The 72089-nt window shown below is 31.7% G+C and overlaps 2 pseudogenes; one reads left to right on the forward strand and one right to left on the reverse strand.

Moving 5' to 3' along the window:
* Positions 1 to 35279: 35279 nt before the first annotated feature.
* Positions 35280 to 37122, reverse strand: LOC129319548 (rust resistance kinase Lr10-like; annotated as a pseudogene).
* Positions 37123 to 38640: 1518 nt separating this feature from the next.
* LOC129319549 (MDIS1-interacting receptor like kinase 2-like) lies at positions 38641 to 48078 on the forward strand (annotated as a pseudogene).
* Positions 48079 to 72089: the final 24011 nt, after the last annotated feature.

Genomic DNA, 72089 nt, shown 5'->3' on the forward strand with positions numbered 1-72089 from the left:
CTTTTGAATATGGTTCACTAATTCCTTTCATATTTTGATCATCTTTTTTTTTACCAATATTTTTTCAATTTATTCCTTTCTAGTAATTAAATGGGACTTAATTATTTAACATGTAAGCATTTTGATCTGCTTCATAGCACTTCGCTTGATTTCTTGATGGTCAGAACTTTCTATGGGTATTTCTTTTTGTCATATCAGTCTAAATAGAAATACAAAAGTCATGAACACAAGTTTAAAACAAGAACCCATTCCACCGGGGGGAAAAAACAGCATCAAATTGGGAGGGATAATTCTTTAGATTTACAAGACTTTATTTGTGAGCTCCCCAAGCCAATATATAAACTCATAACAAGAAATGTAAAAATTGTTTGCTTTTAAAAACCAGACTGTGGGCTCTAACAGAAAGTTGAACTACGCAAATCCTATGATGTAGAATCTTCTTCGTATCCTTATTTATTTTATACTTATTAAATTTCATCATATGTTGAAGATATTCTGATACAAATATAGTAAATGACCCAAAATATAATCTAACTATTTTGTGTCAACTTGATATATTCATTTTGTTGTCTATGAGTATTAATTTCTGACTTGATTTATAATCCTATTGGGCTTATTTTTTTATTAATGAGACAAGTTTTCAACTAAATATCAATGTCATGTGGAAAAATTAGGAGGCATTTATTTTCCATATGGTTGTCTATTGTTATGGTCTTTTCAAAGTTTTAAAACCTTTGAAGATTTTATAATCATTTTCTGGACTTAATTTGCAAGTCTACAAGTCTCCTTCTACGGGCACGATGTGGAAAATTTGACATATATGTCAATTCATTGCCATTGTCTAACACTCCAATATCTTGACTTTCTCGTGCACCCAAATTTTACAGGACAATACCGTCCAAATTTGTAACTTATTTCAATATGTAGGCCACAAGTTTTACTACCAGACATTTCAATAATGTGGAAAACTTGATGTTTGTTTTGATTGGTTTGTGCATGTTATGACTGTCTTATGACTTTTTTTTGTTGTTACCTGTTTTTCTAATGTTATTTTTTATATAACTTTGAAAGATAAAATTTTGTTTCTCTTAAATTGGTTTAATCCAATTTAGGTGATATATATATATATATATATATTAATTTAATTGGAATTATCGTTGCCAAAATCCAGCAAAGTACATACTTTCATTGGCTCAAACAAAATTTAAGCATTATGATATCATATATACATCATGTAAAACTAAGATCAATTGATCACATTCTTAGGTCAAAACAGAATTCACATATCTAAAGGAATAAATATAAATTTCTCATGAAAAATTTACAACCGACTTATTATTATTATTTGAATAAATCATATATACCTAATATTACCAGAAGCTAAGCCTTCTTCATGAATAACATACGCAACTAATCCCTTTCAAATTCACGCCCAAACATGTGCATACAACCAACAATAACTTTTTTCCTAAAAATAATGGCCATCTATTAACTACCTTTAAAGTTGAAATCACTATTAAACTTGGGCAATAACCAAACTAGAGTGCTTATTAAAGTTCATGGTTGTAGGGTCCATTAAGAAACTTAAACCGAACTTGATACGTGTAGTAATTAGTTTCAGTTTTATTAAAAAAAATAAAATAATCGATCAAAAATTTAGAAATAGCATAGTTGTGTCAATTCATACTTTATCATCTAGTTTAAAAGGTGATATTTACTGTATGCATTAAATATATTACAAAAGAATTGAAGAACAGATAGAAAATCCACAAATAAAAAATATAATAAGTGAAATAAAAGAAAATTTTGAAAAAGATATTTGTGTAGAACATCCAAGTGCTTTTGGAATAGAAAAAGACATATAGTAGAATTACAATATGAATCAAAAACACATACCCACAAAAGCTAGACCTATAAAGATGAATAAAAAATTGTTAGAATATTGTAAACTACAAAAAAAAAAAGACTTTCAACGGTGATTTTTAGCGGTGACTCTAAAAATTCGCCACTGAAAATAAACAATATGCTGCAATAATAAAAGTCACCACTAAAAGTTTGACTTCCTGCGGTGACATTTAAAACTTGACAATCAGTGGTGACTTTTTAGAGTCGCCATAGAAAGTGAGATTTATTTTAAAATATGTTATAATTTTTTAAAAACTTATGTTATAATAAATATGTTATAAGTTTCAGTAACGACATATAAGTTGCCACTGAAAGTTGACAATTAACAATGACTTTTTAGAGTTGCCGTAAAAAGTGAGACTTTCAGCGACAACTTTGAATGTGCTATTGAAAGTTAGATTTTGTATTATCATCATAATTTTTTATTTTTATTTAATCTAATACTTAACATTTTAAGACATTAATTTTGTTGTATTAGTGTAATTGTATCATGAATATATAAAATAACATAATAAGTTTTCATTTAACATATTTTATAGTTAAATTATAACTTTAAAATAATGAAATTATTTTAAGATAAGGTTAATGTATTATTTAATGCTAATGAGCCATAATAAAGTATTAAGCCAAATCATGTTATTTTATGTCAATTTTTGTTATCAGGTAATGTTTGATTGGATTCAATCCAACTATTTAGACTAGTTTGATTAATTGATTTTGGTCAATTAACACTAAATCTAATTAAATTGACTAATGCATACCCCTATGTGAAGTGATAAATTCATTCAAAAATGTTTGATATTTTGGAATGCATATCATGTGGTAATGAGTCTCTATTTTCAAATGTTTGATTATTAAATTGATATTTTAAATAATAACACTACTTGTTTCTAATAATTAGACATGTGACACTTAAATTTATTCATTCATAGAATGATATTTCATCTAATTTAATTTTTTAATTTAAATTTTATATTTAATACTAGTAACTTTAAAGCTTGATGCCGATTTAAATGTTTTCAATTTGATGGCTAATGATAGGAAAGAGAAAGAAAAAAAATAAGATATTCTAAAATTCTACTTTTAACTTTTACAGTATATAAAATATATCTATGTATGTGATGCTATATGATTTTTTTTGTTGGATGCTATCTTGTGAAGTAAATATAAAAAAAAAGATAGTATAGTGTATAATTTTCTTATAAAATTATAATTTCAAGATCAAAAATAATTAAAAAAAGTAAAAAGTAATGTAAAAATAAGCCAATTACATTACTTAAGAGTTATTCTTAATTAAAAGTAAAAATAAAATTTTAAATACATTACTTAAGAGTTATTCTTAATTAAAAGTAAAAATAAAATTTTAAATAAAATTAGCTAAAAAATAAATAATTATGAACTAATGTATAATCATCAATATTTTTACTATTTATTTTTAGATGTTTTTTATATTATAATTATAAATATGAATATTAAAATAAATAATATAACAACCTCATGAAGTAAAAAATAAAATAAAATAAATAATACAAATGATATTTTATCAATTATATTTATAATTTACTTTAAAAAAATAAATAATATAATATGTAAATTTAATAAATTAAAAGAATTAAATTGAAGTATTTAATGATAGTAATGATATTTTATAATATTTAATATTTAATATATACGTGTGTTTGTGTAGTTTAATAATATATTTATTTATTTATTTATTTATTTATGCAATAATAGACTATATGTTCATTCCATCTTAGTGGCAAAATGGTGTGATACAAAAGGAGGAGGTCATGAGTTTAAATTTTAAAGGAGACAACTTGCAAAATGAAAATATAAATTGGTGACATGATGACACGTGATGTGACGTGGGGGCGCCATATGGAGGGTGATGTGGTGCCATGTGGGTAAGCAAACTGCATTACCTTTCAATGGTGACTTGGAAGTTTCTACATCGCCATTGATACTTAACATTTAACAGTGATCAAATAGTCAACACAGTGTGTTTTTACGGCGACATTTGTCATTGCTAGTTCTCAACTTTCAACAACGACTATCTTTTTGTGATGACATACTTTTTTTTTACAACAACATTTGTTGTTGCCAATTCTCAACTTTCAATGACGACTTTTATTGTTGTCGTAGATAGAATTAGCAACAAGAGCTCTCGCAATAATATTGTGGTGATTTTTTTTATAGTGAAAATAGAAATTCAACAATTACTTAAAAAGAAATTAATAATGTCGAGCAAATCTCCGTCGAGTCGTTTAGCTTTTTATGTTCAAAATAGTGCAGAAATAGAAGAGGTACTCTAAAATTAGTTATAAATTATAAACCATTAAATAAAGTTTTAAGGATGGATTAAATATCCCATTCCTAACAAAAAAGATTTAATAGGAAGATGTAATGCCTCAATATTTTCAAAATTTGATACAAAATCTGGATATTACCCTATATAGATAGCAAAAAGAGATAGATTTAAAACAGCTTTTATAGTTTCTTTTGGTAATTACAAATGAAACATAATGCCTTTTCAATTTAAAAATGCACCCACCGAGTTCCAACAATCATGAATGACATATTTAATCAAAAATTTAGATATGTTGCTAACCTCAGTTGAAAAAACCAAAGAATAATAGTTGGGAATAGATTGTTTCCTTATATGAAACTAAAATTTATTTTTGAAACTTTTCTAAAACACTTGTAAATATATAATAATCACTTGAAAATTTATTAAAATCAATTTTGAATATAAATCCAACCACTTTTGAATTTTTATGCTTGTTAATGTATATGTAGACCATTTGAAAAATAAAGAAATGACACTACAAAATTTACTATTATGGACTGAAAATATTGTTAATCACAATTGGAAAATCAAGAAACAATAGTTGGGAATGGATCATTTCTTAATATAAAATTAAAATTCACTTTTGAAAGTTTCCAATGGTATTTATGAATATATAATAGTCACTTGTAAGTTTACTAAAGTCATCTCTGAGGACATTTTAGACTAATCATATTTTTCCAATTCCAAGAGAAGACCATGGTTCATTGTTGGGATCTCAATAATATATGTAAGGTTCTTAATTGTAATTAATGGCTTTAGAAGTACCTAACTGTCATTTCCCTTTCATTTGTTTGTATGCTAGCAGAGGAAACTTAATTCCGACGGGAGCACTCCTTTTGCTTCATACTCCTTCGACTCTTTATCGAGTTCGAATGAATAGAGGCTGAGAAGCAATTTTCCAAATCAATTTATTGGTGCCCAGTTCCTGCATGAAGACCTGAGCAGAGTTATCATGTTCATTTAGAATCTTCTTCATGAAGACCTGAGCAGAGTTATCATGACTACGTAAATCCTATGTTGTACAATCTTCTTCGTATCCTTATTTAGTTTGTCTTTGAAAATTTCATCATACATTATTAAATTTCTTCATATGTTGAAGACATTCTGATACAAATATAATAAATGACCCAAACACAATCTAATTTTTTTGTGACAGCTTGATATATTCATTTTATTGTCTCTGAGTATTAATTTCTGACGTGAAGTATAATTCTATCCGGCTTATTTTTTTTTATATTATTAATGAGACAAGTTTTCAACCAAATATCAATGTCATGTGAAAATCAGGAGGCATTTGTTTCCATATGGTTGTCTATTGTTATGGTCTTTTCAAAGCTTTAAAACCTTTGATTTGAAGATTTTATCATCATTTTCTGAACTTAATTTGCAAGGCCACAAGTCTCCTTCTACAGGCACGATGTGGAAAATTTGACATATATATCAATTCATTGCCATTGTCTGATAGTCCAATACCATGACTTTCTTGTGCACCCAAATTTACAGGACACTGCCATCCAAATTTGTAACTTATTCCAATATGTGGGCCACAAATTTTACTACCAGACATTTCAATAATGTGGAAAGCTTGATATGTTTGTTTTGATTGGTTTGTGCATGTTATGACTGTTTTATATTACTTATTTTTTTTTTGGTTATCTATTTTTCTAATGTTAGGAATTAGGACTTTTTTATATAATTATGAAGGATGTAAATTTTTCAGTTATTTATCTTAAACTGATTTAATCCAATTTAGGTGATTTGTGTGTGTGTGTGTGTGTTATTTTTAATTGAAATTATCGTTGCATAATTTTTTATGTACAAATTCTTATCATTCTATTAATTACTAACTAAAACTGGATAATCTGTTTACATTATCATTCCATATATAATTTCATGAATTTTTTTTTTAATGTGCATTAAGATATTTAGCCTTGATTTCTGACTTTTTTTTGGCAACTATGGTGGTCTACTTTTTTTAGTGCACGTACACTTTAAGTAATGTGGAAATATGATCATTTCGTTTAACTTATTTTTTATGTAATAGGAATATAGAGTTGCTATATTTGTTTTCATTGTAATTGTCCAACTATTGACCACCTTAATTAATTTTTTGACATATTATCATCTACAATTTTTCTAACTTATTGTATACTTTCGTGGACTTGCCACTTGTGGTATATGGAGGTCTATTTCATAGAAGACTCATCTTGGACTTGGCAACACATGCACACTAACGTGTACAATTAGGGACATTTGTTTTGGTTGTCGTAATTTTAGATTTGGATTAATGAGTTATACAAATCCACTCACTCAATAAGTATTTCAATAATAATAATTAGATTTCATTAATGCATAAAAAGTATTAAAATATACTCTCTTTGCAAAAATGTAGTGTAACTCTAACAATTAAAACACCTCTAAAGCACGTTTGTCCGAAAATTTATAACAACACATATATGATCTGATATGAGAGATGAGATTTGGTGTTTTTTCATATCATTTGAGAAAATCTCCAATAGCAGTTTGATTAAAACGACAACTGCTATTGTACCACATTAGACCTTTATTGAGTTATTAATAGATTTATGCCACTTACTGGATCTAAATTCTGTTATTTTCTATAATTAATGCTAACACTTTTCAATGTATTTTAATTTTTATAGATCATCAAAAAAAATTATATATATATATATATATATTAACATGTTTTATATATTATTCTAAAAAATCATCTTCGGTTTGGAAACCAAGATGAATATTTTATACGGAATGTGAAAATTTTAACAAAATTATTTTAATAATAGTATATATTTTGACTTTTTCCAACTTGGAATATAATATTATGCCAATCTGGATTTCATTATCTTGGAGGGTAAATATCTGTCAATTAATATATAAGAGTAGGCTTTAATTTGGAATTGTTGGCTTTCAGAAATCAAATATGGATTCACCAAAGTTGGATTTTATTTTATTATTTTTCTCTTTCTATTTTTCTTCCCTTTTTTTAATTGTGAACCTTAAATCTAATTTAAACCCCTTAATTAACATTTTAATGTTATTTTATTTTATTATGGTCATAAAATTATAGGTAATATTTGTACAAGACATATGTATAAGATTTTATGGACGAATATTCCATTGTACAATTGAGAATTAATGAATTTTTCATTTAAATATTTTCATATATTCAAATATGAATATTTTTGTTTATTTTAATTATATTATATTATTTTAATAGTTGACCTTATTTGGACCACTAACTCTTAAACTATTACCTCGATTGCTTTAATAATTGATCTAGTTTTTAGTATCTTGTTTCCATCCCTCCACTGTGACCGCTGGCAACTTTTCCAGCGGTATAGGGGCAGAAATTATTTACAAGGCTTAAAGAAAATATAAAAAGTGAGGGATTGAAAATCGATACAACTTGAATGAATTTTTCTTTTGTTAGATTGAAACTTTGGTAGTACCTACCCCTCTAAGTCAAAAAAATCAGTAGTGCCACAAGTCAATTTTAAAATGAGGGGTTGAAAATTCATACAACTTCAATGACTTTTTCTTTTATTATTAGATTGATACTTTGATAATGCCTACTCCTCGAAGTCAAAAAAAAAAAAAAATGAGGGCATGAAAATTCATTCAATTACAAACGAGAGTGCTAAAATTGAAAACATTTTATTTTACATTTGAATTGGCATTCATGCCAGACTCTATGAAACATTAGAGACGCGACGAAATAAAGGAGATTCATGGGTTATTTTATTATTGGGCTAGTTTATCAGCTCATTGCTAGATTCGGTTGACAAATCCAATTATACATAGGAATATAAATTTAAATGAATTTCTCAGCCTATGATCGGCCCAACAAAAGGGCTGATAATGTAGGTAATTAATTACCAAAAAAAAAATAGTCAAGTTGGTAAGTATTTAGCTCATAACTTACAAAGTTAAATCATGGATCAAATTTCACTGTCAATGTTAAAACCTTGCTGATAGTTAATCTATAAGTATTCATGCATGTACTCATTGAACTTGAAGGCATACCCTGATGGGCTTTTAGGAGTTGGGACCTCATTCACTTAAAAAGAATTTTATGTTTGCAAAAAAAAAAAGTAAATGATTTTTTTATTCATGCATCAATGCGATAATTTGAGTTTCATATATGGTTTAACCTTTTTCACGAAGACTACATGAAAGGCTTAGTTCAGTTGATTAAACTGCCAAAAGGACTTTCCATAGGCCATATACATCCCTAAAGCCATCTTTTACAGAAGATTTCATATGCAACATAATGCAACTATCAATATATATATATATATATATATTTGCATGACAGGCACCGGAAGCTTAGATCTATGGTTCCTTTTTTATCAACCACTTAATGTTCCAAAGACTAATCAACATTGTCTGTATTTGGTAGAAGGACTTAGTCTTTCACAATGTGTTGAACTAATATTCCCATTTTTACTAGAAAAAAGGCTAATATTTATTATCTGATCGTGCTTCAAACAACATTACTTTTAATAAAATGATACTTTGTGCGCAATAAAAAAAAGTTCCAATGACTATGAACTGTTATGCTTGATGTACTCTATTTTTTAAATGCAGTTCATTAGTTTTGATTTAATTCTTGTGGAGAGCATTTTAATATTAAACTAAGAAAGAAATTTAGTGTTATAAACCAAACTTGAGAACCAAATATGTTGGTTCGTTTCTTGCTAGGATCAACATGTAATTCCATATCCATTAGAAAAATCATACACAATAACATTAGACCTCAAAATGAACGATATGTATATTTTGATAATTTCAAATATAAGAATCAATTTATAATAATTATGACTGAGAAATGCATATATGCTTATATTAAAGATGTGGACTAGTGATTATTTTTCCAACTATATATCATAGAAGACTATGAGCTTGAAAGAGATATTTGTAAGTCTTATATCACCATTAAGCTTGCAAATAGCAAGCTAAATTATTAAAGTGAAACCTAAAACAGGTTAATAATATATAGCAATGTTGAATAAAGTACAAATTTGATAAGTGAAACTTTAATAGTAATGTATCATTTTTTTGGTTCCAGCTACAAAGTATTACTTCCAATCACTTATATCTTCATCTGGTAGACTTCTATGACAATGATATATCACAAAATAGACTATGAGCTTGAAAGAGATTAAAAGTCATTGTACACATCATTGCAACATATCATTACAGGTGCGCTTATTGTTGGGCTACGGGAGCGCTTTCAAAGCACTCCTGTATCTAGTATCACTACTATAAAATAAGCTTAGAGGAGCACTTTTTTTAGCCTTAGGGAGCGCTTTTTAAGCGCTCCTATATCGAGTGCTCTAAAATTTATGGGAGTGCTTTGTAAAGCGCTCTTGTATGTATTAAATACAGGAGCACTTTGTACTCACAAAGCGCTCTTGTATATATAAATAAAAGATGGCCTATAATGAGCGCTCCTCCAGAAATGATACATGGGAGTGCTCTCAAAAGAGCGCTCTGGTATGAACCCTATAGGAGCGCTCCATTGGTGAGCACTCCTATATATTAATACATATGGGAGGGCTCTTTAGAAGAGCGCTCTCGTATGTAGCTATACAGGAGCACTCTTGTAGTGAGCATTCCTGTATGGCCACACTTACTAGAGCGCTTATTATATGAGCACTCTCGTGGGAAATATTTATTTTTTTAATCTACACTTTCTAAAATTTCATCCTTTGTATATCTTTAAAAATGACTAATCCCAATATAAAAAAGCTAATTCAGAAACAATATCAACATAAAAATTTATATACAATGAAAGAACTTGAAATTAAAACAATTTTGATTTTCTAACTAGCTAATCTAATTTCTAACAGTTTGACAAATGAAACTATTGATATTTTCTAACATTAAAAAAAAGTTAATAATATATTCTGACTGCTCTTCAATTAAATCTTCTATTTGTTTCATAGTAAAATGTGAGGATCTTGCTCCAACAAAATACTACACAAGATATGAAAGCAATATATGAGTAATTATATTTATCTATCAAAGAACACTCCAAATGAATTTATATTTTTTTATTTTATTCTTTTAGAGCACTCCAAAAGAATTAGCCCTTAAAAGAGTGCTCCTAAAGGATTTAAATTTTTTATTTTACTCTTTTGGAGTGCTCTTGTAAAGAGCACTCCAAAAGCATTAGACCTAAAGGATTTAATTTTTTTTCATTTTACACTTTCAGAGCCCTCTTTAAAAGAGCGCTCCGGAAGCATTAGACCTTTAGGAGTTGTAACATTCCAAAATTTTTAAGACTCAGATTTAATTTAAAATAAAATATAAATAATTAAATTAAAATTAAGAATTATTTGATAGAGATTCAGAGTTTGAATTTTGCTAAGCAAAAGTTTGGTTGTATTTTTTTAACTATGAAAAAATTATTAAAGTTGACCCGAGCTTTTGTGCCATAATAAAAAATATTGGGCCCTTCTTTGTAATGTTCTCCAAACCATTATGATCAGTTTTTTAAGAGGAAAACAACATGCAGAAATGAAAATGAAACAAGAAACCAAAGGAAAAGAGACGCAAGAGCAAGGAAATGAGAGAGAAGAGGAGGAGAAGAGAGAAGGAAGAGAGGGGATTGGGAGGCTTTACAGTTGTTGCGAGTCCACTACACGATAGATAAACTCTCTTCTTTAATCCTCTTCTTTCCCTCTTAGTTTTCTTGAGTTTTTGGAAGAGATAAATTTTGGATTTTGTTCCCAAAGGATTTTTTCTTGTAAGGTTTGATTTCCTTAGGTCCTAAAGAGGTTGTTTTAAGTTTTTATATGGTGCTATAATGTTTTGGGGTAGACAATGGATGAAAAAGAGAGTTTTAGGGAAAAAATTAACCCAAAGGGATCGGGTTTTTCTCTTTAATGGTTTAGGCCTATTGATTTAGTTATAATTGTGCTATTTGGAATCCAATAAAATTTAAATTAAGCTTTATTTTTTATTATAAGGTTTAACTATGAAAGTTGGTAACACTAAGTGAAAGTTTTTGGTTGATTAAAAATTTTATGGCTTGGAAATTGGCCTAGTGGTGGCTAATAAATGATTTGGTGGTAAGTGATACTATATGAATGGTTGATTTAATATATTGACCAATGGATGGATTATAACTCATTGACCCAAGTTGTGTATGGTATGAGTTATAGTCTTCTTTTATACTATTGCCATAAGAAGTGATGTGAATCACTTATATGTTATAGGAATTGTTGGTGAAATTTGTTTAGAAGTTAAGAGACAAGCCAAGTCTTATTTTTCCACAAAGGGAAACCCTTTTGATGCAAAAGGGTTGAGATAACAGGAGATTTATATTTCTTATTGCTTTGTTTAGCTATTTTTTAGTAGATAATATTATCTAGCATGCATTATATGTTTAAAACAATTGAATGCAAATAAAATGTGTTTTAGAAGGCTTTATGGGGTACTACATTAAAATGAGATTACTTGAAAGATGAGACCAAAGTATTGCCAACAGATAGCACTGCTTGGTGTGATGAATTATGAGGAGATGTGCTACAAGCTGAGGGTAACAGCTAGGCATGGCAAAGAGGCAGATGCTAAGAGGAGATGAGATAGTATGGGAAGATTCTCATCTCCTTTGGGTTTGACTGGCGAAATTTGTAAGAGGCCTGGGTTTAATGCAGGTAGTTCCAATTCTTTTGGGAGAAGAGGTTTCAATAGAGGATCTCAATCTCAACCTATTTATAGAGGGTCAATGCAGAGAGGTAGGGTGTTAGATAGGGAGGTGCAGTGAAGGATTAAAATTTTAAAGTCTCTATCTTGATATGGACCGAAGGAACTTGTTTAAGTCAAGGTGGATAGAAGAATTATCTTTTAATTCTCAAACTTGATGCGTGTTCTCTTCAAGAGTTTGGATCTTAGGAGTTGACAACGTAGATCTACTCCCTTTACTAGTATCCACACGAATAGCTCTCTAACTTGACACACTATCGCTCCAGCGTCCGTTTTTCTTTAAACGTTAGTTTTTCTTTCTATAAGGCTTTTCGTGGCTCTCAAAGTGTTTTTTACCATCAGAACTTTTCTAACTCTCTTTTTTTTTTCATAAAGCATGTCCTTATCTATATATAGTATATAGATTAAGGTTTTTGTCTTCTACTTAAAGAGCCCATGAAAATTTAATTAAATTTATCTTATACATTTAATATATTATATCATATCTAATTTGAATTTATCATATAAATTCAAATTATAAAACTGACATGATATTCTCTTATATCGTGTTAGTTATTAAATTTAATCTACTATATAAAATTAAATTTAAAACTAACACATTATAATATAATATAATATAATATGATATATATCACATGTACATATTATATTATATATACATATGAATATATATATATATACATATATATTTTAAAATATATATATAAAATTATATTTTAAAATTTATATTTCATATATATATATATATATTTATCAAATAAATATTCAAATATATATAATTTATTCACCCTATATTACATTCATTGAATCCAGACATATTTCAGATTCAATGAACTTAGACATTATAACTCGAGTTGGGTTGTTCTTGTGTGTGACCCTGTTGGCCCATATGAAATTGGCAGTAGGCTAATTATGCTATTAGCACACAAGTCACAAGTGGTCTCTAGCAAGACATTGCAACTATCCAATTCATATAGGGATCGATGATCCGATGTAACTTATCATGCAATCATATTACATCCCTTTTGTCACGCGATATTTTGGTCAAATGTGAGACATGAAATTGTCATTCTCCTTTACCTAACCATTACTTTCTCGATCTTTGAGTGGACTGATTATAGCAATGGAAAAACCCTCTCCGTTGTAGTATATCTATATATTTTCTCAGTCTTACTCATTAAGGAATGCAGTAATATCTCTTACTTAATGTAAGGGACAAATTTCATCTTGACTACTCATATTCCTCTGCATGAATATCACCAAACTCAATCATAGCCTTTATGATTACCCAGTCAAAGGTGACTTTTGACTAGGTCAAAGTTCACTGGTCATCATGTAGGAACCCATGATGATCTCAGGTCAAAGGGCTTAGTGATATAGTTACATATGAGATAAGCTTATGACTTGTACTATGTAACTTTCTCATAGCAGGTCGATCCACCTTGTACTTTTTCAGGTACCTATGACTTTGATTTATATTTCTATGATCCCTCATAAATGATTGACTAGGGACATTTGGAACAATCACTATAGTTTGTCTAAGGATACAGTTATCATCGTGAACATGTAATTGATATGATAACAAAAGAGAAATTCATTAAATAATAATATGCATAGTACATTGATTGGCCCTCGGGCATAATTTCCAACATGAGGGTATGAGAATTGGGCCTTCATAGTCCTCGAGGTAAGTGTTGAATGTTCTAGCTTTGACTCTTAGTACTGAAAGGACACCCAAGTATAGCATATGTAACAGATCTCGTCTAGGAAGATATTGGGCTTGCTACAAGTGTGGTAAGTCAAGTCATATAGTGAGATAGTACCTAGAGGGTAGAGTTGAGAGGACTAAGCAGAGATCTATAGTTCCTGGCTAAGTATTTATGGTTACACAGAAAGAGGCCAGAGCATCTCTGAACCTAATTAGCGGTATGATTTCTATTTATAGTCACAAACTAGAAGCATTGTTTAATTTGAGTGCCATGCATTTTTTTGTTTTGAGGAGTGTGTGGATAAATTAAATCTATCATTGCAAAAGTTTCTTGTTCTTATTAAAGTGACGACGCCTTTTGAATCGTCTAGTATTACAACTAAAGCTTGTCAAGGTATGGAGATTTAATTTAAGGATAGAATTTCCAAGATCGATTTGATTTGTATCTCTATAAGAGGAATAGATGTGATTATTGGCATAGATTAGCTATCAACAAATAATGATACACTTGAATATGCTGGAAAGGTGGTTTTACTATCGGTGTTAGGTACAGTACTGGATTCTTCAGAGCGGCCTAATTTCCTATCAATAGTGAGTACTGAGAACCTGATTCGGTAAAGTTGTGATGCCTATATAGTGTTCTTTTTAGCTAGTGTGGTGTATGATGGTGGAATCGAGAAGATTGGGATAGTAAGTGAGTTCCTAGAGGTATTTTTCGATGAAGTAATTAGATTACCTCCTAAAAAGGATGTTGATTTCTTAATTGATTTAGTTCCTGGAACTAAACTGATATCAAAGGCCCCATATAGAATGTCCCCATCAAAATTGACTGAGCTAAAGAAGCAAATTGAAGATTTGCTAGAGAAAGGATTCATCAGATCAAATGTATCACCCTAAGGATCAGTAGTATTGTTTGTGAGGAAGAAGGACGGTAGTCTACGTCTTTGTATAGACTATCGATAGTTGAACAAAGTAACTATGAAGATAAAGTATCATTTACTAAGGATAGATGATCTTTTAGATCAATTGGTTAGTGTCTTAGTCTTTTCTAAGATTGACTTGAGCTCAGGATATCATCAGTTGAGGTTTAGTGTAGTAGATGTACCCAAGATAGCTTTCAAAACTCAATATGGTCATTATGAGTTTTTGGTTATACCATTTGGTTTATGGATTGTATGAACCACATATTCAGGCCATACTTGAATTAGCTTGTAATGGTCTTTATAGATGACATCCTGATCTATTTTGAGAATGAGGAGCAACATGCGAAGCATTTGAGGATGGTGCTTCAGATTTTAAAATATAAGAAGTTGTACACTAATCTCAATAAGTGTGAGTTTTAGTTAAGAGAAGTTAGATTATTAGGACATGTGGTGTCAGCGGATAAAATTTATATGGATCCACATAAGGTTGATGCAGTGTTGAAGTAGGAACGTCCTAGTTTAGTCATAAAAATACATAGTTTTTTAGGATTAGCTAGGTATTATTGACGATTTATTCAGGGATTTTTCTAGATAGCTTCTTCTTTGACTAAGCTAACATGAAAAGATCAGCCTTACATATGGGATGACAGGTGTGAAGTGTCATTTCATAAACTAAAAGAGAAGTTAACCACAGCACTAATGTTGATTATCCCTAATCTAAGGTTACCTTACGAGGTGTACACAGATGTATCATTAAGAGGTCATGATTGTGTCTTGATGCAAGACAATTGGGTGGTAGCATATGCTTCACGACAATTGAGACCGCATGAAGAGAACTATCTTGTACATGACTTAGAGCTCACAGTAGTGGTATTTGCTCTAAAGATCTGGCAGCATTACTTATATGGTGCAGTGTTCACTGTGTTTAGCAACCATAAGAGTTTAAAATACCTAATGGATCAGAAGGAGTTGAATATGAGGCAAAAGAGATAGATAGAGTTTCTTAAGGATTACAACTTTAAATTGAAATACCATCAGGGTAAAGCTAATGTGGTTGCTGATGCATTAAGCCAGAAGATTTTGCATGTGGCAAGTCTTATGGTGAAGGAATGCAAATTGATGGAATCGTTTGTTAAGTCGCAGCAGGATGTGCCACTGAAGGCATTAGTTGGTACCTATTCTATGAAAATTAGCAATGATTTCTAGAGAGAATTGAGAATGGCACAACTAAAAGATAGGAGTCTTCTAAGGATTAGAGAAGAGATTGAAGTGCATCAAGCTGTAAATTTCAATTTCAATGATGATAGGTTTGTGGTTTACTGGGACAGGATCTGTGTTCCTGATGATGTTGATTTGAGAAAGGTGATTTTGAATTAGGCTCACAAGAGTAAGTACACAATCCATCCAGGAGCTATAAAGATGTATTAGGATATGAAGCGGTATTAATAGTGGCTTGGTATAAAGAAAGATGTTATGGAGTTTGTGACTCGGTGTTTGACCTATCAAAAGGTTAAAATAGAGCCCTAAAGACCAGCAGGAATGTTGCAACCATTGGATATTCCTAAGTGAAAATGAGATAGTATTTCTATAGATTTCATAACTGGGTTGCCAAGAACTCAGTCAGGACATGATGCCATTTGGGTTGTAGTTGATAGACTCATGAAATCAGCTTATTTCCTAGTAATTCATATAAGTGATTCTTTAAAAAAATTGGCAAAGATCTATATCCGAGAAGTGGTGAGGCTATATAGTGTGCCATAAAGTATAGTATCTATTAAAGATCTAAGGTTTATCTTTAAGTTATGGGGAGCTTTATAGCGTGCCATGGGTACTGAGTTGAGATTCAGTATGACATATCACCCACAGACAAATGGGAAAACAGAGCAAACATACAGACTCTAGAGGATATGTTGAGAGCTTGTGTATTGGAGTTGAAAGGTTGCTGGGATAGCCATCTTCCTTTGGCTGAATTTGCTTACAATAACAGTTACTACTCCAGTATTCAAATGGCACTATATGAGGCATTATATGGGAGAAAATATAGGTCATATTTTTGTTGGACATAATTGAGTGAAAGAAGTATGTTGGGACCCGATAATGTGGACCAAACGACTGAGAAGATTGAGTTAACGAGTAAAAGTTGTTGATGGCTCAAAGTAGGTAAAAAAGTTATGCGGATAGGCATAGAAGGCTGTTAGAATTCCTGGTAGGAGACTATGTGTTTCTGAAGGTTACACCAGTGATGGGAATTAGGAGATCAATAAGAGCAAAGAAATTGACTTCTCATTCATTAGTCCTTTTGAGATTCTGGAAAGAATTAGACCAGTTGCCTATAAGATTGCTTTGCCACCACAGTTGTCTAGTATGCATGATGTATTTCATGTGTTGCAGCTCAAGAAATATCAACCTGATCCTTCACATGTGATAAAACTAGAGGAGATTGAACTTCAAGAGAATTTGACGTATAAGGCTAAGCCAAAGCGAATCGTAGATGTGAAAAAGCAATTAAGAAACAAGACCATACGATTGGTTAAAATTTTCTAGCGAGGCATGTCTCCTAGTGATACTACCTAAGAGACAAAGGATAAAATGAGACAACAGTATCCTTACCTATTTCTATAGGTATGTGTTTAAGTGTTTTATGAATTTTAGGGGTAAAATTCTTAAAAGGAAGGGAGAACTGTAACATCCTAAATTTTTTAATCCCGTGATTAATTGTTAATTGAGGGTAAAGTGATAATTAGTGTGGCATTTGAGATTTGGATGATTATTTGATGATTTGACTCATTAGAATACCGGGTCAAGCAAGTATGTGTGGTAAGAATGAATCTCACTATGCCACGTGTCGTGGCTTGTGCTGCATGTACTACGGTACATAGACTAGAAAATCACTTCTTAAGTCATGAAATTTCAAAAATTTTAGAAGGAAAAAATTAAGAAATACATGAGAGAAGGAGAGAAGAAGGGCCGAGGAGCTAGGGCAAGCTATTTCAAGCATTGGAAGGTACTTCTGGTTGATTACTTAGCGAGTAAGATACGTATAACTTTTACCTTCCATTCTACACAAATTTCTTTGAAAATGAGTTATAGGAAAATTGAATTGATCACATTTAAGGGGTTTGATTCTTTTTTAATAGTGATAAAAAGGTTTTCAAGAGTTAAATTAGAGCTTTGTGACTAGTTTAAAGCTGAACATTAGAGCTTTAAACCTATAGGCTCAATTTTAGCCCTAAAGAGAGAGAGAATTTAGGATAGAAATTTTATTTGGGCAAAATAAGACTAGTTAAGGTAATGTAAAGTAATAATTGAGTAGTAATAGACCTAGAATGGATAAATAGAAAAGAGTTTATAGTTGAATATAGCCCTAAGTAGTAAATATGAGTTTTTGGCTAAAATAGACTAAATGACTAAAATGTGTTCAGATTGGCATATTGGATGTGTGAGTAGAGAAAGAAAGCTTGAGATAAGCTATAGTGGTTGTTGAAATCTACGGGTAAGCTTTCTAGTGACAGAAGGATTGAGGTAATTAAATAACTTTCTTTGTTTGACTGTTTATTGTAATTGTGTGTGAGTATGCTACGTAGTGCATGAACTTATTTTGGATTAAGCATATTTTATAGTATTGTGTGAATGTTGCATTAAATAGCCTTTGGTTGAATAAAAGCATTAGAAAAATGTGATTTCAATTGATATGTTATATATATATATACACACACACATGCCATGTATGAGAAAACATGTAAAATGGTAATAAGGAACCTTGAATGGTTCGAAAAGTATGATCATAGGGGTAGGTGTTCACCCGAATGGAGAGGTGGTGATAAGACCATATGGAAGATTCTTCTTAGTACCCGACGGGGTGCAGTGTTGGAAATATAACTCCTTAGTGCCTTATAAGGTATAGTGTTAGAGAAAATCTACTTAGTGCTTATTGCAGTGTAGTGTTAGAGATTTGAGACTCCTTGGTATTCGTGTGATACAGTGTTAGAGTCAACGACACCCCATTGTGTGTGTTGGGGGAAGTCATAGTCCATAAGTGAGATATAACATCTTTGGTTGAGTAATTCTACCACTACAAGTGAGTTCAAGGCCAATAAGAGTGTACATTAATTTAAGGCAAGCCTATGGTTTTGTGTCGGGGTGATTTGGAGGTTCAGTTGGTAATGATCATACTATGGAATGTTATATGTGAGAAAGTGGTGAAAAGTAGAGTAAAGAGGTGAAATTTAAAACATGAATGTGATTTAAGTGGAACTTGTGATATATGCTATTTTAATGAGATTTAAATGGTATATTATGCTTACTTTCATATTGTTGCATGTGGTAGTCAATAAAAGTGAGTTATTTTGTTATTGAGATTTTTATCTCACTCTCGTGGTTACTTGTTTACAGGATCAGACAGTAATCTAGGTAAGGGAAGAGAGTCTGGATTGGCTTGAGCTGTTGAAGCCGTGTAAACTATGAGTTGGTGTAATGAACTAGAAACCTTGTGTATATAGGCGCAAATGAGTTTCCATAGGGTTGCATGCATGACTTAAGTAATGATTTTTGCAGAATCTTAGCCTAATTGTATGTACATGTGTTGAAATGAATCAAGGGCTATGATTTGAGTATATTTGTGTTGAATTAGTTGTTGATATTGGTGAATTTTAAGGCCAAGTGAGAAATTATGATGAAATGAGTAATTTGGGGCTAAGATTGATATTGTGACACATGCCACGGTGCACGGACAAATTCCCAACCTAATTTTGTGATTTAATTGCATGCAATTGAGATAAGAATGCTCATAGGTTGTATCGACTACACATTATACAAATGTGTGATTTACTTTTGCTGTGTATTCTCTAATATGTTGTGATTTATAATGATTTTGTGAAACAAGCTTTTAGCTAAAGCTTTTTAAATAAATTCTTGGATTACTGAGTGATTTATGATGTGGTACTTTTGTAATCTTCTCTTGTATCAAGTGGATATAGAAGGAGGTTATAAGCTTTGGGAGGGAGTTAGCTTTGACTACTCAGGATTCACATCGAAGGGGTACAGGCAGTTCAGTGGATCAAATCATGCCTTAGTTTATATTTTGTGCTTGTAGAGGTATAGTAGATATAAGGTTTACCCACAAGCTAAAGAGTGTCGAGGGAATTCTTTTGGTCAGGAAAGGTCATATCGATCTATCTCATGCATTCAAGCATTTTAATTGGTTAATTATATGTTATTTTGAATCTATTATTTATTTACTTGATTATGGCTTTTCTTGTAATAAGAAATATTAATTTCTCTGTTACTGAGACTGTGATTGTCTCACCCTTTTCTTTACAATATTTATAGATCCAAGTGAAGGATCTAGTGGTAGAGAGGAAAAGAGCTAAGCTAGGGGTTTACTTGTAATTTGTAAAGAATTGTAATCCCTTTCTTTTGAGAAAGTACATTGTAATGTATTTAGATTATGGTACTAGTAGGATGTAACTATTCATATATGTGAATATGTGTGGATTGTGTGTCTGCGTATGAATTTTTATTTGCTTGTAGACTTATGGTTAGGAAACTTGGTTATAATGTGTGGTTTTGATGGATTTATTTGATATACTAAGTTTCCACTACAAGCAAATATATATATTTTGGTATATATGTAAATATATGTGATTCTATAAGCAAATGCAAAGTGGTTGCATTGCGAATTGTGTGCTATAGGCAAACATCCACCTTAGATAGAGAGATTGGGTGTGTGGGCCATTTTCACATATGATGTCTAATCGAAGTGATTCAAGTACCCACACAAGCTCATAAACTAACTAATGAGATAGGTTGGACACGATCTAATGATTCGATTAAAATTTGAGCACTTGAGTGTAAAAAGTCAATTTTTCTGAAAATTTTGCACACTTAAGCACTCAAATCGATTTCTTAATCTCATTAGACTATTTTAGACCTTGAACCAAGTCTAAAAATCCCTAACACACCTGATTAACCATAATATATATCATATACACATGTATATCACAATTTGGCCATTCAACGGAATTTTTTCATAAAACATGGCTTTTCACAATTTAACATAATTTAGCCTACTCAGCCTTTGTCACCACAAAATCACTTTTTGCATATTCACAAAAAATTCACCATTCAATCTTAGCCCATCCAGTTCATTTCATCACATATCTCCACACATGGGCTAAATTTCACCAAAACTTACCATAATTACCATTTACAGCTTATAACCATTCAAAACATGCATGCAACCTTATGACAACTTCTTCACACAATATTCATAAGATTTAGGTTCATTACACAAACTCTATAATCACACGGGTTTGACAACTCTAAACCAGTCCTGACTCTTTTTCCTTGCCTGGTCACTACTCTGTCCTATAAAAATGTAATCACAGAGATAAGATAAAAATCTCAGTAACAAAATAACTCTTTATTATTGACTACCCCATGCAACTGTATGAAAGTATAGCATAATATATAACTAAACATAGCATATATCACATGTTTCACTTTAAATCACATCAATATATATTATTTCACCTCTTTTACCACTATATTCACCACTTTTTACTACTTTTCCACATATAGCATGATTACTAATGACCGAACTGCTAAATCACCCCGACTTGAAACCATAGGCTTGCCTTAGGCTAATATACACTCTCATTGGCCCTAAGCTCACCTTCAGTAGTAGAATCACCTGACCAAAGGTGTCCTATCTCACTTTTAGACATGTTTTCCCCCAATACACATAATAGGGTGTCATTGACTCAAACGTCACATTACATCGATACTAAGGAGTCTAAATCTCCAACACTGCACCTCAATAGATACTAAGGAGATAATCTCCAACACTGCATCTCAAAAGACACTAAGGAGATACAATTTTCCAACACCGTACCCCATCAGGTATTAAGAAGAATGGTGCCATGTGGTCTTTCTCCATCTCTTCACAAGGGTGAACTCTCACCTCTATGATCATGCTTTCCAAACTAATCATAGGTTTCACATTCATACATGTATCCATAACACATAGCGTGCGTGCGTGTGTGTGCGTGTAAAGTATGAAATTACATGTTTTCATTCATCTATTTGATCAAAAGCCATTTTCATGCAACATTCACGCAATGCCATAAAACATACTTAGCTTAAAATAATTTCATGCACTAGATGGCATACTCACACACAATTACAATAAATAATTAAACAGAGAAAGTTATTCAGTTATTTCAACCCTTTTGTTACTAGAAAGGTTGCTCGTGGATTTGAACAACCACTAACGCTCCATTACAGGCCTCTTTCCACACTTTACCCGTGGATTATGCCAATCTACACACAGTTGGCATAATTAGTCAATTGGTTTAAATTGACAAAAAGCATATAACTACCAACTATGAAAATAACTAGCCATCTATTCTTTTCCATTTATCCATTTTAAGCTAGCTACCACTCGATTACCATTTCACATCACTTCAAACTATCTCATTCTACTCAAACATGATTTTTACCCCTAAATTTCCATTGCATTAGAGCCAAATGGAGCCTATGGGTTCAAAACTCTATCGTTTAGCTCTAAACCAATCGCAAAGCTCTAATTTAACTCCTAAGAACCTTTTTATTACTATTGGGTAAGAAAAAACCCCCAAAATTTCACCAATTCAATTTCTCTATAACTCATGCCAAGAGAAATTTAAGTAGAATGAAAGGTAAGGGTTATATAAAGCTTAACCAATAAGTTACTAATCAAAAGTGCCTTTAGTTCTCCGAAATTGCTTGCCTTGATAGCCAAGCCTTTCACCTCTTCTCCCTTTCACATTTTTTTGACTTTCGCCTTCTAAAAATCACGAAATTTCATGACCTATTTAGTCACTTTCTAGTTCATGCGCCATGGCATAGACAACATTAGCTGCAACATGTGGCACAGCGAGGAGAAATCATAATGCGCACACGCTTTTCTTCGAAACGTGGTTCTTTCTCCCATATCTGTTTATTTAACATCCAATAGATATCCATTATCAATTAACTATCCAAATCTCTAATCATTCGCTAATTACCACTTTATTCCTGATTAATAGCTGATTACATGATTAAGAAATCAAGATGTTACACCATGTACCCTATTATTCCTTTTGTTGTAGTCAAAATGACAAAACTATCATTAATGACATATAATCTTGCCAATCCAAAATCTTTGGAGTGAAGCTAAATTTGTAATGATATACCATGGTTACATTATTGCTGCAATATAATATTGTCGGGCTATTGAGACAAATTATAAATTCACCGTGTACAAGCCTATAAAAAAAATTTCTACAAATTTAATATAAACAATGGAAGACTTTTATATTAAACAAACAATTATTTAATACTCAAACTTGTGGTCACATTTGCACGTATAATTTGTCTTAATTTATTTAAATTTTCTATGCCAAATATGGCTATAATTTTTTCTTATCAAGAATTAGTTTCCAAAACCATTGCTAAATGTCTCAGAATATCACGCGAGGTATGGAACATATATAATAGGTAAACTGCTTCACTGTAAACAAGAACGTGCACTTGTGTATGCATATGTATATATAATTAGAAATAAAAACCAAACTTGAGAACAAACTATCCATTGTTCCATTTAATTAAAAACTACAACAGTTACAATAGTAACTGCTTGTGCATATCATTTTATAAAACTGAACTGGATCCATTCCAAATGTCCGCTGGCTATTAATAACTTGAACAAAGAATTTGAACATAAAATGCTTGAAAATGACCTCCTACTGTGGATAAATAAAAAGGACCAATAATAGAATCAAGCAAGACAATAATTTTGATGTATCAATTTGGCCGTCTAGTCATTTCAGCCACTTCTTGATGTGCCGCTTCAGTTTTTTTTCCTCACGTCATGCCACGGGCCCAACATTGGCCCACACTAGTATTGGGCCATCCCTCATGGCTGGATCATATTATTTGGATTTCCAAATTCTAAGACTATAAGAAAGCCCAACTTAGTAGCCAAAGCCGAAGCATCCTAATGATATTAAAAAGATTAATTTGATTCCCATGCAAACTCTATTTGCTACCGAACTGCCAGAGCACGTAAAATTCTTGTTGTTTGTTATCATTATTCAGTGAAAGCACATAAAACACTGTTTGTTTCTTGATGGCAGCTGATGATAATTTCCAACTTCATTTCTCCAAAGCTTGACCCAGACATGTTCTTTAAACAAAACAAAGTGATAATCATGATGATAATGATACTTTTCAGCATATTTTATGCAAAAAGCTTACTATTACTAGTAATGTAAAATCAATGGTCAACCCCCTCGGTGATGATTACGTTTTGGGACTCCTCTCCCCTCCTCTAGCAGTTGCAACTTCCCACCAGCAATTATTCACTGTGATGCAGTAATTCTGTGATTGTTCGTGGCAAAAACACTATCATTCAACTCTGACAATGGACCGTGGGCCCCCCATTCTGAGTGGTCATCGACACAGCTGGAACCAGATCCTTGTGGACCCTACCCCAGTTCCCATGATCACGTCTCTTTTAGTCACCTGGCCTTCCACGTCCACATTCATCCATCAAAATAAAATATAACTTGAATAGATCTTTTTCTGGACCAAATACTGAATAGTAGATCACAAATTAATTTTTTAAAAAAAATTGGACTTTTATGTTTTAAAAAATAGTAATATTAGTATGACTTTTCATGGAATTTGTATTAATGATATTAGACAGAAAAATAAAAGCAAGAAGCTAGCTAAAGTTGAAAATGTGGTGGTTCTTCAGATTGAACTTGTGGGGATGTTTTTTATGAAAAAGGGAGAAAGCTAAGGTAGGGATGGGACGATGAGAAATTTCCAAAATTCAGTCAGAATATTGAACTGATGAGTGGCCTAGATCCATGGCGATGGATGGTACGAAGAGCAGAAAGGGTTTATGAGAATCCATTTGTGATATTTAGTAGGCCAGACAGGATGTCAAACTGAAAAGGCAAGTGAATTTCGATCTTTATGGTTTTTTGGTTAGATTAGTGATCGAATTAGTGATATAATAATTTAATAAAAATGTTATCAAATGTTTACATGTAATATATTTGAAAAATAAATCTGCAGTGTGTCTAGTTTAATAAAATAACATAATATGACAATAAGTCAACAAAATTATTGCCAAACATAGATAAATCTTAGTTAAGTCGGGCCTAAGCAGGTTCAAAACTGTATTTATACTTTCAGCTGTGAATATCTTCCTTGAAAAATAACGCTGAAATCATATATTCATTTGAGAGATTGAAAAATGAACTTGGCTTTTAGAAGGATAACATTTTTGAAATTTTCTGGGTTTTAAAAATTTGTTAGCCTTTTTATATCAAGTTCAAACCCACTCAATTTTCTAAAATATTTCAGTTTCATGATTAATGGTGGTTCAACTCTAGTCTAACCTAACTCAATTTAGTTAATCTGTTTTCATTAATGGATTTTGACTAATTTCCCCTAGTTACAGTACTTCAATTTTTTCATTTGCCCTAAGTTGTCAATAATATTTTGCTTCAATCCTGCGCTGCAATGAACTACCAAAAAAGGAAAAAGAAAAAAAAAAGGGAAAAGCACAACCAAATAATTGATAACGTAACTGAGCATGCCTCGCAAGAATTCAAATCGATAATATTACCTCTTAACAATGCAACTACCACTCATCATTTTCCCCTCCAATTCAGCACACTTATTTATTACTTAAATTTCGCATCCCTTAGCCTCAGGATTTGAGGTGTCTGTTGCCTTCTATATTGTCCCATCTAATGCCAAAATCTCAGTTTTTCATTTCAATTAATGGTCATATACTTTTGTTTTCATATTCTCCAGCTTACTTCTTAATTTGGGTGTTAAAATATGAAATGGAATTTCGGAAAACAGAGGAATTATCTAGAAAGCAGTCGAGATAATCAAGTTCACCATATGGCAAAATTTTCAAATGACTATAAAAGAAAATTGGCTTTACTTGGCAAACAAGCTAAGCTATGTGATTTTGTAGCCCATCTCTTCAATCTGTTTGCAAAGATTAAAAAAACTGACAAGAGAAGATTGATGCAGAGGCAAGGGAATGACCTACCATGCATGTGTGAAAACGTGTGAAAACACATGTTTTCTGTTTTGATCTTATACTAGACAATAAAATCACCAAAACATATCAAAAGTACTTTGTTTTTTAAACTGTTGTGAACAAAATGATGTTTTCAACAGTTTATGGTTGTTCCTAATGTTCCATTAATTCTTGTAGGAATATTATTATTATTAATTTCATTAATTATATTTAAAGATTTTTATCACAGGATGTGTTGAGATGACCAGCAGAAACACGAACGGGAAGATAGGGGTTGCTCAAGTTGTGCCCGGAAGGATACTGTCTTTAAGAACTATTCCGGCACACCGTCAGACGACCGGCAGTTCCCCAAGATTAAACAAGCACTTCCTCGGTGGAACGAGGGAACAGAACAATCGAGACCAAATGCACAAACGAAAACAGATGGAGGAGAGAACACTGAGCAGTCAAGAGACTCCACACCGCTATGTCTGCACGCATGGCTATATATAGCCCGAAGGTGGACATGAACATTGGAGGGTTACCACCGGATTAAAGGCTCGGTTACACTGTCATAAAATCGTTTAAAAGCTTGTCTGAAAACGGAGAGGTTACACAAACGTAAACTGCATTTAACCTCCTGTCTGGAAACGTTGTGAAGGCAAAACGTTCAGAAAATTAATTTGGTTAATGATCAAAAAAACGTCTTTGGTCGGCAAGGTAAAAAATAATTACTTATTTTGTAAAAATAATCCGGTAAAAGGAACCCATTATTCTTGAACTCGCGCGCAGGGGGGCGAATCGGCTGATTTCAATTACGATTGCCCTGAGTTGGCCTGTCTTATGTGCGCGAGGCCACTTCTCCTCTAAGCCCATTTTACTAGCCCACTTCATTCCTTAGTATATATACACTAGGAGATTCCTTTCTTTAGTCAATGTAGGACTTTGACGCACACATACTTTTGACACACATACAACAAGATGTACAATCTTATGAATTTTGGTTTGATTCTTTTAGACCTTTTATATCACACCCCGACACTAAGGGTATGATTGGCACAAAATTTGAGATAAACTCACTTTCTATAAGCCTTAATTAACTAGATATTAGGCTCAATTATCGATAAATAATTCATATATAATTATAAAGTTTATAAAGTCTTAAATATTTTATAGAACTTTCAGCAAAAACTCCTCTACAATTTGGACATCTCGAAATTCTTACAATAGCGAAATCTGTCAACCAATTCAGCAAAGGAAACTAGTTCCACACCAACAAATTACATAACAACAAAATAAAACTAGGATCTAACTACGGTATATGTGGAGCACTGAATTATGATTGTATAGTGTAATGCTTATTTACATCAAACTAAATGTCAATATGTGCTTCTACTATCCAAAAGCAATAGTGCCCCTCGATAATTAATAGGAGATGCAAGGTCAGTTACAATATCTTATACCACCAAAGAAAATTTTTCGATGAGTAGCATCCCAATTGAAATTTAAGGGCAAAAATAAATAACAATAATAATTAAAAATAAAATAAAACAATTAGATCTTAAATCTCATAGGTCTCATGATTTTATGTAAATATATAAATCGTATTTGCATGAATCTAGTTAATGATCACATAGCATTAGAATTTCACTTTCAAACTACAATGTATTTTATAAACAATTAAGAAATATGAAGCTCTTTTCAAAATCTAAACGTAAAAAAATTGCAACTCATTCAACAAATATCATTTTAAATAAATGGCAGTTTTCAAGACTCACTTTAACACACACATACACATTTTCATGGGACTTGACTAGAACGATTGAAAGATATAAAACATATATCAAATCCTAGCCTTATTCTAGAATACACGTACATCTTGATTCAACAAATACTGAAGTGAAATGTCATTGAATGGAATAATTAAGGCAAGGTTTGAAAATGAAAGCTTGTGAGTGACTTGCTTCATTGATGATCAAGATTTTGGTGAATGGTAAACTAAGAGTTGCATCTGAAACTTAAGTACATTAGTTGCAATTGAGACTCTTGAATTTGAATTGTTGGATATATATATATTTGTAACACATTTTTTAAAAAAATATATTTAAAACTTAACTATCATGAATTTGATATTTTAAAATCTAACTATTATTCTCCCTTATGAAAAAAATGGTTGCTATCATAATAATTCATATTTTATTATCTTACTCCCTCTAATTCAAAATATAAGAAAACCTTCCTATTACTATAAGGTAAGAAATTAACTCTTTAAAACTTCTGAATTCGATTTCTCACTAGTTTAAACTAAGAAAAAATAAGATAGAATCGGAGATTAAGGCAATATGAGAATTATTTGATAAGTAATAGGTTGGAAACGTTGTTCTTGCTCCCAAAATTACATGCCCTAGCAGAACACCATCTCTTCTACATGCCTGAGCTTCTTTTTTCTTGTTTTTCTTTCTATTTCCATGAACCTTACACGTCCCAATTTATCAAAATTATGTGCCATAAGCCACGGCGCATCTTGCACTAGTCGCGACGCTCACATGTTCTACTTCACAATGCTGTTCTCCCATTCTAATTTGTTCATATAAAACCTCAAAGAGTTAAAATAATATTCCACCATCCAAAACCCTAATCTCACATTAAATCTCTAATTCATCCTTTAATTAGTATTAATGCTAGAATCAAGAATTTAGAACATTACAATACTCATGCTTTTGTCACATATTTCATGCCATAATTGTTGGATTGGGAGCGGGTGTAGTAGAAGAATTACTTAAAACCTTGAAACCCTAATCACGATCGCGAACTGATTGAATTCATGTAAGTCAAAGTGGATAGAAGTACCTTTTTGTATGTTGAACTTTCAAGCTTCCCTCAAGCATTTGGATCTTAGGAGTAGATAATGCAGATCATCTCCCTCTATCGATATCCACACGAATAGCTTTCAATATGAACAATGTGCTAGTACTCCAAACGTCCGTTCGTCTTTTTAAATGTCAAACTTCTGTTTTTCTCTTGGATATTTCCATTGCTCTCACTGTGTTTTGCTATTAGGACTCTTTCTAACTCTTAGGAAGCACGTTCCTCTCTATATTATATATAAATTAGGCTTTTTGTCTTCTCTCATGAGCCAACAAAAATTTAATTTAATTTATCTCATTAATTAAATATATGAAATCATAGCTTATTTGAATTTATCTCATAAATCCAAATTATAGAACTGATATGATATCATCTCATATCATGTTAGTTATTAAATTTAATTTATCATATAAAACTAAATTTAAAACTAACACAATATAATATAATATAATATATATTAGATACACACAAAAAATGTATATATAAAATATTATATCTTAAATTTTATATTTCATATATATATATATATCTATGTATGTATGTATGAATATTTATTAGATAAATATTTAAATACATACATACATACATACATACATACATATATATAATTCGTTCACCCTAGATAAAAAATTACATTCATTGAATCTAGATACATTTCAAATTCAATGAATTTGGACATTATAACTTAAGTTGGGCTGCTCTTGTGTGTAATTCTGTAGGCTCATATGAAGTTGACAGTAGGCCAATAATGTTATGAACTCATAAGGCACAAGCGGCTTTTAGCAAAATATTGTGACTACCCAATTCATAAAGGGATCAATGATCTGATGTAACCTATCATATAATAATATTACATCCCTTTTATTACGTGATATTTCGATCAAATGTAAGACATTGAATTGTCATTCTCCTTTACCTAACCATTACTTTCTCAATCTTTGAGTGGATTGACTATAGTAATGGAAAAACTCTCTCCATTATAGCATGGCCATACATTTTCTCAGTCTTCCTCATTGAGCAGCCTGATAATATTTCTCAATTAATGTAAGGGATAAATTTTATCTTGATCACTCATATTCCTTTGCATGAATATCACTAAACTCAATCATAGCCTTTATAATCACCTGGTTAAAAGTGACTTTTGACTAGGTTAAAGTTTGGTAGCTATCATGTAAGAATCCATAATGATCTCAAGTCAAACGGCTCGGTGACATGGTTAGATATGAGATAAGCTTATGACTTATACCATGTAGCTTTCTCATAGCAGGTCTACCTAGCACCTTGTACCCTTTCAAGTGCCTATAACTTTGAATCATATCTTTATAATTAATCAAAGTCATACTAGTATTTTGTAACAGTACTGGCCACCCGTCTAGTAGGCCATGACTAATACTGGGCTAACCCACATCACTACAACAGAACCAGCTTTTCCCAAGGTGGTACTTGGGTTATTCCTCACCCTATCGAAGAGGTCTTTTAGAACCTTCCTAGACTCAAACTTCCAACCTCTGCCGCCTTAACAAAGTTGAGGCTAAGTAAAATATGTATAATCAAAATTATAGGGGCATGATTATTGTGAGAGGATGAGAGTTCACCCTAGTGTTGTTAGGATACATTATATGAAACCATATAGTACACTGGCACTATAGAGGCTTTGATGCTCAGTCTTTCTTGTTTAGAAGTTTCAGTACTATCTTGGGATAGGTTAGGCATATGACACCTCATATACTTGATGAAGGGGGAGTCTGTGGTTTGAAAATGGGTGAAGGTTATAAAGTCCCCTACTTAATCTAGACTTTACCATCACAATCACAACCATTACAATACAATCACTATCACATATCAGAGTAATAGCCCTTGATTCATTTTCAAAAAGCGAGATCCCGACTTCATTAAATATATATTCAAATAAGAGGGTTAGCGGAAGCATAAACACAAATTTCAAGACTCAAAGAGGCACAATTATTTTATTAGAAACATGCCATGCACCACAGCTTACTCCACCATGCAACTTGGCATGCAGTACAGACCAACAATTATATTCTTCTATGTGCCATGTGCTGTGGTGTTGCACACAATGCGCTGCAGCATATATGATAGCAAAATTTGCTATTATATAACAACTTAGAAGACGAACTTCTATTGCACGCCATTTTCACATTCGACATTCAATTGGAGTGATTCAAGCTTCCACACAAAGCTTATAACGTATCCTATCTAATGGGATAAGTTTGGACTCGAACCGATGTTCCAATCTAAAATTGGACACCTAGGTGTATTTCTTTCAAAACTTGCACCTTAAGTGCTCAATTCTCATTCCTTGTCCCATTAGATCAGTCCAAGCCTTGAATTAAGTCCAAAAAGACTATATATACCTGATTGACACTTTTAATCTTATATATCACATCAATAACTCATTTTGACCTCTCAATGCCACATCACACAGTTATGGACTTATATGAGGAATACACAAACAATCACATATAAACATAGACTTGTTTCACTTTCAACCATCCAACTCTCACATATGGGGCTCCGCCTCACCATGTGGTCAGAAATACAATATACTCAACTATTCTAAATGAGCCTCAGCCTTACCATTTGTGTCAAAGTTCTCACATATACACATAATTTCACATAACCATTCACATACATAAAAGTGAAACAAGTTATATAATAACATATACTTGCTTGATTGGCATCTTGGCCTACCCACGTACCTACTATTGTGGTACCCTCGACGAGATGCAAAATCATACATGCAAGCAAGTTTTCATTCACATTCATATACACATTCACATATCATTCCACATATACTTATGCATCCCAGTTGGCAACTCAAATTCTAGATACAACTTTATACATTTATTCTACACAGTTGGTAGTTATACTATTACCAAGTGAGGCTATTCTTTCCCCCTTCCTTTCTCGGCCTTCCTCATGCTTTCCTTTCTTCACCTGTGTGCAAAGTAATGAAGTAGACATATGTCTTAATAACTCGAATATAATCCAAATATCGGTTAGTAAGAAAAATTATAAATAGAGATAAAGTAGCATTTGTTTCAGTAAAAGTAGTATAATATGCATATATAAGAATTCATCCATAACCATCTATCATGCTCATGCTCATGCATTTTCGATTTTCACCTCAACACTTAGTATAGGCATTGATTCAACTAAACTGAATCCATTAATACACAAACTAGAATTTACTTAATCCTGGTTATCCTAATAGCATTGCGCTATATTGTAGTAATGTTAAGATGGCCATTACATTAACCATCCTCTTTAAGCCTTTTATTACTTCTATTAATTCCAATGCATTTCACATCAAAATTTCACCCTCTTTTAACTTATCAATTTAAGCTAAATCAAGCCTATAGCTTTAAAACTTAACTATTAACTCCCAAACTAGTCGCAAATCTTAATTTAACTCCTAAGAATCTTTTATTACTAGAGGATAAGAAAACAACTCCTTAAAACTCGTAAATTCAATTTTCCTATATTCCACCTAAGACAAATTAGGGTAGAATAGGAGCATAGGGTAGTACGAAATTTACCCAATAAGTGACAAGTCGAAAACACCTCTTAGGTGCCAACAATTTCATGCCCTAATAGAGTAGAACTTCTTCTCTTCTCTTCCATGCCCTTTTCCATCTCTTCTCTCTAAGCTTTATGAGTTGACCATACCTCATTTAGCTAATTTCTATGCCATGCACCATGGTGCATGTAGCATATACCATGGTGTCTGGCACAGTAAAGAGAATCTCATTGTTGCTCACATTGATTTGTTCCAAACCACTATTCTCCACTTTCTTATCCATTCAATAGTCTAACCAGTCAAAATGCTATTTCACCACCCAAATCCTAATTATTCAATCAATCCACTAATTTACTAATTTACCCCTAATTAGCAAATAGTTTTGGATTGAGAGCTCAGGATGTTACATAATGGAGAGTAGAAAAATTCAAGAAGTAGAGAGGAGAAGGGAAGAGGAAGCTTATCTAAGCAAAGCCCTTTTTCTCTCTCAAAACTCTGCCTCAATTTCTTTTTATTTCTACTTGAGATAACTTCTACAAATTTTAAAATTCGTTGTGTCTGCCGTGGTGCATAGCACCTTTTGCCATAGCAAAGGACACATTCGAGGAACCCTAACTTAAACCCATTAATTTGGCCCAAGGTGGTCAAAATAGCCTCTCTAGTCCCCTTCTAAGCCTCAATATGTGGTCCGATAGATACAAATGGTCATCATCCAATTACCCTACTCAATTTAGTTAGGATCTAGATTAATTAATCAAACCATTTATCAAATTTAATTAATCCTATTCCATTTTTCTTGAATGTTACAACTCTCTCCACCTATAGAAATTTTGCCCCCAAAATTGGACAAACTTAGCAAAACAATCATCATGAGTAACAGAGAAAAAAACCAAATAATTGATAAACAATCAACCAAATAGTGCAACCAGCAAAACAATCATCTGATCAACCAATAGTCGCCCACAAGAAATCAAACACATCTAAGCAAACAAATAGGATACTACTAACCGCATCTTCTCCTCAGCTTCCTAAGTGGCATCCCTTGGCATCATGCCCTTCTAAACTACTTGACTAACTAAATAGTCTTGTTCCTAAACTTCTTGTCTCAATCTACGTCAGCTCCATTTGTTAGGTAGGGTTCTCACGAAGCTCAACACGCTTAGGCTCGATGATGTGATAGATAAATATTTACCCTCCAAACAAATCCAGATTTTATTGAAATAAGTTATTAAGACTTTCACATTATGTATAAAATATTCATCCTAATTTCCAAACTGAAATTTTTTTTTGGAATAATGAAACATTTTAATTATATACATTGATATATTTATAAAATCAAAATACGGTGAAAATTCTTAGCATTAATTATACAAAATGACAACATGAAAACCAATGTCTGAAATAGACCTCCATATCCCACAAGTCCACATAGTATAAAATAACGTAGAAAATTATAGATGATAATATGTCCAGAAGTTAATTAAGGAGGTCAGAACTTGGACAACTACAATGAAAACAAATATATCAACTCTTCCCATTACGTAAAAATTAAGTTAGAAAGAAATGATCACATTTCCACATTACTTAAAAGAGTTTCATTCACAAAAGCAGACAAACATGATTAAAAAAAAAGTTAGAAATAAAGTTAAATCACAATGTAAACAGATTATATATCAAGTTTTAGTTCCAATTTATATAGTGGTAAGAATTTATACATAAAAAATAATTCAATCATATTTCAATTAGAAATATATATATTATATAATATATATATAAATCATATATATCACCTAATTGGATTAAAACAATTTAAGAGAAATAACTATGTCATTTATATTTTCAAAACATTAGAAAATCAGGAACAAAAAAAAAGTCATACAAAACAGTCATAACATGCACAAGCCAATCAAAACAAACATATCCAGTTTTCCACAATATTTAAATGTCTAGTAGTTAAACTTGTGGCCTACAAGATAAGACCTTCATGATACTGAAATAAGTTACAAATTTGGATGATAATGTCCTGTAAAATTTGGGTGCACAAGAAAGTCATGATATTGGAGTATTAGACAATGGCAATGAATTGATATGTCAAATTTTCCACATCGTGCGCGTAGAAGGAGACTTGTAGACTTGCTAAATAAGTTAAGAAAATGATGATAAAATCTTGAAAGGTTTTAATACTTTGAAAAGTCCATGACAATAGCTAAATAACAATATGAAAACCAATGCCTCTAATTTCTCCACATGACATTGATATACTTGATTTAATACTTGTCCCTAACTAAACAAGAGTGCAATAGAATTAATAGTCAAGGAAAAAATGGATGGTAATATTGTGCACGTGTATACCCTTCAAAATTAAAGACTAAATAATATTAATGAAGCCATAAAATTGAATTGAAAGGTAAAGAACATCAAAGCAAAAGCAAAGAATAAGAAAAAGAATCAACTACTTATGTTGATCTTTTTAATGTCAGATTTGCAGCAGTTTCTTATTTCATATGTGACCATACTTCTTTACTGTTAAACAATAAATGCTAAAGATTATATATATATATATAATACCTGAGTTTTACCACATCCTCGTTGAAGTTTCTTTACACAGAAAGTTTTATTTTCAAAAAGAAATGGTCAATGAATAAGATACTCAAACAATTTTCTAAATAGAAAATTGTTTGAGTATGTATTCCAAAACTATAAGTTATGATAATAAGTATATAATTTTTTTATAAAGACAAAAGAATATTAATATATAGATGCTGCCTTTTATCATATATTATTTTTTTTGGATTTGGATATTCATTTTTATTATGGATGATTATTGTTTAATTGAACTGTATATATTTTAAATAATATATTAAATATTCATAACTAGCTTGACCACCATTTAATAAACAGCCTAGTTTTCATATACAACGTCAATCTATATAAAAAGAATGTCATCACTAATAAAGTTAGTCGGTAAGGATTTAACCTATAGCCAACAAGATTATGGGTTCAAATTTAATTGTCGATATGGTCTAACTCACTTAACACTTTTTATTATAAAAAACACCATATGTTAATTTGATTTAGAATCTTCCTCTATACTATGAATTTTTTATTATATTATCTACTACATTAATTTGGCAATGATGTGTAAAATATTATTAGGCTAAATATAAAAAGATAAATTGTCATGCACAACAAATAAAAGGGTTCATTTATTGAATAAACTTGAAAATGTTACAAAGTATTCTCAATCGAAGTAAAAAAATACCACTAGTGCATGATGTATATCTTTATTCTAATTCATGAATCACTTCTAACTCTAAATTTAATTGTCTTGGAGGTATAATGGTACTTGTACTGTTGGCTGATGCAGCAAAGTCAAAAGGAGTTGGAGGCACTTTCAATTTATCTACTTCTCCTTCGAGCATTTGTATGACTGTTTTCATCGATGGACGATTTGTTGGATGCCACTGAATACACCAAAGTCCCACAATTGCTAGTTTCTTTGCAATCCTAATGTCATCTTCATCTTCTATGCAAATATTTATATCTCCTTCAATTAATTTATGGATCCATTCTGGATACAAACTCGCACAATTTCTTGATTTGTATCAACATTTTTTCTTCCACCAACCATTTCTAGCAACAAGATTCCATAACTGTAAATATCTGATTTGTATGACACATTTCCAAAGTTTTGAGAGAAAACTTCAGGTGCAATATAACCTAAAGTTCCTCTTGCTGCAGTGATTGATACCGTGCTTTGATTTTTAGAACACAATTTAGCTAAACCAAAATCAGAAATTTTAGAAGTGAAATTGTGATCCAATAAAACATTACGAGGATTGATGTCAAAGTGAATAATCCTATAATCACAGCCTTGATGGAGATATTCAATTCCTTTGGCTATCTCAAGAGCTATTTGTTGTAACTTTAGCCATCCGAGAAATTCGTTTTTCTTGTCCGCAGAAATTATGAACTTTTGGAGGGAGCCATTCGGAAAATAGTCATAGACGAGAGGTGGAAAAAATGATTAACGGAAAAACCCAACAAACGAATAACATTGATGTGATGGATTTTACCAATAGCTTGCACTTCATTAATGAAGTCTTGACCATCACTGTCTAAATTCTTGAGTACTTTGACAGCTACCGGAATATCAGCAGATAGCTTACCTTTATAGACTGTTCCATGAGCTCCTTCACCTAATTTATCTTTGAAATGGTTCGTGATTCTTTTGATATCGGCATGAGAAAATCTGGTAGGTTTTAATGCCTTGTAATCCTTCAAAATTTTTCCACTCTTTCTTGATCATCTCGTTTCCTTTTTGAAGTAGCACCAAGCAATAAGCAACAACACCAGTGGGATTGAACCTGTAGTTACAAGAGCGCATCAATCAAAGGAACATTGCCAAAACCAATAAAGAAATTAAAAACATAGTCAACTATTATCACCTGTAGCAGTTGGTAAGACTATTCTCAGCCCCTTGTTATGCACATTTGTTGTTGTTGGTTTCGACCACTTGATTCTTAAGGAGTTTGCCGGAAAGCCATGTATCATGACAGTTGCACCATGTGAGAATATTGTGGAAGCCATCTGAAACATGGCAGTACAGGAAACTAGGTCCCAGCTCAGGACACTATCATAGGAACTAATAGCGTAAATTGGGCAGGTGAACACATCCTGTGCATCATCTGAGTCAGGAATACCATATTTTTTGCGGTATCTTGACCCAGACGAAGAACAATTGAAGAAAGTAACATCCATATAGTCATCGTGATCATATTCCAAAGGATAAATATTGGATGAATTGTAGAGATGACGTTGTAGAAAGAGTGTGGGAAGACAATCTTCTGGATCCTGTACTTCTAAGATGTGAGAATCATAGTCTATGTGTGAGACGTCGAGACTTACTCCTTCAAGAGCAGGAATAGACGGGAACTCAACTTTCCTTCCTTTGTCTTTGAGTTGGAATGGAAGAGTTTCACCATTGCATAGTTTCAGAATCAGCATCAGTATTTGGATGATCGCCATCAACAAAAATCTGTGGTAGTAATGCATATTGGAAGGAGTTTTCACAATAACTGAAGAACTTTGATTCGGATCTTTCCTTTGTATTAAGCAACTTATGGCATATATAATTTTAAATGAAGGCAGCCCAGGGAAATAATGAAAGATTCAACTGGGGGAGGTGATTTCTGAATATGGACAGAATGTTCAAGTCGTCTGTATCAAGTCATACTAAAGTCTTTTCCTAACACAATTAATGTGGTAAAAGAAGATGCAAGGAAAATTCACAAGTCAGGCCCACCTGAAAAAGTGGCGATCACAAATGTATAAAAAAATTATTTAATAACAGTTATTTCCTCAAACATTTAGAAACACTTCTAAAGCATTTAGATAATGGCAAATGTAAAACATCTTAATTAAAAATTACTGTGAGGAACTTATGGGACTCTGTCTAATAATTCGTGGGAACTGTTACGTGCATCTTGCATTCACGCTTAAATCTTGTGATTTTGGTCCCAAAAAAAAAAAAACAAAATCATCCGTGTATAGAAATATACCTGATTGGCAAGGAAGACAGCTTAGCTAACACGTTTTCTAAAGATATGTTATTTGACATTGAATATTGATGAAAGAGCTTGTGGTGAAAATATCAAAATAGAAAAATTATAACTAAAAATTGTCGTTCTACACTTTTTTTTTTTTTTTTTTTATTTTTCTTTTTTCCAACTTTTTCTGACACTTTTCATAAATTCGAAATGGAGGAAAAAAGTTACGCTAAAAAAATCGAAAGGTAAAAGAAAATATCTGTCTTAAATGGTAATAGTAGTTTATAATTTTATATGCAACGATCATAAAAATTTTAATTGTGAATCGTGCTCGTTGAGGGTTCAAATTATGGGGATAAAAAATCATATTAAAAAATACTGTTCATTGAATCCAACAATGCACCAATTATATTTAAAAAATATAAAATCTTTTTGTCAGAAATACATTAAAATTTGAATTGCTTAAAATAAATTAAAGGACAGCAAATTTTAACTTTTGTTCCTCAAATCTAAATTTTGGATGGAATCAGATTTGTTTGTCTTTGCTTACATGAAAGAAATGGAGATAACAAGGAATTTTCAAAGTTTGACGTGATTTTTATGCACTTTTTTACCAGACGTATGACTAGTACGCGTTGATGTTATCTCGCTTTGGCCAAAAAAGAAAAAAGAAAAAGAAAGTTATCTCGCAATTGACACGGCAATTATACGTCTATCCCCGCCGAAGAAACTACATTCCATGAAGCTGCTGGATGACCATGGTGGCCCAGTCAATGAAGCACAACACTAAAAAAGAGATGTCAGAAAATAATAATAATTAATAATGGCTTTAGAAAACTTTTGCTCGACTTTAGAACGGCCCGTCAATAAAGCACCATAATAAATAATAAAAGAAGACGCGTAAAAATGCACTGGCCAGCCTAGCTAGCTTTCTGTGAAGACCCTACTTGTGCCCTCATTTGATCATAACAATCTATTCATCAAGCAATCATTGACGATGGCATACTCCAATAATGTTATGCCAGTATCCCCAGATATGGTTGTAATGATGGTCTTATTCCTATTTTATTTTGCTGCTGCCTTTGTAGAAGAGGAGAAACACGCCTTGATTCAGAGCAAGTGGTGGAATTATTATTATACCAACGCTAGCTACCACAACATCTCAGGTAACCCCTGTAAATGGGAGGAGATAGCTTGCAATGAATTTGAAAGTATTATTCAGATTTGGACACCAAGCATCCCTCCACAGAAGCCTCGCCTTGCAGATCTTAACTTCACTGCATTCCCTAATCTAAAATACCTGCGTCTTTATGGGATGGGGTTGGTAGGCACCATTCCGATTCAAATAAAAATTCTTCAAAATCTCATCTCCTTGGACTTGTTTAATAACAATCTTACTAGTAAGTTACCTTCCACACTTGTTAATAAACCTTAGTCATTTAGAATTGTTGGATTTGAGTGGAAATTAAATAAGGTTTTATTGATGTCTTTTTTTTTAACTTTGGTTTTTATGAGCAATCTCAAGTATCTATATTTGTTCGATCAAAACTTTTAAACATGAAATGCCCTTGCAATTCAATTGTTGATGAAATTATAATAACTACTTTTTGATTCTGAAATAAACTATTAGTTTTATGGTAACTAAATTCATTTGATCAATCTGAGTTTAAAAAATATTTCTGGTCCTACTACTTTTCATATAAATTTGATTTTATTTGTTTGTAATTGAAATTGCAAGTATCATTCCGACTCAAATTGAAACTCTTCACAATCTTACCTATTTGTACTTGGATAACAATAAACTTACAGGTCAATCACCTTTTATATTTACAAATCTTTCTCAATTAGAATGCATGGTTGGATTATTTAAAGTAGTGGAAAAAAGTTTGGTGAAGCCATTACTTCAAGTTTGGATTTTATAACCATTCTCATTAATTTAGAATTGGTTGTATTTGAGTGGAAACATGGCTTTGGTGAAGCTTTTCTTTCAACTTTGAGTTTTATGACCGATCTCAAGTACCTATATTTGTCCACAAATTATTTTAAGTCATGAGATGCCCTCTTCAATTTAATGTTGGGAGACTAACAGCAAAGTCCTAAAAGATTAAATTAATGACAATTTAAATCCTTGAGAAAATTTTATAAGGATTTATAAATATTAATTTAGATAGCTACAATAAAAATCTCAATTGCAACAAGGAGTTATATGAAGAATTTAAATGTTTTATTTACAATTAAAACTTTTGAATTTATAATTATTTGAACCGATATTTACAATATATTTTTCAAAAAATCATTGATGACCTACTTGTCATTAGTTCCCTCCTTTGGGATTTAACTATGCCTTTTCCCCTTTAATATTTGATGAAATATATTAGATAAGTGCTTAATGGTTTTTAAATAAAATATTAGTTTTATAACTAACAAAATTAGTCATTCTGGATTTGGTCAAAATTTAGTTTGCTAGTGATTGAAATTATAGGTACCATTATGACACGTTCTTCAAAATTTCACTCAACTAAAAGGATTGGATTTGAGTGAAAACAAGTTTAGTGGAGCTATTCCAGCACATATTGGAAGTCTTGGCAATCTCATCTATCTAGACTTGTCTTATAATAATCTTACTAGTAAGTTGCATTGATTCCACACTTGTTAATTAACCTTGTCACTCGCTTAGAATTGTTGGATTTGAGTTGAAATAGGCTTTTGTGTTGTCTTTCTTTAAACCTTGGGTTTTATGAGCAATCTCAAGTACTTATATTTGTTCTCACATTATTTTAAACGTGAGATGCCTTCTTCAATTTCACAAAATTTTTAGAGCTTGATGGTTCTTAAATAAAATATTAGTTTTATAAATAATAAATTCATTGAATATGAGTTCCTATATATTTGTAGTTCTACTATACTTTGCCTTTAAATTTTAGTTTTTTTTATTGAAATTACAGGTACCCTTATGACTCAGATAGAAGCTCTTCAAAATCTACCTAAATTACAATGGTTGGATTTGAGTGGAAACAAGTTTGGTGGTGGCATTCCCACTAAAATTGGAAGTCTTCACAATCTCATCTCTTTGTATTTGTCTGATAACAACCTTACAGGTGAGTTGCCTTCACTCTTATTATATAACCTCTCTTTCAACTTTGGGTTTTATAAGAAATTTCAAGTACCTATATTGGTTCTAAAATTCATTTACAACTGAAACCCCCACCCCTTTTAATTTTTTTTTTGGTTGAAATTACAACAACTTCATGTTTCCTTGAATAGAAATCGTTACTTTTATAACTGGTGAATTTTGATCAGTTTGATTTTCCCATAATATTTCCAGCTGTATTGCTTTGCCTTTAATTTGGATAATTTGAATGATTTGATTTATAGGTGCCGTTCCAACTCATATTGAAAATCTTCACAATCTCATCTATCTGCACTTACCTATTAGCAATCTTACTAATTAACCTCGCTCATTTAGAATTATTGGACTTTTGTGGAAACAGTGTTTTGGGAAGCCTTTCTTTCAAATTTGGGTTTTATAAGCAATCTCAAATACCTATATTTATTCTCATATATATTCTTTTAAACCTGATATGCCTTCTTCAATTTGAGGAAATGTTAAGAGCTTGATGGTTCATAAATAAAATATTATTTATAGCTAACAAATTTATAAGTTTATAGACAACGGTATGGGAAAAAAAATGCCTCTAATTTTTCCACATAACATTGATATTTGGTTGAAAACTTATCTCCTTAGTAAAAATAAGCCCAACAAAATTAGAAGTCAAGTAAAAAGGATGATAATATTCTTCCGTGCGTACTCCAAAATTAATATACTCAACAAGAAAATGAATATGTAAAAATTTTCACATTGCATGTAGGACACTCATCCCTTTAAACAAAGACGCTCTCCAAACTTGTAAATTAAGTTGGAAAGATATGATCAAACCTCCAAAATTTTAGCACTTCAAAATCCATAAAATTACATAATGAATTGTAAGTCAAGGTACGAACTAATGATATCTCTCAAAGTTTGGGTTTTATAATGACTCTCACTATTAGAAATTCTAGATGTGAGAGCAAAATATTTACCGAATATATATACTATTTTTTTAAAATATTATCATTATAGTTATCAAAATTAATATAAAAATTTAGTAAAGTTGAATACTGATGAAACAATGTAAGGAAAATTTCTATATGTATGTGTGTGTGTTTGATATTTTAAAAGTTAAATAGGAGTGAATTGAACTTTTGTGAATTCACAGATGAAAATTTACACGGATGAGGGGATGAGAACTAATTTTTTTACGTGTACTATATGCAGTTTTCACATATTTAAACTCAATTGTTATTTAACATCTGTGCGGGCTTGTCTAATAATAATAGTTACTAGTCAGTTGACTTTCTTCACACTCGTTTATTAACCTCGATCATTTAAATTTATTGGATTTGAGGGAAATCAAGGTTTTGGTGAAGCATTCTTTCAACTTTGGTTGTAAAAGCAATCTCAATTATCTATGTTTGTCTACAAATTCTTTAAACATGATATTCCCTTTTCAATCTAATCTTTGACGAAATTAATTTTTAAGAGCATATGATTCATAAATAAAATATTATTTTTATAACTAATAAATTGACTGGAATAATTGAGTTCTAATAACATTTCTAGTCCTACTACTTTACCTTTAAATTTGATTTAGTTTGTAGGAATTCTTCAAAATCTCTCTAATTTGTACATGGATAAAAATAAACTTATTGGTCAGTTACCACTCACCAATCTCACTCAATTATATAATGATTGGATTTGAGTGTAAACAAGTTTGTTGGAGCCATTGCTTCAAGTTTGGGTTTTATAACTACTCACAGTGGCAAATCTAGATGTGGGAGCAAAATATTTACCAAATATAAATACTATTTTTTTAAAAAATTATCATTATGAAACTGTATCAAAATTAATATAACAAACAATTTAATAAAATTGAATATGAGTTAAAGGGAAATTTCTTTTCCTAGAAGTTTTCCAATAGGTACAATTGATATCCTTAACTTTTAATTGGTGTAATGTTACAATGCCACCCTATGATAATGTTTGATCAACATTGACCATTATTTTGAAGTGTTAAAGGATAATTTTTCCCCATAAATTTTTCTAAAGGAATAATTGATATTCTAATAAACTTTTGATTGATGCAATGCCATTTTTGGGTTATTAACTTTCAAATCAAATGAAGGATCTAACACAACTTATTATAACCCAAAATTTGAATAATATTTTAGATTAAATTACATTGAATGCCTCTAAGTCAAAACCTAGGCTAATCTATCTTACCCTTAGGCATGTATGAGTAAGTCTGTATTTAAGCCTGTGCAAGCTAAGAATTACTCATTGTTTTTGAATTAAAGCAACCTCAAGTAAGAGCCCTTGTCAAAATTCAAAATATGAATCATTTTTAATAATGATAATGGAAAGGGGTGGACCCAAGTGTATGGTGGTCTAGTGGAGGGGGCCGTCCCCCCCCCCCTAAAAAAAAAACCTCTTGGGTCCTTTTGATATATACCCCATGTATGAGTATGTTTTTCTTGGTGATAAATAAGAAAAGTTTTAATCTCCCATGCCATCATAATATTTTTTTTCAGTAAATCCATTTTTCACACATAACTTAATATTAGTCTATTAGCATGTCGATTGATATCTTATTTAGTTACTATTAACATACTAAATAAAATAATAGATATTGTTAGTTCATTGAAAAATTATACTCCCACTTTTAAAAATATAAGGCATTTTTAATCAAAACTTAGCTCCTAATAAATTAGTTATATATCTTCAAACTAATACTATTTTTTCATATTTACCTTTATTTAATATGATATTTCACTTAAAAATAAATATAAAATTATTTACTTATTAAATACATTTTTAGGAAAAAATACATCAACTATACCTTGAAATACTAAAAATGCCTCATATTTTTAAACATAAGATACCTTACATTTTTTTAATGAAAGGAGTATTATTTTTTAAACATTTGGCCCCTCACCATCCATGCTTTGGTTCCGCCCCTTGTAATAGATTGTTAGATTATTATTCTGATTTGAAAATTAATAACACAAAACCATTGCACTAATAGAAATTTTAGGATACAACCTGCTCCTTCCAAAACCTTTCAAGACAAAATTTCTCTTCAATCATTTAAAGTTTTCAACTAACAACCAATGTTGGTAAAACATTATTATAGGGCAAAATTGCATCATTTTTGAAATTTTCAGTGTAATATTAGGCCAATGAAAAGTTAAGAATAGCAGTTACAACTATTGAAAAACTTCCAAGGAAAATTAGCCCTTCAACCCATTGAATATTAATGAAACAATGTATGAAAAAAATCTATATTATATGCAATTTCTTTCAACTTTGGGTTTTACAAGCAATTATCTCAAGTGCTTGTATTTTTCATCAAATTCTCCCGCACATGAAACCCCCTCTTAAATTTAATTTTTGATGAAATCACAAAATCTTCATGTTTTCCTTGAATAAAAATAATTGGTTTTCTAACTAACAAATTTTAATCACATTAAATTTGAGTTCTAATAATATTTCTTTATCTTTAATTTAGTTCAATTTGTGTGATTTGATTTATAGGTACCATTCCAACTTAAATTAGAGCTCTTCAAAATTTCTCATATTTAAGCTTGTCTAATAACAACCTTGGTGAGTTTCCTACTATACTTACCAACCTCTCTGAATTATGAAAGTTCGATTTGAGTGGAAACAAGTTTTATGGAGCCATCCCATCAAGTTTGGGGAATATAACCACTCTTACCTGTTTGAATTTATCAACAAATATAGTCATTGGTGACATCCCATCTTCAATTTCAAGTTTGACAATATTACAAGAGCTTGATTTTCCTAGAAACCAAATCACAAGTCCCATAGCCCAAGTCATTGGGATGCTAAGAAATTTAGACACTTTGGATTTGAGTTCCAACAACATTTTGGTCCTTTTCCTAATATAATCTTTTTGACATATTTGAAATCTTTAAATATATCAAATAACAAGATATATGGAAGAATACCATGGGGAATTGAAAGTCTCTTGAATCTACAATCTCTAGACCTCTCGCAAAACAAGATGAGTGGAAGTTTGCCGACCTTTCAGTCTTGTGACATTTTAGCTGTCAACTTTAGTCACAACAAGATAAGTGGCAAGATACCAAATAGCTTGACATATGTCCAAATATGCTACGCATAGATTTGAGCTATAATAGTATCACTGGTAACATACCAAAAGAACTTGCTCAACTAGAATTCATCAACTTGTCATACAACTTTCTTATTGGTCAAGTCCCAAAGGAAGTCTATCACAAATTTCCTCATAACAGATTAAGTGGTAACGAAGAGTTACATGGTCTAGACAAGAATCATTCTTCCTCTAATTATAAAAAGTTGTATTCTTCCATGATCACCATTCTTCTTATGACAGTTTTTCTTGTCATCATCCTTCTTGTTTTGGGTTTCGTTCTTTTGAAGATTTACAAGAAGAATAAGAAAACCAAAATTGCAAGAAGAGCACCAAAGAATTGAGATTTACTTTCCATATGGAATTATGATGGTAAAATTGCATATGAAAATATCATTGAAGCAACAGAGGATTTTGATATCAAATATTGTATTGGAACTGGAGCCTATGGAAGTGTTTACAAAGCACAACTTCCTAGTGGTAGAATTGTTGCATTGAAATAACTTCATAGAAGTGAATATGAAAATTCATCTTTTGCTAAAGTTTTCACATGAAGTGAAGATACATTGACTGAAATCCGACATCGTAACATTGTAAAGCTTTATGGCTTTTGTTTACATAAGCAATGCACAATTTTGATATATGAATACATGGAAAGAGGAAGCCTATTTTACATATTAAATCAAGAAGATAAAGCTAAAGAGCTAGATTGGAGCAAGAGGGTGAATGCTATTAAAAGAATAGAAAATGCTTTGTTCTACTCGCATCATGATTGCACTCCTTCAATTATCCATCGTGACATAGCAAGTAGTAATATATTGTTAAACTCAAAGATGGATGCTTTTGTCTCTGACTTTGGCATAGCTAGAATCCTTGATCCCAATTCATCCAATCAAACTCTTCCAATGGGTACTTATGGCTATATTGCTCCTGGTTAGTTTTTTTTCCCCTTTACTATCCCTTATCATATTGTGTTATATCTTATATAATTGATTTTTAGTTTATTAATTACAGAGCTTGCATACGCCTTGGTTATGATAGAAAAATGTAATATTTATAGTTTTGGAGTGGTGGCATTAGAAACAATCATTGGAAGGCATCTTGGAGATTTAATACAATCTTTGACAGAGATATCTAGTGAAAGCATTTTTCTAAGAGATATCATAGACTCATGTCTCCCGCTTCCCATACAAAGAGATGCTGAAGATGTGATTCTTTGTATCACAATAGCATTAGCATGCTTGCATCCCTCACCAAAATCTTGACCATCAATGAAACAAGTCACTCACAAGCTTTCTTTTTCCAACCTTGCATTAACTGTTCCATTCAATGATGTTTGACTCCAGTATTTGATGAATCAACATGTACATATATTCTAGTAAAAGTCTAGGAGAAGTTTGATATGTGATTTTTTTTAATTCATATATATATATATATATTTGTTGATTGTCTCCAAAAGCCTTAATTTCTTATGTACATGTTTTTGGCTATAGTCGGGATAAATGTTTTTAGTTAACAAAAATAGGATATCCAAAGAGAATTAGAAGAAATGTATAAAAAATTCATAAGATTGTATGACTTTTATAAAAGTCTTAAAAGTGTAATTAATAAAACTATTAAATAATAATATTTCTATAATAGTTAATGGAAACATTAGGAACAATCATAAGTTGTTAAAAAATATATCTTCTTGTTCTCAAAAGCCAAAAAAAGTACAACATCTTCTGGTGGTTTTGGTCATGCATTTCTCTTTTTTTTTGTTCTCTAATTTGGGATTTCATTGCAAAAGACTAATTGAAGCATATGATTATTGTTGATTTTGGGAAAATAAAGGGTTCGAAGTATGTTGTAATTGGGGCAATTAGTAGAGAACAAACTTTGAGGTAAATTATGTTGATGCTAAATTAAATTGTTGCTGTCCCTCCCCCTTATTTTTATGCTGGTTTTGTATAAGTTGAATATGTGATTATTTTGTGATTTTCTAGGATTGCACCTTAGGTTGCATTCTAGTTTAGTTTGGTTAGTGCAGTAGGTTATCTTGTGGTTTTTTAGTCCATTTTCCTGCTTTTCAGTGTGTGAAAGAAATATTATCATTAATGGCATCACATATATTATGTAAGCAGAGTGACATCCAGATCCTCCACCACTATATAAATAGGTGGTAGTGCATGACTTGCCTATGGAAGATTTATTCTGTCATGACAAAACTATTTTATTTTCCTTTGAAAATTGACCTCTGCTATTAGATTTATAGTCTTTCTTCCCATTCACTTGCCTGAAAGGAAAAAGCAAGCAAATTGAGTACCTTTTAAGCTTGGATTGGACCCAGAAAACTTAAATAGCCTTTAAAATAATTGAATTTCATCAAAAATTATTAAGATATATTTTTCTCAAAAAAATAAAAACAACCCCATGATTTGCTTACCTCTCCAAAAATTGAGATTTGGTACTTGTCAACTATCATATGACAATTTCTAACAACCATTGATTAAATTGAATGGTTGTTATCGTGTCACATCAAACACTCATTGAATGAATGAATTTAAGTCACTAGATCCAATTTTAATCTTCATCAACTTTAATTCAGCAATATAATATTGTGGTCCCTCTAATTCATCGGGAACTTTCTTTAATTTGTAGTCTACATTAATGACTAATAAGGAAGGAAAATGAGCAACTGTTATATACGTCCCACCTATAGGTGACAAAGCTAGCTAACAACTACGTGATGGAGGATCTCGATGTCACTATACTTACATAATCTACGTGATACCATTAAATATGACTCAACATGTTCGGATTTATTTGGCCCAGAAGAGCTTTGCATTCAAAAGTGCATTTAGACTGAAGCTGTCAAAAGTGCGCTTCGATTAGGGATTCGATTAGGGCTCTCTCCTTCAGTCTCCACTCCCGCTCATGCTCGGCCACCCTTCTTTTCTCCCTTTTCTCTTCAACCTCGAGCTGACTGTCTGTATCAGCTCGTCGCCATTGCCTACAGTGTCCGTGCTCATTGTTGTCGCCATCCATGGATGTTGTCTTGGTTTGAAACGATGTCATCAAGAGTCTATCATGACCAGATTATGAAGCTTCAGAAGAACAAGAGGCTTTTTGTTACAGTTGCAGCTGCGTGGTTTTGTTTTCTTGCAAAAGATGAAGAATGTGAGAAGAAGGGGGAAGAAATGACAGAACTAGAATGGGAAGAATGAGAAGAAGAGGGATCCAAAATATTATGTAAAATAATGAAAATATAGTCTTGAATATAAATTTTTTTTATTTTACATTCGATATTTATTACCAATAATTTTAGGACAAAGGATTATCGGAAACATGAATGTTTTTATCTTTTTATAAGGTTAACATATAATAACTATGTATTCTCAATTATAATTAGAGTTCAAATTATAGAATATTATCAATTTTTTAAAAACATTATAATTTAATATTTTGCAATATTAATTTATTATAAATTTTTAGAATTGAATATTTTGTAATTTATCAATTCATTCTACCATTTCTAAATTTAATATTTTTTATTTATGAATTTTTTTTAAATTTCTTATTCTACCTTTTTAAAAAAATGTAATTTAAAGTTTAATATTTTTCTCTAGCAAATTAATCCCAAAATACATATAATAAAATTTATACCTTTTTTTTATAAGCAAATTTATCCCTTATTTGTTATTATACATCTCAATTAGCTTTTGAATCAAATCATCTAAAACAATTTAGTTTCTCCAATAGACTTCTAAAGAAAGATATGTAAACATAAATCATGTTACAATTACATACTTTTATCATGACTTTAATTTGCTAACCTCAACTGAAATTTTTTTAATCCAAACACACAGCATGTTATTTTCAAATTCTATATTCAACTATTAACTTCAGATATTATACGAAGAGGACATCATTGGTTTGGTTAGTGGGCAGCAAGCTAAAATTAGTCATCTTTGTGTGTATGTGTATCTGTTTATGTATATATATCAAGTTCAAGCTTGAAAAAATGATATTTAGTTACTCCTGACCAACTTATATTTTTTAAATGGAACCATTAACAAGATTGTTCTCAAAAGTTCAGCTTTTATTTCTAATTTTGTTTATTATATAGACATATATATTGTTGTTTGTAGTGAAGTGGCTTGCCAATTATGTTCCGTAACTTGAGAACTCTGCAATTTTTAGCAATGGTTTTAAAAACTACTCATCATTCATTATTAATAAAAAAAATTATAAGCACATTTGGCATAGAAAATGTAAATAAATTAAGAAAAATTTATGTGAAGTGTGCAAGTGCAAGTTTGAATATTAAATACTTTTTGTGTTTAGCTGACATTTTATATTAGCACACATGAGAATGGTGCCAGATATATGTTGCAATTAGTAGGCTAGGATCCAACTTAATTAGTTATCTTTCATTTCTTTCTCTACGATATGTTTATTAGCTACAAAACAATGTGAATCTACTTGGGTCTTAAATTTCCAATACTCTTTCTTGCCCATTTAATTTTTTCAATATATGTGTAGGGTACTTTTACACAATTTCCACACCTTTAGGGCCAATTATGTTATTTTTCATGAGTAGGGTACTTTTACATAATTTCTATATGAGCAAGGCACTTATATGTAATTTTCTCACAATCATACAACTATCATCTGCTCATGAAAAAATTATAGACAACTACCCTGATCATCTTAAAATTACAAACAATTCTCCCGTACGAAAATGACAAAATATGACAAAATACTTTCATTCTTATTAAATCAGCATGAGAAATTGAGTATGGAGTATTTAATGCATCACTCTTCTAATAGTCCTTGCAATATTCCCCAATCTACTAATTTTTTTATTTTTAGATTTTGTATAAAACAAAAGACATATGTTTTTTATGATTTGTAAAAGAAAATACCTAAAATTAAGCATTATTGTTAGTTAAAAACTTATAAAAAAATGCAAAATTTATCATTTTATCATTGTAGACTATTAAAATATCTCTTATTTTATGTAAAAGCTAGTGAATAAAAAAAAAGACAACTATTAAAAAATTGGGGATTAATTAGAAGGTGGGGCATTATTAGAGGCTCACACCCTAAGGAATCTATCTATTAATTTATAAAAGCGGATTATGGAATTATTAAACCTACAAAAAGATTTATGATTTGCAATTATATGCTTCAGAGTGTGGCCGGTTAAATGTGATAATATTAATTTTTTGGGAGAATTTCACTATAGGACCATAGATGTGACATTATTAGAAATATGGCCTGGTTAAATATGAAATTTTATTGCAAGATAGGAGGATTGCAATGAAATAATTTTTTTTCGGTTAAATGACCAAGATACCCTTAATAAAAATGAAAAAGAAATGTGAACCACTGCTTAACATGATAAGTCCATACATTGCTTGTTATTTATTTAACTTGTGTTAAATTTATTACGATTGTTAAATTTCTAACTGGTAAAATCCATTATATTACTTGTTAAAGCATTATTTGTTAAATCCCTGACAACATTTATGTAATCTATAACATGTGAATATTTAACCTGTATTGGTTAATAATACATTAACCCATGCTCAGTAATTAACTATGTCAATGCTTGATAAATACTCAACTAAACTTGTCAAACAGTTAACACATGAACACCAAAAATCAATCATAAATACATTTCAGTACAAACAAGATTTGCTGTCAATTTATATTCCAAGCTTAGTATGGTAAATCCTTTGCCATTCTTTCTTCTCCACAATTTTCTCAACCCTACAAAGATTAACACTAAATCTATTATCAAGCTTATCACACTAATTACTACACTTATCTATCATATTTAATTTCACTTGTTAATTTTCGATCATGAACTTGTCATTTACAATATATAACTTGACCGACAATCTTGTTAGTTTTCTTCATCAAGCATCCACTTATAAATACACTAACACTACTTATTTATTTCAAAAAAAACTTGTTATTTCACCAGATAAAATATTTTCAACAACTTGTCACAATTAAACTATCACTAGTTCATTAAATCATCTTCACTACATTGATTATAATTGCTTGTCAATCACCCAAGTCCACTTGTTAACCAGTGTGCAACATGTCATTAAGTAAATGTGCATGTGCATGTGCATGTTAAATTATCATAGTTACTTGTTATTATGGTTTCCAATACTTGTTAATTCTATGCCTTCACTTTTGAATCTCACCAGAATTTCTTAATATTATATTAAATTTCACTTGTTAATGCCCTATATTCATGTTGTCAATTACAAACTATTACTTGACAACAACCTGCACATATTTCATTCACCAAACATTCCCTTATCAATCCGCTTCAAACAAGTAAACCAACTCATTACTTTATAACCAAAAAAAATTTCCAGCCATATATTTTGTCAACCATTCACTTATCAAATATAACTTGTTATTTTAACATATCATTTTGCTCATATGTTTGTTAATTTTCTAAAACTTCTAGTTATAATGGTTACTAGTTCACCCAAGCAAACATTTACAAGAAAACAAGTAGACATCTAAGTTGTTAAATTATTATGAACAAGTAAAATTTATAACAACTTGTCATTAACGAACAATGACTATTTTCATTTTTTTTAAAATCAGATGAGGATTTAAAAACATAACACTGATTAGCGTCTATTAAAAAAAGAAATACAAAAACAAAAATATTGCCTCCAAAATAAAACACAAGAAGCCAAAAGCAAACAAATATGACTGTTGAAAAATAAAAAAGACATTTTCCTAGTGGGTTACATCCGAAGCCAACTCCAACAATACAATATTCAATTAGAAGCACGAAAAAGTGGATATTCATCATTGGACGTGGGATTGTCACCCATCATATTTACATATAAACAATTACCAAAAGCAACAAACTAATTCTCGAAATCAAAACTTCTTCTAGGTAAGGTGTGGTTTTGGCTATGTCCACAAAGGAGTCCTTCCAGGTGGAAGAATTGTTGCAATAACGCAGCCAAATTCTGGAAGCAAGCAAGGGGAGCATCTGTTCATTAAAAAATATATTTCCAACCAAGTCCCAAGGTCCACATCCTTGAGGGAAAATAAAGTATATTTCCAACCAAGGCCCAAGGGCTGTAGAATCAAATTTAGATTCTATGGAGCCTTAATTGTGATTTTTTCTTTTAAGGGCCTTTAATGCAATTCTTCCATGAAATTTTCCCTTAATTTTTTATACTTAAAAAATCAGATACGGAATTTGATTTAAATTTGTCTTAATACCCTGAAATATGGCAGCAATAATGTAACAATGGTATACCAAAAGCAATCTTTCTATTTATTTGCTTGTTTATCTGCTTAGTTAGTTTTTACTAATTATTCGCTAAAACTTTCTATTTGCTTGTTTAAATATTGTGAAGTTCAATGCATATTGAAAATCAAATATTAATGTCGTGTACTTGATCAAGTTTCTGACACACAAAAAAGTATTTTTTGTAAGTTTGATTTCATTTTAGCAAAAACATTTGAAGTAAATTATGCCAGCATAACCACATTGTACTATGTCTCAACGGAGTTTAGAGTATCTTACATGACGTCCTTGTTATTCTTTCAAAAAGAAAAATAAATAAATTTTGGCACTACGTCATTTTTCAATAAAGTACCCTAATTTACAATTTTCAATAAAGTACTCTAATTACAGGCATATCTATTTCTAAAGGTAACAGTTGTATTGTGTTGCCTCCTTGAAAAAAATAGATGCAACACCCAAAAAGCTGTTGCTTATTTGTTAAATAGGATTGCAAGAAATGAAAAACCGTTGCCTAATTAAAAACTTATGATGCAATAGGTAAATAACTGTTGCCCATTGTAATGCTGCTCAATATTTGTTGCCTAAAGTAAGCTTTTAAAGCTTACACTTGAAAAATTGTTGCTTATTCTTATATTAGGCAACACATTTTTGCCTTGCAACGATAATTGTTGCCATAGCTTTAAAATGTTGTAGTGAAGTGTCATATGTTACTTTGAATATATGTGATAGTTTTTCTAAATATCCATAATATATTTTTGTAATTTTATTTAGTTTTTAAAAGTCTAAAATTTGTACCTTAAGTATGGATATACCCATCATATATATGCACACAACAGTATATGACAGTATTTAAAAAACCCATCATATATTGACTTACCTTTACTCATCTCACTGTATATTGAAAGAGTGTGTTATGACCTTCATATTTTGTGGCATCTTATATCCAAAATTTTGTAATAGTTAGCATTTCTTGTGTACACTTTTGGTCTATAGGCAGGGATAAATATAAATAGAGTAGGATATCTAAATAGAATTATAAGAAATATATGCAATGCTTTCGAAATTTAAATTATTTTAGGCTATAAAAGGGCTAAAAGAATCAAACCAAATTTTATAAGATTGTATGACTTGTGATAAAAATATTAATAATATAATTAATAAAAATTAATAATAATAATATTATTATTATTAAGCTATGGTGAGAAATATTATAGAAGTCTTCCATTATATTGTAGAAATTTTGTATTTGCTTGTACGCAGTGAACTTAGAATTATTTGTCCTCATTCTCCCATAATATTGAGACCAACAATGTAACAATTTTTATCATTACAAATTTAAAATTTGAAAACAAGTATACATTTTAAATTAGGGGAGAACAATATTTAGTATAGATTATAATAATTGCAACGTAATTGCATTCTTGAATTTTACGTTACGTTATGTTCTTTCGTCTATCGGTCTTCCCTGTTCATTTCATATTTAGCCATTATATACAGAATTTGTAGTAGTTAGTGAGTAAGTGCTCATGTTGTAAAGAATTATTCCAAAAATAATTTGAAGTCTCTGCCTATTGTCTAGTTTATATATATGTTGCCTTTTTTTGCTGATTATCTACTAGAACTTCTTGCTTGATTTTCTTATTTAATATGACTACTAGCCTGAACTTGCTCTGCTAGATGTTGCTGACTTTTTTATTTATATATTTCAGGAAATACATTTGTATAAGAACTTAGACTGTGACTAAGAAATAAAGAGAAAATTTGATCTAACAACATTAATGTATTGTATTGCTGAAATGAATTGAATTGTATTTCGTTCTTTCCCCTGTAATAAGAGGGGAAAAGAACAGAGTACAACAATTAATTCATAATGATGTCATTATCAAGCATTAGATTACTAGATTCTTCAGAATATTTGAATTAGAAATTGGAATTTGTGTTGCACAAGGAATTTCATCTAGTAGTGGCGAAATGATGGTTCTGAATCTTCTCTAATTTGAACATTGCACACAAATTAAAGTTTATATGGATTAGCCTCTAGGATTGAAACATTAGTTTTTCTAATAATATTTGTAAGCTGCACATTCCATATATGGCCTGGTTTTCAAAATTAAGTTCTTGTCTTATACTCATTTATGGCTTGATTCTATTTCAAGGATGAAACCAAAATTTTCCCTCCATTGAGTTATCTAGAGGCTAAAATGCTCACAGATGATTTTTCAAAACTAAGTGACCATCCTTCTTTAAGAAATTTAGGAGTTTAAAAACATTACGAGAATCAAAGAGGAGAAAATCTTTGGGCCTGTTTGAAAATCAGTTTTGGGAACAATTTTCTGTGTTCTCCAGAACAAAAGAACAAAAAAATCCGTTTGGTAACGTGTTTTCAAAAAATTTTGAAGAACAAAAAAATAAAATATTCTTCTGGAGAATAGAAAAATGAAAAAAACTTTTAAGTGTTTGTGATTATTGTTCTGGACAATAAGGGAGAATGAAAAAAATACCTATTTTCATTATTTTTTTGTTCTCAGAACATGTTTTACAGAACACTAGTTCTTAGAACAATAAAATAAAAACAGTTTCAAACAGCCCCTTTATATTTCAAAAGTTATGTTAGTTTCTCTTTGAGCTCTTGAAGATGAAAAGTAAGAAAAACATTTACATCAATCAGTGAAGGCTAATGCAATAGTGTAAAGTTCTCCATTATGTAATGGTGCATGATATAGGGGAAAATGTTCTAACTTAGCTGGAAGTTTTTCGTATCAGAATCGAGTACATTGCTACAGAGAAAGCTATATTTTTTGGTACTGATTTTGGTTTAAAGTCCACGTGAATAGAGCACCCTACTTGCTGAGGTACCCGTTAATTAGAGTCCATAGAAGTACTTGTATTGGTGCTTGAAGTTTGACTAATCTATATTTATATCCTTCAATTTACTTAATAAATCAATTTCTAAGATCACTTAAATTTAAAAAAAAAAGATAATAAAATCTTCTCAAATTATATATTGATAATCTGATTTTTGAAATGTCATAATTCTACTAAATTTTTTAAGGACTTCTATGTCAATAAATTTTAAAGTAAAAAAAACATTTTACCATTATTAAAAATTAAAGTACCAGGCTCATAACACATTCACACACATTCACAACTTTTGTTTAATAAATAATAATTTTATTTAAAGAATTACAATAATTGAACAAGAGTATAATAATTTCTATTATTGAAAAAAAAAGTTCTCAAAATATCAAGCCCCAAGTCATAGTTTGTTCTTAAAGAATAAACAACTTTTGTTCTGTGAATTGCAAGCGTTGAACAAAAAATTAAAATTATTAAGTGTGAATTCTGTTATTAAAAAACAAGTTTCTCAAAATAACAAATTTCAATCATAACTTTTGTTTAAGGAATAAAAACTTTTATTGTATAAATTATAAGAGTTGAACAAGAAATCACAACTTATCAAGTTTAACTTATGTTATTGAAAAACAAGTTTCAAAATAATAAGTTTCAATCATAACTTTTATTTAAAAAATAAAAAATTTTACTTAAGAATCATCAGAATTGAATAAGAAAATCACAATTTATCAATAAGGATAAAATGATCTTTTTAATTTAAAATTTATTAACATAGAAGCCTCTAGAGACTTAGTGAAATTATAGCATTTCGAGTAACTAAATTGTCATTTATATAATTAAGAAAAACTTTATTGTCATTTCCCCCCTGAATTCTTAAAAAAAAAAATTCAGTATGTTACAACTGTTTCCAAACAAAACATGTTTTTATTTTTTTATTTTGAAAAATAATTTTACAAAATTGATTTAGAAAATAGTTTTTTAGAATTGAAAATGAGAATAAAATCAAACAAATCCTAATTTTTATTCCCAACTGAGATACTACTTCCATGGAATTCTGGAATATCTGCTATTAATAACTATGAATTTTTATAGGATATTTAATTTAAAAACAATAAAGTAAAACCAAACAATGCATTTTGAAGATATAATATATGTAAGAAAATACGTTAAAACTTAACGATAAAAAATGGAGATAATTAGTAATTTCAAGTTTTGTTACGGCAACAAAAGTATATTTCAAAGTTTGATGTGATTTTAATGCACTTTTTTCCCCGGGCCATCAAACTTCTATGCAATTATGCTATCTCAATTTCGTCCAAAAAATTAGAGAATAATAGAAAGATATTAAAAAATTAAAAATTAATTTTTAATTTAAGTTTGAAGTGTTAACTTTTAAAAATTTTATAAGTTTGACGTGTGATTTTATGCACTTTTTTACCCACCATCAAACTTCTATACACTTATGCTATCTCACTTCGCCTAGAAAATTAAAGAGAATAATAGAAAAGTCTTAAAAAAATTAATTAATTTAATTTAAATCAAGTGTTAACTTTCAAACTTTACAAATTTGACTCTTAATTTTATAATTTTATTGTAATGAATTTATAACTTAGATTCTAAATTTTAATAAAAAAGATAAATTTATTTATTCTTCAACCATATTAATTTAAGAAATAAGTTGCAATTCATCACAATAAAGTTACAAAATTGAGAGTTGAATTTACAAATTTTTAAAAAATACCACTTGAAATCTAAATTAAATTAATTGATCCTTTCGAACTATTATATCATTCTCCCAAAAAAAAAATATTCCTATTTAACATTTTTTTCTCTCGTTTTTATCAGCTTGCAATCTCACAATGGACACGGCAATTTTATAACTATTGTCACTGGACCCACACTGAAGACTGAACTTTTTAACAGTGGCGAAGATAGTTAACAATAAGTTTTAAAATTCGTTTTTTTTTTAGTTGTTAAAAGCAAAACAAAAAATAGCAATAACATGTAGACCATATATTATCATAGGCAAATTACTTTATATAGATTCAAGTGCAACTTAATAGTGTTTCTATTGTAGTCTAATTTTTTTTTTTTTAAGTTCTAGTTCTATCACATGTCAGCAATTATTTTCGAAAGATATTTGAAAATATTAATAAAACGCTAATTAACATATTGTTGAAAAAGTTTTAAGGATCACTTTATAGAAAAAAATATAAAGTTTTATGGTCTTTGTCATTATTGAAAATACCATATATAAACAAATTAAATCCTTTATTCCCAACTCCGAGAATCTTCTTTCCGTGAAGTTTCTGGATTGCCATGTCCCAATAACTTTGGAATCTTGAGAGGAGAACTTAAGCAAAACACGAAAGGTTGCTGTTAGAAAATAATGATAATTTGTATCAAAAAAAGAAAATAATGATAATGGCTTTAGAAACTTCTAATAATAATAATAATAGTAGTAATAATAATAGTAATAATAATAATAATAACACCACTTGCACATGAACATAGGTCCACCCTGATATCTCCCAATGCACGTGGAGATTTTTTGTCCTTGGTTACTTAATACTCCTTCCATCTCAAATTATAAAATACTTTAGATAAAACCTCACATATCAATAAACCTCATAAATATGCCTAACAACTTTATCTTTTCAAAACAATAATATAAACTCTCTAAAATATCCATCATTTAATATAATGAAACGAGAAGTTATGGAAATTAATTATAGAAAGAGAAAAGATAATATTAAAATTTGAGCATTTAATGAAACCTTAATCTACTCAAAGTATTTATATTTTGAGACGAAATTTTTTTTAAAAAATATCTTATAATTTGAGATAGATGGAGTACTTTACCTACTTTGATGTCTTAGCATGCTAGCGTTATTCTTTTTTGAACTTTAAAAAAAAAAAGAGTTACAATAATAAAATAAATTATTATGATAATGACCGTTGTTTCCGTGACATATTTGAAATGGAAAATAGTAGTTAAATTTCAAAAAATCAGATCAATGACAGTTAAATTTTAATATTTGTTTAAATGTACTGTACACAGCAAATACACGGAATCGGTTCCGGTGCTCACCAGCACCAAAACGTTGCCGTTGCAATATTGAGCTTTTTTTTCTTTTTTCCCCCCCTTTTAAGTGACAAAATTATTGTACAATAATAAATAAATATAATAAATTGTTATTTTAATATTTAATAAATAAATAAATTTAACTCGTTAAAATTTGACCTGAACAATTCAAATATAAATTTTGGTCTGAACAGTTCAAACCTGTAACTAAAAATGTTTTATAACATTTTTTATGTTTCATTAATTTTGTACAATTGTCCATCTATGATAGATAATATCATTTAAGGCACAGTCAGGTATTAAATATAGACACTTTTTCGAATAAAAATTTAAGTATTGATTTGTTACATTGTGAGAAACTAGCTAATTTTTCTAAACTCAACTCCTGTCTTAAACTCTTTAGATCATTTTTATAATTTTTCAATAAGGTTCTGAACTGTTTAGACTAAAATTATATCTGAAAAATCAAATCTTAACAGGTAGTTAATATTTATTTATTTATTAAATATTAAAATAATAATTTTATAATTTTTAGTTATTATTATAATAATAACTTTGTGGTTAAAAAAAAAAGGGTTGATCCTACAACGGCAGTGTTTTGGTGCTTAATCCGCAAACACACAAGCAGAAGAAAACAAGGGAGCAAGATGAGAGACTTTTGGGTTCTGGAAAAGAGAATGCAAAAAGGGTATGAAAGCCAGTTACTCCTTCGGGCTATACAGCCCACGCATATTGCCTCTCATAAACGTGCGTGGACAATTATTACAACTATTCCGACCCTTTTTCAAACTAAAAAGGGAAAAATGCACATAAAAACTAAAGTATATGCACATAAAATGCACCCAAACTCCTTCCTATTTTGATAAAATCTCATGGGCTTATGTTGGTCCTAATGCATCAAAGGTGAATAACGCAACATGTTCTTTTAACAGTTGGTATCAATCTTGAATTCTTTTCTTGCTAAGTTTTCACTCTCAGATAACCTTTCATCAGCATCGACGTCATCCACTATTTTCTCCTCATATGCAAGTATTAGATACAAGGTTTCTTTTACTCTGCTTTTTCACTCTTACTCTGTTGGTAACTCACTCGACTTGTTTGAATCATTTCACCTTTAAACATGTCTCGGTGTATTCAGCTCACTGAATAAGCTCTCCTTCTTCTGGCACATGAATGGCGACGTTACGAGGTTTGCTGAGTCCGAGTCTCTTGTAGGGGGGCTTGGACATTTATGTAGAGACCAATGTCTTTATTCGCAGGTATTGAGTCCATATCCATGTTTAACATATGGTTCTCACTGTTGGTTAGACCCGTGTTTTACTTGGATTCGTTGGTTCTATTGCATTCTTCGAAGCTACAGCTTCGGCTTCTTCGACCTGTCATGGGATTTGGCTTCTTTGACATGTCATGGGAAGCTAAAGGAAGACAGTATTATCCACCTACTGCTGACTGTCTTGCCGGATTTCGCAATCTTCTTCCACATCTTGGCGCAAAATATCCAAGAAACTTGAGAGAGCTACTAATGATTCATGATCTTTGGCACGAAGTGTTAAATTTAATATCTCAATTCATATATATGATCTAATAAGATAGAATACAATAACATGTGTGCATATCTAAAGAATCCATGATCGCTTGCTAAAAACACCTCGATTATCTCGAGTGTAGACAAATGCACAACCCATTGAACTCCTATAGTCTTTAGAGAGTGCAAAAATAATGGAGTAAATGAAAGCTATCGTGTGTTTTTACTAGTTATCGACTGATTGGCTTATATGGACCAGATCAGTAACGCTATATTAAATAAATTAATTAATTATATTCCATTATTTTTGACTCAATCAATTAAGAGATAGGGAATAACTAACGGTTACCAAGTTGTAGGTTGGGCCTCTGCCCATTGGGTTCACTTATATGGTCCACCTATCACAGTTCACACAAGATCATAAAGACCAATATGTTTGGGCTTATTAATTAATATAAATCCATAAATAAATATTTCAACAATCTCTCGCTTGGGTTACATTAATTAAGCAAGTTATATAAACAAGCCACAAACAAAATTCAAAAAATGAAACTTCACAAAATCACTGGATCCTATAGGGAAACAAGTGATATAATGTCTCATAATCTAAATAAAATATGAAATTTTATTCTAACACAGCTCAGTAAGATAACAACATAAATCACTAATTTTTATAGGAAAACAAGTGACATGCATAGCGTACTACAACTGAATCATTGAATCCTATGGGGATACAAATAATATAGACGCATTTAACTGAACTGAACATAACTCACAGGAGAAAAACAAAGCCTAGAGAGAAATTGAAATACAAAAGATTCTCATACTCCTACTAAACCAAGGCATTAAAAGAATTCACAATACCCATACAAGTTTCATGATTTTGAAAAATTCTATAGGAAAGCCCTTAGTCAACAGATCCACAAGCATCTACAGTCTAGGAATGTATATCACACAGCTCTGAGATTCAACAATTTTCTCTTTCACAATATAAGTTTGATATCAAAATGCTTTGTACGACTAAAATTTCGATGGTTATTAGCATAATATACTGCAAATTTGTTATCACAGTAAATGGTTAGAGGATGTGATATTGACTCAACTAGGCACATGCCAGATATCAACTTCCTCATCTATATAGCTCGACGTGTAGTCTCAAAACAAGCAATATACTCAGGTTCCATAGATGAAACTATTGTAAGTGTCTGTTTCATACTTTTTCAAGAAATAACTCCTCTAGACAATATTAAAATGTAGCCGATCATGGACTTACAATCATCTAGATAGGAGCTAAAATCTAAATTTGAAAAGCTAACAATTTTAAGATCTTCTAATCTTTTAAAGTCAAAATCAGAATACCCAACAATCTCAAGAGAATCTGACCTTCTGTAGGTCAACATATAATTCTTTATACCTTGAAGATACCTCATAACTTTCTTAGCAACCTTCTAATGATCTGGACTTGGATTATTTAAGTATCGACCTAGCACTCCAACGGCAAAGGCCATATCTGGTTGAGTACATACTTGAACATACATAAGGCTACCAACAGTAGAAGCGTATGGTATCTTTCTCATTTCAGCCCTCTTCTTATCATCCTTAGGACATTGTAGTTTTGACAATAGTTCACCTTTATGAATAAGAACAGGTGAGGGAGAACATGAATCTATTATGAATTTCTTAAGTACCTGCTCAATATAGGTGGTCTATGATAAACCAAGAACACTACGATATCTATCACGATGAATTTGTATCCCAAGAATGAAGGAGGCTTCACTTATGTCCTTCATGTCAAAATAGCTAGACAATAGGTGTTTTATCTTATTGAGAAAATCCATTGAATTGCTGGCTAACAAGATATCATCAACATAGAGAATAAGAATGGCAAAATTATTCCCATCAACCTTCTGAAAGATACACTGATCTAAGACATTCTCAATAAAACTGAGCGAGGTAATAACTTCATCAAACTTCAAATACCATTGCCTAGAGGCCTGTTTTAGCCCATAAATAGATCTCTTCAATCTGCACACTAGATGTTCTTTACCAAATTCAATAAAACCATCAGGTTGTGTCATGTAGACTTCTTCATACAAGTCACCATTCAAGAACATAGTCTTGACATTCATCTAGTGAAGATCAAGATAAAACTATACAACTAAAGCCATTACTACTCTAAAAGCATCTTTAGTGGATAGCAAAGAGAAGGTCTGTATGTAGTCAATAGCTTCTTTCTGGTTATAGCCTTTAGCTACAAGTCTGGCTTTGTATCTATCAATTTCATCTATAGCTCCTTGTTTTATTTTAAACACCCACTTGCAACCCACCAATTTGAAACCTTTTGGTAGCTCTACAAGCTCCCATACATGATTGCAGTACATAGAGGCAATTTCTTCACTTACAACCTCCAACCATTCAGAAGAATGTGTGCTAGAAATAGCCTCTTTATAAGATATCGGGTCTAAACTATCAATAGCATTTGAATCAAATTCCTGTAAATACACCATGTAATCATCTGGAATAGTAGACCTGCGAACCTTTTAGGACCTTAGTTCAACAACTAAATCCTCATCACCATCTAAAGGTGGTTCATCTTCAGCTTCATCCTGATCCACAGCATTATTTCTTTCAACATGAGGGGTTGTTACAATAGGCATAGGCAAAATATTGCTTTCTTCATGTAAAGTGATATGCCTAGGCACAGAGCTCCCACTGTCTAATGCATCTTCAAAGAAATAAGCTCGGTCAAATTCAATAACTTTAGTAGTGTGATTTAGACAATAGAATCTGTATGCACGAGATCCAATGCAATAGCCAATAAAGAAACCATCAATAGTTATAGCATCAAGCTTCATTTGTTATGGATTGTAAGGTTTTACCTGTACTTTACAACCCTCAACTTGCATATGCTTCAGCGCAAGAGTCCTTCCAAAACACAACTCATATGGAGTCTTTGGAACTGACTTGCTAGGAACTTGATTCAAAATATAGACATCAATTTTAAGTGCATTACCCCCCAAGAATCCAGCAGTGATGAGTGACTGATCATGCTTATAACCATATCCATGAGAGTATGATTTTGCCTTTTTACAATCTCATTTTGCTGCGAGGTGCCAAACACAGTATATTGAGCTTCAATGCCATGCTCTTAAAGGTATAAAGCGAATGGCCCAGGGTTCCTGCTAGTCTCAATATATCTCCCATAAAATTCTCCTCCTATGTCAGATCTCACACATTTGATCAACTTGCCAGATTTCAATTTGATTGCTACCTTAAAGGTCTTGAATGCATTAAGAGACTCACCCTTGTCACGTAAGAGTTCAATCCATCCATGATGAGAGTAATCATCTGTGAAGGTGATGAAATATCGAAAACCACACATAGCTGGAGGTGATTTAGGTTCACAGATGTCAGTATGGATTAAGTCTAAAATATTTTCAGACCTCTTTGCTCCTTTGATTTTGGCTTTAGCAGGAATTTTCCCTTTATGAAATCAATACAAGTCTCAAAATATAAGAAATTAAGGTTTGGTAAGACACCTTACTTGGCCATATGTTTCAATCTCTCTCTAAAGATATAACCTAAACAACAATGTCATAACATAGAGGAATTATCGTTTGGCCTTTGACGTTCATGCCCAATAGCAGCATTAATTTGGAGATTAGAAAATTCAAGTGACTAATCATTTAATCAATATAAACCATATATCAAGGAAGCACAACCAACATTAATAGAATAAAAAGAATATCAATTTTCCAATTTCCTTGAAAGAATGAATAACCACAAATATTCAATACAGAAGTTAAAATTAAATTCCTCTTCGCAAAAGGTACATAAATAATATTGTTCAAATTTAAAACATGTCTAGAATTTAAACACAAAGAAATAGTTCCACTGTGTTCAACTGATGCCTTGCTCCCTACTATACCAAAGACCGACCTCTGTGCCTTACTTGGAACCTTCTGGTTTCTTAACCCCTGTAAAGAATTCATAACATGTACAATGGCACTAGAATCCAGCACCAGGAGTTAAAGGAAGTTTTAATGGTGTTAAATTCAAAACAAACTAGAGCTAGAGGGGTAATTTGAAGAATTGTACCTTCACTTTCTTGTTTGTTCTTTAGTTTGAAGCAATTAGCTTTAATGTGGTTGCATTTCTTACAATAATTGCATAACCCCTTAAAGGGTTTCTTTCTCGACTTCTCACTCTTATCACCATCCTTCTTAAAAGTTGGATTATTAGGTTTTGGGGCCTTTAGGGCCTCAGGCTTCTTCCCTTTTTTCTTATACAACCCTCCAAATTTGCTACTAGAGCCATGAGAAACATAGTTTACTAAGTGAGAGGAATTTTTCTTTATATTTTCCTCTTCTTGAGTCACTATTGATATCATTTGATCAACAAACCATTCAGCTTCTTGCGAGTTGTGTGAAGTCCTCAAGAATGTGTACTCTGGTGGAAATGATTGAAGAACACGGTAAACTAAGGTACTTTCACCCAAGCCAATCCCATATAACTTAAGCTTGTTGTAGTAATGAAAAAGTTTTAGAATATGCTCCCTAACACCAGATACTCCATCAGATCGAGTATTGTCAAGAAGTGAAAAATAGTAATTCTTTTGAGTCTTGTCACGCTTCTTGTATTTGTTACTAATAGCTTTCAAGTATTCCACGACAGTATCCTTTTCAAGAATGCTATCTCTAATTTTCTTTTCAATTGTCTACTTGATGATCGCTAGACAGATCCAGTTAGACTCACTCCATTATTTATGGAATGCCATTTTATAAGCACTAGACTCGAAAGAGAGATTTACAGGCTTAGGTTCTCTTAAAGCTAAATCTTTCTAAAAAATAATAAGATACATATTCAGGGACTTTTTTTAGTCATCATAGTTAGTTCCATTGAAAGCCTTCACAAAGGATAGTTGCGCAAAAGTAAAAATTGAAATCGCAAAATAAAAAATGAGAAATATTAATTATGCATGCATAATATAATTATAAAACAGAATTCCCCAACAAGCGATTATCAATTATACAACTATAATCATGCACCAAGAAGGCTCAAATACCATAAAGATTTAGCTCATATAAAAGTTCATACAAAATAATACATTAAACATTTCTATACCTATAGGATACCACAAATATCTAACATATTAAAAGAGTGTTATTAGCCTATCGTCAAAACCAACCATCAAAATCACATTAATAATGTCACATTTATGGGGTATGTCCTTTACCAATGCTACAAGTTCCTAAGCATCACCAATAATTCATAAAGTCACAAATTTTATGACCTTAAGACAAAACAAAATAATTTCAGAGTCCTTGGAGTCTTTTGGGAATTAGAGAACTAATTTGGGACTAAAGTGGAATTTTAAAAGGTGTTTAGGGGTAAATAGGTAATTCTAGAAGAGATTTGGGTACAAAATACAATTCTAGAAGTTAAGGGACTAAATTATAATTTCAAAAAATTTCTTGGGGTTACGACGTAAATTTGAGAAATTATGGTCCGAAGAAGGTAATTTAAACTAGGGTCGAAACATAATTAATAGAAAAAAATTATTTTTTTAATAATAATACTACTGGCCCGATATTAAGGCCCAGAATGTTTAAGTGAAATGGTTCGTTTCACTTCTGGCCCCGTTTCCTTTTTTTTTTACAAAACTGGACCCAAACGAAATTTGTGCCCAGCACCCAATGAAACTAGATCCCTAGAATCTGATTTCTAATCCACTTCCTTCTTCCCCTTCTAGTTACCGTGAACCAGTGAATAGAGGTCATGGGACACAGTGCTGCATCGTGCACCTATCAGAGGACTTCAATGATGTGAATGTTGCTGCCGACCACGATGCCGGTGACGTGAACCTAAACCAGAACCAGAACCATGGCAATGTGAACTAGTGGCACAGTGACCTTCATCAGACCTACACTATTTCTAGGTCTTCCACTGTTCCAGATGACACCGTGAAATAGTGAGTCCCAACAACTGTAGTCTGCCGACGGTGAAGGCAAGATGACGCCAACAGCTAAGGTGCAGCAGCGAAGACAAAAGTTCTTTGTTTTGACAATAGCACAACAAACATGGAGAAGATGTAGAGGAAGAAAAGGTAGAACGATAGAAATTGATGAAAAAAATAGAATTGTATCCTTAAAGGACCTCAAGTAATGCTGATGATTTCATCATAAATATAATAAGATTTAAAATCAAAATTCTCATATTCATACTTATCTCTTATAACATGGATATAAGGAGAATTATTAACATATGAGCATGAATCTCTATCAATATATCATTAAATGCATTAGAAGAATTGAGATATATAAATTTAAAATACGCAACCAAGCTCTGATGCCACGTGTTAAAGTTAATATGTCAATTCATATATATGATCTGATAAGATAGACTACAATAACATGTGTGAACGCTGTATTTTATCTAGGCATTTTTAAATTTAATAAAAATAATAATAAATTCAACAAAAAATGAAATTTTAATAATATAGATAAAATAAAAAAAATTTAATAGGGTTTAATATTATAATATTTTGATTAGAATTTTATTTCTTCTAGTTCATTAAAATAACCAAAAAATATACAAAATATAAAAAAAATTAATCCTTTTTAAGATTATATTTTCAAATAATAATAATAATAATCTAACAAAATTTTAAAAAATCCTCTCTCCTTTTACGTTAGATAATCCTTCTCTTAAAAAAAACTTTAAATGAGATATCCTAATGCTAGATTGAATAATAAAGTAAAAAAGGAAAGTATCACGTGCATAACAATCGAAAGTGCCTATCTTCAGCAACATAGTCTTTTGGGGGAGAGAAACAAAAAGGCAGAAACAAAGAGCAGAAGGGAGACACATGCACACGCATGCACGAAGAGGAGGAGAGCAGACTTTCTACCACACACGAAAAACATAAAGAGAGCAGAGGAAAACAGACGAACACAACAGACGGAACAAATACACTTTCCTCGACGCAGAGAACACCAGTCATGTGAAGAACCAAAGAGCAAGCAAAGCAAGCTACCCAAGTCATCTGAAGTCACACACTCGTGCGGGCAGAGAAAATGGATGAAGGCATACCATCCTTATCTCCTTTCGGCTACACAGAGAAGAGAGAAAAAGAGTAGGGACGAACACAGCAAAAAAAGTGAGAAAGGAGAGAGAGAGCAAACTCACACTCACACACACGAATACAACCAGACACACGCAAAGAAAAGGAGCAAAAACACAACACGCACTGACGCAAAGAAAAGGAGTTAGAGATGCATGCAGAAGGAGGGCAGAGAGGCACGTTGCAAACAAAAAAAAGAAAAATAGAGCACAAACATAGCACAGATGACAGACAAAAAAGGAGAAAGGAGAGAGTAAAAGCAAAGGAGAAAAACTAGACGACAACAAGAGAAAAAAGGGATGAAGGAATGAGAGAACAGAAAAAAGAAGAGAAGGGAGGTTGGAGCGAGAGTAGGAGAGAGATCAAAAAGGGGATGAACGGGCGAGAGAGAAGAGGGAGTTGAGCACTTTAAGGGATGAATGAATGAGAGAGAGATGGAAGGAGGACTTGGTATTGGCTTCTGGAGGTGAGAGTAAGAGAGAGGGAAGAGAGGCAGAAAGGAGAAAGAGCAGCAGCAGAGAGAGAAGAAGATGAACACGGAGAGGAGACCGAGGATGAAAGCACTCAGACCGAACAAAAATTTTGAAAAAGGAGGAGGAAAGATAAGCTGATGGAGTAGATGGAAGGTGTAGCATGCATTCAAGGCCAAACCTGTACAACAGGGAGTTTTGCGAAACTTGTTATACGGATATGAACACCCACAACAACAAGACCAAGTGTCTTTGATTTCTTGAAAATGAAAGGTGATGAAGTGGAGAGTAATGGCTTAGTTTCAAATGGGTAATAATTTTTCCTTGTTCATTCTTCAAAGCTTAATCTGTGGGATTTGAAAGGAGCAAGAGAAATATGGAGAAAATATCTTGTCTATTATTGAGTTGAAGGGTACAATATATACATCAAGAAAAAGACAACTTAATAATGATTAATAATTACATAATAATATCAAATAATATCACCTAATAATGACTGAGATATATATACAATAATGATAAAATATTTGGAGAATATTCTAGATAACATCCCCCCTAAACTCAAGATGATTTGACCGAGAGCAACTTGAGTTTGTCTACCAAAAAATGAAAGCGGCCTGGATTAAAAGACTTTGTAAACAAGTCTGTCGGTTGATGCTTAGTTCGAATTGGAACAAGTTGGATGGTGCCCTTAACAACATGCTGCTGAGTGAAGTGGCAGTCAATCTCAATATGTTTGGTTCGTTCATGAAACACATCATTGTGAGCAATCTTGATTGCAGCTTGACTGTCACAATAGATGTTTGTGGAAGAGCTTTAAGATGCTCCTAGCTCGTCAAGTAACCAGCGAAGCCAAAGTACTTCAGCGGTTATGTCTACTAGTGCATGGTATTCTGATTCAACATTAGAGCGGGAGGCTAACATCTGCTTCTTACTTCTCCAAGAGATGAGGGAATGGCCGAGAAAGATACAGAAACCAGTCGTAAATTATCGATCATCACGATCACCACCCCAATCGGCGTCCGAGTAAGCTCGCAGTGTAAGAGAGGAGCTAGCAGAAAAGTGAAGCCCATGATATAGAGTGCCTTTGATGTACCAAAGGATCCGAAGAACTGCTGCATAATGAGTAGTTCGAGGCTCTGACATAAACTGGCTAACAATGTGGACTGTATAAGCAATGTCAGGGCGGGTCACAATAATATAGATGAGGCCCCCAACCAACTGGCTGTAACGGATGGGATTATCCAACAAGGTGCCATCAGTGGAAGTATAGTGAACGTTTGGCTCAATAGGAGTATTTTCAACCTCCTCATCAGAAAGATGAGCTCAAGATATCAAATCAATAGCATACTTGACCTGAGAGAGAGAGATACCATCTCTCCTATGATGGACCTCAAGTCCAAGAAAATAGTTCAAGTTACCAAGATCCTTCATTTCAAATTGATGCCCTAAGTATATCTTGAGCTCGTGGACTCCTATATCATCACTGCCTATGATAATCATGTCATCAACATACAACAACAACAAAACAATACCACGAGCAGTAGATCGAACAAAAAGAACTGAGTCGTGAGGACTACAAGTGAAGCCTAGCTGACTCATAGTATTACTAAACTTAGCAAACCATGCACGAGGAGCCTACTTGAGCCCATATAAAGCTCGACGAAGACGACAAACCTTATCTTTCGAATGCTGATACCCGAGTGGAGGCTTCATATACACTTCTTCCTCTACATCTCCATTCAAAAAAGCATTTTTAACATCCATCTAATGAAGGGACCAGTGCTTAACAACAGCAATGGCGAGAAGACTACGAACAGAAGTCATGCGTGCAACAGGTGTAAAAGTCTCCTCATAATCAACACCATATTCCTGTGTAAACCTTGGGCCACCAAGCGGGCCTTATATTGCTTTAAAGAGCCATCAGAATGAGTCTTGTTTTTGTACACCCATTGATAACCAACAAGAGTTTTACCAGAAGGGAGATTAACAAGATCCCAAGTGTGCATTTTCTCCAAAGCCTGCAATTTTTCATTCATAACTTGCTGCCATAAGGGATCACAAGAGGCTTCCTTAAAGGATTTAGGTTCCTGTAACTGGAGAACAGTGGAAAAAAATGGTAATCACTAAGGTAAGAGGGCGAGTTTCTTATACGGTGGGGCCGAGTATCATCAGACAATATGGGCTCATAAGACATGGCTTGTGTAGAAACATCTTGAGGTGTGATAATAAGCATATCAAGAGCAGGCGTAGCATTGGTAGTGAGCTCTACAGGGGAATCTGCATTAAAGTCACTTGGAAAAAGATCAAGCGAAGGATCTTTGAAAATAGAAGGTGAAGGAGGAGAAACGAAGGAGAAATCAGTTAAGGATGAAAACATCATATGTTCCCAAAAAACAACATGACGAGAGATTCGAATGCGAAGAGATATAGGATCCCAGCAACGATAACCCTTATGCTCAGGGTTATAACCAAGAAAACAACAAACATGGGCACGAGCTTGTAATTTGGTAGTTTCATGTGGAGGGAGGAGAACAAAACAGACACAGGCAAACACTTTCAAAAGACTATAATCAGAACGAATACCATGAAGGCGCTCGAAAGGAGAAATATTACTAAGAACTGGGGTAGGAACTCTATTTATGCAATGAGAGGGAGAGAGAGGGAGATGAAAATTTTCTTTTTCTTTTATTGTGCATATGTATTCTTCTATTAGCTTCCCCCCAGTAGCGTTCAGGACAAGAAGAAGAAATGAGGAGGGCTCGAACTGAGTCAAGAATATGACGGTGTTTTCGTTCAGCTCGGCCATTTTGCTGAGAGGTGTAAGGACATGAGTATTGGGAGATTGTACCCTAAGCATCAAGAAATTTGAGCAATTTAGAATCACGGTATTCCAAGGCATTATCATGGTGAAGAATTTTTATAACTTTAGAGAATTGAGTGTGAACCATAGTGGCAAATTTAATATAGATATCAGGCAACTCAGATTGACTTTTCATCGTGTAAATCCAAGAATAACGGGAGAAATCATCAACAAAAATCACAAAATATCGTGAGCCTCCTATAGAGGGAGTGGGTGCTGGGCCCCAAACATCATAATGAACTAAATCAAAAGACTCATTAGCAATAGAGTCATTTTTATTAAATGATAAAGCAGGCTGTTTAGTAGTTTGACAAGAGATATAATGTAAAGTCTCAATATCAACATGTCCTAAAAGACCAGTAGAAAGTAAAGGACGCAAAGCAGTTAAAGACGGATGAGCTAGACGACGATGCCATAATTCAAAGGAAGTAGAAGTGGAGGGAGCACACAATCTAGAAGAAGTAACTTCAGGAAGATACAAGGAATTGAGCTCAAACATTTGACCAACCTTACGCCCAGTCCCGATAACCTATCCTGTCTGAGAATTAGAAACAACACAACCACGTTTGTTAAATAAAACATCATAGCCCATATCAACTAATTGTCCGATAGATAGGAGATTAAAACTAACGTTAGGGACTAAATAAGTATCATGAATGGACAAAGAGGGCAAGGAAACAATACCAATGTGACTAACGGGCATTTGGGAGTTATCAGCAGTATATATAGGGTGAGCAGTAGTATTAGGTGACATAGAAGAGAAAAAATGTTTTTGACTGGTTATATGGTTACAACAGGCAGAATCAAAATACCAAGAAGGTGTACCTGAAGGTGTGGCTAAGGCAGTAGGTGGACTAGAAGAGCTGGAGATAAGCTTGCGAAGTAAAGACTCAAGTTCAACAATAGAGGATCCCAAAGTGGAAGCAGCAGCAATAGGTGGTTCATCAGTAACAGATAAAGCAGGCTTAGATGATGAGAAACTAGACTTGAATGATCTCCCTTGATCAGGTTTGGGAGGTCGAGTGGGGCACTGATCAATGAGATGCCCAGGCTTCTTACAATAACGACAAGTCAAAGAAGGACAATTCGCAGTAATATGTCCCTTCTTTTGGCAAGTTCTGCATTCAATATATAGACACTGATCAAAAGTGTGAGTAGATTGAGGGCAGCGATGATAAAGCTTAGAATTCCTTCTAGGAGCAGTGAAAGCCATGTCAGGGGATCGTTGGAGAAGACCCAAACGAGTTTCCTCAGAACGGAGACAAGGAAGAGCATCCTCAAGAGTCGGAAGTGGGCTTTGGTGGAGCAGAGAGGCATGAACAGGCTCAAAATCATCAGTAAGAGCCATCAAGAATTGTATAAGACGAAGTTGATCTCGCCACTTGAAGAAAACTTTAGCATCCTCATCATTTTTAAAAGTAGGCTCAAAATAGGCTAGTTGGTCCCAAATAGCCTCCATTTTAGAAAGAAACTCAAGCAACGGTTGACCTTTCTCCATTTTGAGAATAGCCAAGTCCTTCTGCAGTTGGTATTGATTGGACAAATCAGAAGAGGTATACCGGCTAGCAAGATGATCCCATACCTCCTTAGCAGTTTCGAAGCGTCCGAACTGTTGATGAATACTAGCAGTAGAAGTATTCCGAAACCATGTTATGATTTGATTATTTTTACTATCCCAATCATCCAACCGATCAGTAAATTTTTAGTCATCTTCAAAAGAGGATCTAACAGGAAATGAGATATCTCCAGTAATATATCGCCAAAGTTTCCTGCCTTTCAAAAAACCACGCATACTTTCCATCCATAAGTGATAGTTAGGACCAGTCAATAAAACAGAAATAGGTTGAGCAATCTCAAATTTTTTCATTGAAGAATAAGGGGTAAAATAAATAAATAAATAAATAAGAAAGACCAAGAGGAGACGGTGATTAAATGAGAATTTCACGGTGAAGTAAGAATCTCAAATAAAAGAGTCCACACAGATTGGCTTAATCAGATAGAGAAGTTCCAAGGACA

Source organism: Prosopis cineraria, unplaced genomic scaffold, assembly GCF_029017545.1.
Source record: "Prosopis cineraria cultivar Desert tree isolate PC_DT_omini unplaced genomic scaffold, ASM2901754v1 PC9, whole genome shotgun sequence".
NCBI classification, from domain to species: Eukaryota; Viridiplantae; Streptophyta; class Magnoliopsida; order Fabales; family Fabaceae; genus Prosopis; species Prosopis cineraria.